Genomic DNA, 72,089 nt, shown 5'->3' with positions numbered 1-72,089 from the left:
ATACACAACCAGGTCAAATACTTGCCTAATATAGTTGCAGCCTTAGACACTATTCCAACAGTCTCCCACTTGGATAAGTCTAGTAACTATATATACAAGTATAATTAGATTAGCAATCGTAGCTCTCAAAGACGCTGTCAAACTCTGATCTTATCAATTTTGTCCTTTAGATAAGGGATCATACAGTCCTCTGTTTAGATATCATGTTGACAATTCTATGGAACCAATTTGTCTAGCATTTGGTTTCTCGATTTCAGATTCATTTGACATAGAACTTAATCGAACACATCAATTCAGTTCTGACCGGGCCCGACACATAAGTCAAATCAAATCATCGAGCGGCTGAGATATCGCTTTTACCCCCTTAAGTTAAAAGTAACAGATAAACTTCGACTTATATGCATTTACTTATTCATTAATCAACTATACACAACAATGCGTTTTATAACATCAAGTTACTGATGCGGTTTCGCATTATCAATGTACAACCAATTAACAAATAACAAACCATATATCTAGGTTTTAAGACCATATGATATTATCATCTTGCGATCACCCTTTTATCACATTCCATAAGGTGATTCCAGCAACCGTGGGTTTGTTCCAATACACAAAACTAGTTCATAAGAACTCATGAATGTTGCAGCAAACTTTTGCTATGTCTAATACCATTTAGACAATCTACACACCAATTCATGACAACCTTCATTCATACCTACTCCCAACATATGAGTGATTGTGGACAATTCGAATAATCCGATTATTCTTAATAAACTTAATTATTCTGGAAGTCAAAACATGCAAAGTGAAACAATAGATAAACAATTAACATAAGACAGTAACATTACTCATAAATAATACTCTTTTATTTAATCATCAAATGTTAATTACATTTATCTATTACACATTTCTAATACTATATAATCTATACTAATATCATCCTTCAGCCCAATACTCCTAGCATGCTGCAAGTGCTTAACCCTGCTCAATCCCTTCGTAAGCGGATCTGCTGGGTTATCTTCTGATGATATCCTCCTAACCACGAGTTTTCCTTCTTCTACACGTTGTCTAATAAAGTGATATTTTCTGTCGATATGTCGAGATCTACCATGATCTCTCGGTTCCTTGGTCAAGGCAACCTCTCCTTCATTATCACAGAAAATCTCCATGGGCTCCTTTATGGCAGGTACAACTCCGAGATCACCGATGAAGTTCTTTAAGCATATTGCCTCCTTTGACGCTTCGCTCACTGCAATGTACTCTGATTCGCACGTTGAATCAGCTACGGTTTCCTGCTTGGAACTCTTCCATGTCACTGCTCCTCCATTCAGGGCAAACGGTAGTTGTCCCTGTCGGTCTGAAAACTGGCGTCACTATACCCTCGCACCTTCAAGTCATCACTCCCTCCGAGGACTAAGAACCATTCCTTCATCCTCCGAAGGTACTTAAGGATGTTCTTCACCGCAATCCAATGTGCTCTGCCAGGATTCCCTTGATATCTGCTAACCATGCTCAAAGCAAAGGCCACATCAGGGCGAGTACAAGTCATAGCATACATGATTGAGCCAACTGCGGAAGCGTATGGTACTCGGCTCATTTCTGCTATTTCGGCTTCGGTACATGGACTTTGAGTCTTACTCAACTTGGCATTAATTTGTATTGGTAATTCTCCCTTCTTCGAGTTTTCCATACTAAAACGTTTTAGTACCTTATCTAAGTAAGTGTTATGACTAAGTCCTATTAGTCTCTTACTTCGTTCTCTCACTATCCTTATTCCCAAAATATACGAAGCCTCTCCGAGGTCCTTCATAGCGAAGCACTTCCCGAGCCAGGACTTAACCTCCTATAGAGTCGGGACGTTGTTTCTTATGAGTAGTATGTCATCGTCATATAGAACGAGGAAGCTTACTATACTCCCACTGGCTTTGACATATACATATGATTCATCTTCGCTTCGTACAAATCCAAACTCTTTGACTTTCTCATCGAAGCAAAGATTCCACCTGCGAGACGCTTGCTTAAGTCCATAAATGGAGTTCTCAAGCTTACACACTCTATTTGGATGCTTTGGATCAACAAAACCCTCTGGCTGAGCCATGTAACATCCTCAGCCAACTTCCCATTAAGGAAAGCGATTTTGACATCCATTTTCCAAATCTCATAATCATGAAATGCGGCAATTGCTAGAATTACTCTAATAGATTTTATCTTCGCAACTGGTGAGAAGGTCTCATCATAGTCAACTCCGGGAGTTTGAGTACAACCCTTCGCAACCAATCGCGCCTTATATGTGTGTACATTTCCATCCACTTCGGTCTTCTTCTTGAAGATCCACTTGCACCCAACGGTCTTACATCCGGGCACATTATTAACCAAATTCCAAACTTGGTTGTCATACATGGATTGGATCTCGCTGTCCATTGCCTCTTTCCATTTTGCAGACTCCGGGACTGCCATGGCTTCCTTATAGCTATTAGGTTCATCTAGATTTATTAGTGTACCATCACTAATATACGTGTCCCCTTTGGTAGTAATATGAAAAGCATAAAACTGAGGCTGAACTCTAACTCTTTCGGAACGTCTAAGAGGTAATGACTCGTCAATCGTTTCAACCGGAGTTTCCTCCTCGGGTTGAGTGCCAACGGTAGAGGTTCCTTCATCAATCGACTCTTAAATCTCTTCAAGTTTGATTTGCCTCCCACTGTCTCCTTGGCCTATTAGTTCTCACTCTCGGAAAACTCCTCTCCTTGAAACAAAGAAAACATTGTCCTTCGGTCTATAGAAGAGATATCCAAAGGATTTCTGAGGGTAGCAGATGAAAATACATCGCTCACTACGAGGTTCGAGCTTGTCATGAGTATCTCGTCTTAAGAAAGCCTCGCAACCCCAAACCTTGATATGTGAGAACAAGGGAGCTTTCCCTGTCCACATCTCGTGAGGTGTTTTGGCAACTTTCTTAGTTGGGACTCGGTTAAGAATATGAGCGGCAGTCTCTAAGGCATACCCCCAGAATGAGATAGGTAGTGAAGCACGACTTATCATAAAGCGGACCATGTCTAACAAGGTTCGATTACGCCTTTATGCCACACCATTCAACTGCGGTGTCCTAGGTGGTGTCAATTGTGAAACTATTCCACACTCCTTGAGATAGTCGTGGAATTCAAGACTTAGGTACTCTCCTCCTCGATCGGATCGAAGCATCTTGATTTTCCTGCCCAATTGATTCTCCACTTCATTCTTGAACTTTTCAAACGTTTCTGATTTTTGCTTGATTAAGTAGATATACCCATATCTACTATAGTCATCCGTAAGAGTCACATAGAGTGGTTTCCATCCTTCGTGGTTGATCTAAAGGGTCCACCTACATCGGTATGTATGAGGTCCAATAAACCCTCACCCCTTTCACATGTACCAGTGAAGGGTGACTTGGTCATCTTTCCAAGTAAACAAGACTCGCATGTGTCATCTTCCCTAAGGTCGAATGACTTCAACACTCCATCCTTTTGGAGTTGGGCTATGCACTTCTTGTTGACATGTCCAAGACGACAATGCCACAAGGATGCTCTATCCATACTATTGGAAGAATCCATGCATAAAACATCATTTCCTAGGTTATCTACAATCATAACAGTTTCATAAATTCCATTACATGGTATTGCTTCAAAATATAAGACACCATTTAGATAAGCACAGATAGAACCATTCTCATTATTAAAAGAAAATCTAAATCCTTGTCTAAACAAACCATGAAATGAAATGATGTTTCTTGCCATTTCTGGCGAATAACAACAATTGTTCAAATCTAAACATAAACCATTCCTAAGCACTAGAGAATACACTCCAATCTTGGTCACAGGCGATGATCTTCTGTTCCCCATGATTAGATTTATTCTTCCATGCTCCACATCCCTATTTCTTCTTAGTCCCTGCAATTCAAAACAAATGTGGTAACCACACCCGGTATCGAGGACCCAAGAAATAGCATGAGATGAATCATTAGATTTAATTGTGTATACACCTGCAAAAGACGGCTTGATCTTTCCTTCCCTGATGGCTTGCAGGTAGTCTGGACAGCTTCTCTTGCAATGCCCTATTTTGTGGCAGTGGTGGCACTCTGCCTCCTTTGGGTTAGGGTTAGGCTTAGCGGGATCAACTTTGGTCCCATTAGAAGAGGAACCATCTCAGGACTTTCCCTTGCGGTGGCTCTTAGATGGAGCCTTCCTCTTCTTGCCTCTTCCTTGCCCAATGGCCAAAACAGGAGCAACGGGTGGATTGGGAGTGGGTGCAACAGACTTGTCCTTGAGGTTGCTCTCAGCAACCCTAAAGAGACCTTGGAGCTTACTTAGGGAGACCTCTTCTTTGTTCATGTGGTAGGTTATCCTAAATTGGTTGTAACACGGAGGCAAGGAGTGAAGCACCATGTCGATCGCCAAGTCTTCCCCAAAGTCAACATTCAACTTGCGAAGACGATCGACATAACTTTGCATCTTTTACAGGTGCACGGTTAGAGATTCTCCATGACCCATTTTGGTGGAGATCATGTTAGTGAAGATCTCGTAACGTTCCGTCCTCGCGTTTTGGTGGTATCTCTCCAACAAGTCTTGGTGCATTTCGTACGGATGCATGTCCTGATAGGACTTTTGGAATTCGGCGTTCATTGTGGCTATCATGATGCAATGAACTTTCGTTGCATCACCTTCATGAGTCTCAAAAGCAGTCATTTCAGCCGGAGTAGCGATTTCTGGGTTGATGTTCTCGAGCTTCTCATCGAGGACATACTCCTTCTCCTCATAGCGAGCAATCGTGCGAATGTATCTTATCCATTCGCTAAAGTTCGTCCCATCGAAAGTCACCTTTTGGCAAAGGCTCATCAATGTGAACAAGCTAGCAGTAGTGTTGTTCGCGTTCGACATCTACAAATAGAAAGGACAAAGATAAATTAGAATTTGAATCCCTAATAATCACCAATAAGAAAATTAGGGCTAGGATCCAACAACAATATTTACATATTAGAAAAGGGATGCTGTAATCTAACATGCAAACAATTTGAAGGTAAGTGAATGACGATTCACTAATTATCCACCATGTAAACATAACTTTAAGTTCTAAATGAATTGAGAATTCTAAGGTTTGGATGAGATTCATTGAAACTTTTCAATGGCATGTTTAAATCTCGATATGCCCCTCTCGTTTGTGACTGGGATACCGAGGATCACAAAGTGGGTGTGAATTACCATGCAAATTCACACGGTGCCCTCATTGTAACAATCACCTATTCGATGTGCCGGTAAACCACACACGCTCCATCGAACTATGATAAACAATGAATCACCCTTTGCCACCTTTGCTTAGAACCAATTAGTGTGCCGGTAAACCACACACGCTCCATTAACTTCTTAGCAAGGGTGCAAAGTGTAATTTCATGGGATTGCATCAATTCACTTTTCCTAAAGTAACTATAATTGGGAATTTTTTTGAAAAACATGTAGTTACTTTGTATTTCATATTATACTTTTAAAGAGAAGATGAGGTTGCCCTATCCTACTCGTTCAGCTAATGACCCTCCACCGATCAAGCAAGCGGTGGGTGTGAGTGTACACCCATTAAGTGCCATTTTATAGGCAGCAACCTTATACCCACCTTATAGACCAGCTTCGTGAATCAGGCCTACTAATGGTAAGACTAGCATTTTAATTATACATACATACATATATATATATATATATATATATATATATATATATATATATTAATCTAGTAATATTATATTAGTATAGGGTTGAATTTTAAACTTGTAAAATTCTAGGGTTTGAAATTTAAATTGTCTAAATTAAAACTTTTAATCACAATAAGTAAATTTTAAAACTAGAGGGCAAGTTTTAAACTTTTCAAAACGTAGGCTATCAAATAACAAATAATCTAAATTAACATTTAATCACATAATTATCCATATTTGATTTACTTAATTATTTCTTGCAAAACAATTTACCAATTTAATTAAAATAATTAATCAATTATCACATAAGGAAATTAATATTCAATTAATTGATAAGTATCTTCTATTAGGTCAAGAATATACTCAAATATATCTTAAAATCGGATTTATATTGACCTATTAAGATTATGGTAAGTATCCAAAAGATAAACAGCAAGAAATCCCGAAATTAGCTCTTTCTGACGCTCGGACTCGCCGAGTACCATAATAGACTCGCCGAGTTTATCAGGCAGAATGACAAAATTCGAATTTTGCAAGCAACAAACAAGCAACCAATGCATCAATTCAATATAAACCAATCTAGGCTCTGATACCACTGATGGGTTTTAGCCATATGAACATTCCTATGTGCACATACAAACCCTAATGCTTGGATCTAGGTTTCTCTAATTGAACATACATTGAATCCAAGACTTTTGAACAATAGATCTAGTTACTAACAAAAGAAAAACGAATCTAGAAGATTACCTTAAGTTGCTTGCATGAATCTTCTTGTCCTTGGAGCTTAGAGTCACAATTGTCACTCCTCTAATGGCTTACAAATACCAACTTAGCAAGAGGATGATTAGAGAGAGTGGGGAGGAAGCTAGAAATCGGCTAGGGTTCTTCCAAAGGCAAGAGTGCCAATTTCATCAACCCCTTGGGTCTATTTATACTTGTAAGGCTCATAGGGTTTCACCCTTAAACCCTAATTGGATAACTTAGTCCCTAAGCAATCCAATACCCTAATGATAAGCCTTGGACGATTTCAAGGTCTATCCAAAGCCCTCAAAACCGTCCCCCCTTATCCATAAGGGATTATAGCCCAAAGTACAACTATCATACAATTGATAGTTTATACCCCCTTATTCAATTAATCTCTTTAAGTCACCAAATTAATTCCTATTTAATTTATGACTTATATTAATCGAATAATAATATTATTATTCCTTATATTATTCTCATAATATATTAATAATATTTCTTCTCTCATTATAAATCATCTTGTCAAGTTGCTATGGTGAAGGCAACCCAAAATTACCATACACAACCGGGTCAAATACACGCCTAATATAGTTGCAGCTTTAGACACTATTCCAACAGTATGCACTCTATGTTTTTCCAAACATTAGTTATGCCATACACCAAGTATGCGCACTAAGTTTTTTTATGATCTTTACTCTGTGAAATAGATCGATTGAACATAATTCCAATGATACTCATTTCAGAATCCCAAATCCTTATCGCAAATGCAAGAATTCCAAATTCCTGCCATTTACCTAAATCTGTTAGATTCTAAACTTATATGCATTGGTCCTCATGTAATGATTATGCACAAAGTCACAAAGATTTGTCAACAGACATTACAGAGTATTCCAACGAAGATCAACTCCATGGAAACGAAGTCTCATATTCAAAGTTCATTGCTTTGAACATTCTTCTTGCATTAAGTTTCCTAATCATACACAAATTTAATGAATAAAACTTCCACCTATGGGAACATTTCCATATTCCCCTTTTGACTATTACTCCTAAACAAGAGTTGCCTCTTTTCAGAATATGTCAATATGGTCGTTCCAAAATTAACACTATACTTCCAACTATCCCTGAGCAACCAATCTTTGGTAAACCTTAGATTGTCCTCAATAATTTCTTAATCAAATTTGTCATATCTAGTTCTAGTACTTTTTCCCTCTTAATGCTCGGGGCATTTGGAAAAATTTATAACAGATGAATATTATAGCACATGCAATCGATCCTATATCCGAAGCATATGGGACACGATTCATAAAGACATGATACTAGACCAGTCTTTCGCTATAATATTTCTATTTCTATTTGCCAAGCTCTCATAGTTCAGATTATGAAAAGGGATGCCGTAATCATAATCGAATTTTAGAACACAAATAATGGACCCATATACAGAATTTCCTTATGTTTAGTCATTCCAACATAAAATTCATATATATATATATATATATATATATATATATATATATCCTTGACTAAATATGATTAAAACCTCGATCTAATCTTGCAGAATTGAAATGAAGTATAATTTCATCTCCTTTAATTATAGCAAAACAAACTTTTTCCCAATTGAAACCTTTTCCTTTCTTTAATTAACATTGCTAACTTGCAACACTTATTATAATTATCATGCTCCCACTAGCATGATGATTATTAGCATGAAGCTTATGCTCCCACTAGCTTTGACATCTACACAGAAATCTATTGGACTTCTAGAAATCAATACTTTATTGATCTTCTTACCAAAGTTCATATTTCTGATACGAGATGCTTTGATAAAACTTTATCAAAATCATACACCTTTTGCTTAGATAGCACACATGTGTGTCTAAAAAATTTCAGAACTATGAAAAGGGATGTTGTAATCATAACCTCAATTGTTTAGACCTTTTCCATTCCTCAGCAGTCCATGTTAATGTGCCGGTTAACCACATACGCTCCACTAACGACTTTGAGAATGCAAATATCACAATTGCTATCTACTTAAAATCTACTTAGTGAGCGTATCCTCACCGTCATTTTCATGAATCGGAGAGAAGACTTAAGACACTTTAGATTTTATGGTGTATGTGTTCCTATCCATGTGAATTTGTCAAAACCATAATCACAAGACAAGGTTAGTAACAAATCCAAACTCTTATGGATTAAGCTAGTGCAGTCTTAACTTCTTGCCATGTGGAAGCACAAGGGTCTGCCATTGCTTCCAAGTTTTTATGCAACCAATTGAGAACTTTCAGAACTCATATGCAAAGCCAACTTTAAATGGAATGGGCACAGAAATAGGAATATGTCAACATGATAGGTTATAAACCTCAAGTCGTATGCTAGTGATAAACTAAAGGGTTTTTTTTCTTCTTGATTAGATCTAGAAGCTTTTTCAAGCTCTTTAAGACCCCCACTGTCCTTTTGACATATAAGACTCACTTGCCAAGTATTCAAGAGATAGTGCAGATTCTTTATCAAGACAAACACTTCACACAATTGGCCTTAGTTGGTCTTTGTTTTATCTAAAACATCACTACTTACCAATTTCAAATGTACAAGAGTAGGACACATTTTACTCTTACATTTGACAAGTGTTATAATCCTTTCTTTAAGATATGTCACTCAAGTTACAATCTTGGAGTATGACTCTAAGACTTGTTTCGTAACGAAGTATGACTCATCTTCTTGATTTAACCACTTCATCAATTCTTGATTCCTCTTCTTAGCCATAGGAGTGCACTAAGATGTCCTTAGAGGACCAATTGTGATATGGTTTCTTAATCATTAAGATGATCACAAAACATGATACTAAAGTACTCACCCATCTTTTCAGATTTGAGAAACTTTTATCCTTCTGTCTAATTTGATTCTTCTGTTTCGTCCTGCAAAACATTGAAACTTTTCCAATGTTTCATAATTATACTTAAACTGATAAGTATAACCATATTTACTAAACTTTAGTAAATCATGACGAATAATGTTATCGATCTTTTGTGGTGGACTTGACCAGTGCACAAGAATGTTGAAACGACCCAAAAATACTACCCAAAAATTTCGACTTTTATTATATCAAAAACCACGAAACTGAGTATCACATAATAAAACCATATGCTGCGTGTTTCAAAAACCATAATAAAATACTGTGAGAAAAACTGTATCACAACTGTATCCAAACATATCAAGAAACTGAATCAACTCCCAGGACAAGACTGAAGTTGTGGTGTGTGCGATGCCATCATCCCGAGCTCTTCCCTTTGCTTGCGGAAGTACCTGAAACCAAAACTGAAACTGTAAGCACGAATCTTAGTGAGCTCCCCCAAACTACCACATACCATACAAAATATCTAAAGCACATACTGGGCCTTTCCCACTGCATCGGACCGTAGTCCGGAACTAGCTGCATCGGACCGGAGTCCGGAACTGACTGCATCGGACCGAAGTCCAGAACTAACTGCATCGGACCGAAGTCCGGAACTGACTGCATCGGACCGAAGTCTGGAACTGACTGGGACCTTGTCCCCTGCATCGGACCGAAGTCCGGAACTAACTGATCATAGCATAGCATAACACATATCAACTAACATAGACACATATACTGCATCGGACTGAAGTCCAGGACATATAACACACAAACATGCTCGAATCACATAGACATCAAGCATACTGAACCACTGCTTCGGACTAGAGTCCGGAACTATTACCAACTATATGGGCCGACATTATGGCCGTAGACCTGTTCCTACTGGAAGGAAACTCACCTCGTGAACTGGCTTCTGTGTGCACGGCTCTGGAAACTAACTGTTGCTGCTTTAGTATCCCCCGGCTACAATTCCATCACACAGACAATCTGCATCCGACTCGCCGAGTACCCTCTCGATTCAAAAACTCAGACAATCTGCATCCGACTCGCCGAGTCATATGAACAACTCGATGAGTTGTTCTTCGATCTAAGAAGATTGTCTTGAACAACTCGTCGAGTCCTACCATTACTGAGTCTACCCTTTGACTCACTGAGTCCATCCTACAGCTCACTGGCCTCCACTCGGAATCCCTAAAAGGGTAAAGATCGGGGACTCGCGACCGGACTCACCGAGTCACATGCATGCAGATCCTAAAAACTCGATTCTGATCAAAACCACCGCATACATTTTATAGATCTAAACTTCCTTAGTCCGATTAACACGTAAAGATTCTATCTTTACATGTACAAAGGCATCTATGAAGATTATAATGCTCAAAAAGCATGATAAAGGCTAGATCTAGGGTTCTTATGCAAAGTAACTTCAAAAGGCAATAGATCCGGGCTCTACAACTCCTAAATGAACAGATCTCGGGATATCTCGACCTACTAAGGCATCCATACAACTATAAGGTTGGAAAATACATCAAACTAGCCCTAGAAATGATCTAATGGAGGTTTTAAGCATAAAATAGGAGGATTCCGAGAAATACCTCAATGAACTCTGATTTTGACCTTGGATCTTTGCTCTACACCTCTTCTCCTGGTTCCTTTCTCCTTCTTCTTCTTCAAGCCTTCAAGAATCCACACAAAAACACTTAAATCAAACAAGGAATGGATTAGGGTTTCTCACAGCTCTCTGAGGGTGAAGGAGGCGAGTTTAGGGCACATAACATTGCTTAAATAGTGAGCAACCCGGGGATTTAGGGTTTCATCCTGGCATGCAGACTCGCCGAGTCGCCGACTAACACGTGCTCGAAATCTCGACCCTACTCGACGAGTCAGGCCATAGTCTCGTCGAGTCCCTCTATAAAACTTCTAAATAAATGCCACGGGAACAACATACCAGAGATGGGGCGTTACAATTCTCCCCCACTTGTCTCAGACTTCGTCCTCGAAGTCTACTCCGGCTGAATCTACAAATAACTCCGGGTACTGCTCTCTCATTTCCTCCTCAGCCTCCCACGTCCACTCAGACCCCTTCCGGTGCTGCCACTGAACCTTCACTAACTGAATTGCCTTGTTCCTCAAGGTCTTCGTCTTCCGGTCCAGAATCGCGACCGGCCTCTCAATATAATTCAGGCTGCTATCAACCTGAATGTCCTCTAGGGGAACAACCGCTGACTCATCCACCAAATACTTCCTCAATTGAGACACATGGAAAGTGTTGTGAATCTGGCTAAGCTCTACCGGAAGATCCGACCGATAAGCAACCCGACCCACCCGGGCCAAAACCCTGAAAGGACCAATGAACCTGGGACCCAGCTTTCCCCTCTTCCGAAACCTGATGACACCCTTCCAGGGTGAGACCTTCAGAAGGACCATATCGCCCACCCGGAACTCCAAGTCTGAACGCATCCTGTAGGCGTAGCTCTTCTGCCGACTCTGCGCAGTCTGCAGTCTACGACGGACCTGCTGAATCAACTCAGTCGTCTTGAGCACTACCTCCGTGCTCCCAACGACTCGCTGACCAACCTCGCACCAACAAATCGGGGTCCTACACTTCCTCCCATAATGCATCTCAAAGAGAGGTCGATCAATGCTCGCATGATAACTGTTGTTATACGAAAATTCCGCTAACGGAAGATACGTATCCCAACTGCCACCGAAGTCTAAAACACATGTCCGGAGCATGTCCTCGAGAGTCTGAATCGTCCTCTCACACTTTTGCCTCTCTTCCTTGAGGCCCTCAACCTGAGTCTCCTTGATCCGCTCCAACAATGGAGTAATCACTGTCATCCTCAAACACAAATCCCTGATAGGGGCTGCCGACACTTTGCGGCTTAGGGCGTCGGCCACCACGTTGGCCTTCCCTGGGTGGTAAAGGATCTCACAATCATAATCCTTCAGCACATCCAACCATCTCCTCTGCCTCATGTTCAAACTCGGCTGATCCATAAGGTACCTCAAACTCTTGTGATCCGTGTAGATAGTACAACGGACCCCATAAAGATAATGTCTCCAGATCTTGAGGGCAAACACAACCGCCCCCAGCTCTAAATCATGGGTAGGATAGTTAGCCTCGTGAGGCTTCAACTGCCTTGAGGCGTAAGCTATCACATGGCCTCGCTGCATCAACACTGCTCCCATACCTGTGATTGAGGCATCACAGTAGACTACGAAGTCCTCTACTCCCTCTGGCAAGGTAAGGATCGGAGCCTCGCACAGTCTCTGTCTGAGGGTCTCGAACACTGCCTGCTGCTCAGGCCCCCAATGAAATACCAGCGACTTCTTGGTCAGTCGGGTGAGCGGCACTGCTATCTTGGAGAAATCCTGAATGAACCTCTGATAATACCCTGCCAACCCTAGGAAGCTCCGAATCTCAGATGGAGACTTCAGGACCTCCCACTGCATCACAGCCTCTATCTTGGCCGGATCCACCAAAATACCCTTCTGGTTGACGAGGTGACCAAGGAACTGCATCTCACGCAACCAGAACTCACACTTGGAGAACTTTGCGAAAAGTCTCTCCCTCATTAAAACTTCCAGCACCTCCCTCAGGTGCTCCTCGTGCTGCTCCTGTGTCTTGGAATGCACCAAGATATCATCTATGAATACTATCACTGACCGATCCAGCATCGGCCTGCACACGCGATTCATGAGGTCCATGAATGTGGCTGGAGCATTGGTGAGCCCAAATGGCATCACCACAAACTCATAATGACCATACCTGGTCCTGAAAGCAGTCTTCTGCACATCCTCATTTCTAACCCGCATCTGATGATACCTGGAGCGTAGATCGATCTTGGAGAACCAAGACGCTCCCTAAAGCTGATCAAACAAATCATCTATCCTCGGAAGTGGGTAACGGTTCTTCATCATTACCTTATTCAACTCCCGGTAATCGATACACATACGATGCGACCCATCCTTCTTCCTCACAAACAGGATCGGCGCTCCCCAAGGCGAACTGCTCGGCCAAATGAAACCCTTGTCTAGCAGCTCCTGCAGCTGCGTAGACAACTCCTGCATCTCAGAGGGAGCTAGACGATACAGTGCCTTGGCTATCGGAGCTGCACCAGAAATCAGGTCGATCCTGAACTCAACCTGCCTCTCAGGAGGTATTCCTAGTAAATCCTCGGGAAATACATCCGGGAAGTCTCGCACTATCGGAACATCATCAACTGCCGTCTTGCCCTTCTCCAGGGCATCCAAGACATAAGCTACATATCCCGCGCAACCCTGCTGGAAATAACGTCTCGCTCTCGCGGCGGAACAAAAGGTTGGTCCGCGCTGTGGCCTCTCGCCCTGGATCACTAACTCTCCCCCGCTGGGAGTGCGAACCCTCACTAACTGCTGCTCACAATTAATCACCGCCCCATTGGGGCTCAGCCAATCCATGCCCACTATAACCATATTCCCTCGCAGGGGAATAGGAACCAGGTCCATTGAAAACTGCTCGTCGAACAACTGAAGAGAACACCCTCTATGCACTCTGGCGACCCTCACGGTCCTGTTATCCGCTATCTCAACCTCTAGAGGACAATCCAGCTCCCCTGGAGCTCCACTAAATCTCTTGATAAGCGCAAGTGATACAAATGATCGGGTAGCCCCCGAATCGAATAATACCATAGCAGAAATGTCGTTCACAGAGAACGATCCTATATAAAACATATGATCATAAGCAATAATCATACAATAATAATAATACAAAGATGAAGGGAAGATACATACCCGTCACCACATCAGGAGTCGCTCGCGCCTCCTCTGCTGTCATCTGAAACGCCCTGCTCCTCGCCACAGGCGCCTCAGCTCGGCCCTGCCGGCCATCTGTAATCCTCAAAGTAGCAGGGGTAGGTGCAGCCACCTTCCCTACTGCAACTAAACTCTGACACTGGGACTTTTTATGTCCCCTCTGATTGCACTGGAAGCAAATCAGATCTTATGCTGCAACGGTAGTAGTAGGGGCCGTACAATCCCTGCTCAAATGTCCAGTCCGACCACACTTGTAGCAGCCGGAACTCCCTGCCTTGCACGCCCCCTCGTGCAATCTCCCAGACTTGCCACATCGACCGTGGCTCTGCTGACTCCTGGACCTGTGATCAGATACCTTGGGCTTTTTGCCCGAACCTCCTGAACCCAAAACCGCCTCCGGTTTCCTCTTCTTCTCCATCTCTAGATCAATCTCCCTCTCTCGAGCTCTAGCAATCATGTCATCCAGCGTTTTACAGCTGGACCGGCTCACAAACTGGTGGATATCGCTCCGCAACATCTCATGATAACGGGCCTTCTTCATCTCCTCATCGGCCGCATACTGAGGAACAAGAAGAGACCTCTCCCTGAACTTGGCGGTGATCTCCGCCACGGTCTCTGTAGTCTGGGTGAGGTCCTGAAACTCTCTGGCTAACTGCTGCACCTCAATAACTGGTGCAAACTCCGCCCTGAACCTGGTAGAGAAATCAGCCCAGGTCATGGCATCTAATGCTGCATCATCTCCAATGGTATGTCCGACCTCTTCCCACCAATCCCGTGCCCTGTCCTTCAGAAGACAGGACGCCAATCTAACCTTGTCTCCCTCGGGACACCTGCTCATGCGAAAAGCGTTGGCCACATCCGCCAACCATCTAGTACTCGCTATGGGGTCCCGCGCCCCGTGGTAATCTGGAGCTCCACATGCCCTGAACTCCCTTAACGTAAGTGTGCGCAACCCCATCATGGCCGCCACCTCGGCACGGAAGGTGCCCAACCATTCATCCATCAACTCGAGGATACCCTCCTTGATCGAACCGAAGATCACAGGAGTCTGCTCTAAAATGATACGAGTAATCTCTGAAGAAAGAAACTCTTTGGTCTGCTCATCCATGCACTCGTCCCCCGAGCCTGATCCTGATCCCTCCCCGGCGCCTCCACTGCCGGCTGCTGGCCTCGAACGCAAAACCACCATTCTGAAACACATCATAACAACATCAGAAAACTGAAATATCTCAAGGCATCATTGATACTACTACTAGCTTCCTGGTCTTGTCTCGGTCTTCCTTGATTCGAGTACGGATCCTCTGCTTCCACTAGTACGGGCCCATACTACCTTCCACATCTATCCGTACTTTCCTCAAGAACTGCCTTGACTCCACCAAGTCACTTCTACTACTGCTGATCTCTGCTACTCTCATCCTAGGCTTGCCCTAGGGAATCTTTGGCTCCACTCAAATCAGTCCTCAGCTGCTGAAGGTCTCCTTGTAATGCTAATTAGCCATCACCTGAATACCATCACATGTGATGAGGCTCGGATAATCCTTCGAGTAAAAGGCTCGTCCCTACAACGGTTAGACTCAAACAAGAGCTGCGCAATAGGGCCAAATCCAACACTCTGAGATTATTCAACCCTGATCACATGTGACGTGACGTATTCACCTAACGGCTAACTCTCATCACCAAGAGTTCTACAAAGCACGAAGCAAGCAGCATTCGGACACCGGAAACTACTCAAGAAATTCTACTCTCATAACGAGAAATTGAACTAGCATACAATGCTAAGCTCGCGCTACCAGGCATAACCTAAACAGGCTATCCTACTGCTGTCTACTCGATACTAGCATGCAATTCTCATAAAGCTGAAACACATATAGCAGGCACATAAGGCATCCTCCTAGATCCTTAGTCCTATACTAGCATGTTGTTCTACTGAAACTGGAACAATTAATCATAATAATAAAACTTGTATGGGAAATTTGGGAGTACTTACTTGAGCTCGGCTGATCGCATGCACCACACCCTTATCTTGTTTTAAAAATTCTTTTCTTTCTAAGTGCTTTTCAAAATTTCATTCGAAAACATTTTTCCTTTTTGAAATTCTTTTTATCTTTCCCTTACTTTGAGTTCAGATATACCCGGAAGTATATCCGAATCCCTCAAACCAAGGCTCTGATACCAACTTGAACCGACCCAAAAATACTACCCAAAAATTTCGACTTTTATTATATCAAAAACCACGAAATTGAGTATCACATAATAAAACCATATGCTGCGTGTTTCAAAAACCATAATAAAATATTGTGAGAAAAACTGTATCACAACTGTATCCAAACATATCAAGAAACTGAACCAACTCCCAGGACAAGACTGAAGCTGTGGTGTGTGCGATGCCATCATCCCGAGCTCTTCCCTTTTCTTGCGGAAGTACCTGAAACCAAAACTGAAACTGTAAGCACGAAACTTAGTGAGCTCCCCTAAACTACCACATACCATACAAAATATATAAAGCACATACTAGGCCTTGCCCACTGCATCGGACCGCAGTCCGGAACTAGCTGCATCGGACCGCAGTCCAGAACTGACTGCATCGGACCGAAGTCCGGAACTAACTGCATCGGACCGAAGTCCGGAATTGACTGCATCGGACCGAAGTCCGGAACTAACTGGGACCTTGTCCCCTGCATCGGACCGAAGTCCGGAACTAACTGATCATAGCATAGCATAACACATATCAACTAACATAGACACAAGTACTGCATCGGACTGAAGTCTGGGACATATAACACACAAACATGCTCGAATCACATAGACATCAAGCATACTGAACCACTGCTTCGGACTAGAGTCCGGAACTATTACCAACTAAATGGGTCGGCATTGTGGCCGTAGACCTGTTCCTACTGGAAGGAAACTCACCTCGTGAACTGGCTGCTGTGTGCACGGCTCTGGAAACTAACTGCTGCTGCTCCGGTATCCCCCGACTACAATTCCATAACACACTCAATCAGATGCTAATCATGCATTGGGTAAAATGACTCTTTTACCCTTGGTCAAAGTCAACTTTCCCGGTCAAAGTCATCCTACAGTTGACCTGACTCGCCGAGTTGGGCCGCCAACTCGCCGAGTCCCTAGTCTCACTTCTCAACCCTACTCGTGGCTACTCGTCGAGCATGACATCGACTCGACGAGTACCCTCTCGATTCAAAAACTCAGACAATCTGCATCCGACTCGCCGAGTCATATGAACAACTCGATGAGTTGTTCTTCAATCTAAGAAGATTGTCTTGGACTCGCCGAGTTGTATGAACAACTCGTCGAGTCCCACCATTACTGAGTCTACCCTTTGACTCACTGAGTCCATCCTACAGCTCACTGGCCTCCACTCGGAATCCCTAAAAGGGTAAAGATCGGGGTCTCGCGACCGGACTCACCGAGTCCGAAGAACGACTCGCCGAGTCACATGCATGCAGATCCTAAAAACTCGATTCTGATCAATACCATCGCATACATTTTATAGATCTGAACTTCCTTAGTCTGATTAACACGTAAAGATTCTATCTTTACGTGTCCAAAGGCATCAATGAAGATTATAATGCTCAAAAAGCATGATAAAGGCTAGATCTAGGGTTCTTTTGCAAAGTAACTTCAAAAGGCAATAGATCCGGGCTCTACAACTCCTAAATGAACAGATCTCGGGATATCTCGACCTATTAAGGCATCCATACAACTATAAGGTTGGAAAATACATCAAACTAGCCCTTGAAATGATCTAATGGAGGTTTTAAGCATAAAACAGGAGGATTCCGAGAAATACCTCAATGAACTCTGATTTTGACCTTGGATCTTTGCTCTACACCTCTTCTCCTGGTTCCTTTCTCATTCTTCTTCTTCAAGCCTTCAAGAATCCACACAAAAACACTTAAATCAAACAAGGAATGGATTAGGGTTTCTCACAGCTCTCTGAGGGTGAAGGAGGCGAGTTTAGGGCACATAACATTGCTTAAATAGTGAGCAACCCGGGGATTTAGGGTTTCATCCTGGCATGCAGACTCGCCGAGTCCCGAATATGGACTCGCCGAGTCGCCGACTAACACGTGCTCGAAATCTTGACCCTACTCGATGAGTCAGGCCATAGACTCGTCGAGTCCCTCTATAAAACTTCTAAATAAATGCCATAGGAACAACATACCAGAGATGGGGCGTTACAAATGTGTACCCGATCCCTTAGTCCTTCACTTGACTCACATATACATGTGAACAAGGAATTAGTCTTAATTTTCCAAAGCTGAAAGTTCTCATTCATCATACTATACAACTTGCATGATTCCAAGTTTCGGTCCAATTGAGACTTGAGTGATGAGAATCTTTTCTTATTTGGTAAATTTAGACACTATCACAAATGAAAGAATAAATTCATATCTCCATTATTGCTAGAAACATATAAACATCAATTTTCCATAAAAGCCATTGCAAGGAGATATAATAAAATAAAAAATTATTTATTTATAAAAATGCGGAGAAAACTTTTTCCTTACAATGCAACTTTAAATGAAAACTGTGCTATTACATATTTTGTAGCGATCTATCATAACTCCTAAGTAGTAGCTCAAGAATTCGATCTTCAAACCATGCGATTGAAATCCATCTTCGCGATCAGATTCAACATACTCTTTCTTTAAGTGTCCTTCCCTTTGCTTGATTCTGCCAAACACCAAAATCCAACTGAGTCACATTTTATATTAAGAATCATCAATAAGGAACTCAACAGAGTTAGATAGTGGACTTACCTGAAGCAGAATCAAACTTTTTGACTAGACCTTCTCTCAGATCTTTCAGGTAGTTAGGGCAGCTTTGCAACCAATGCCTCTACCTTTTTGGCAATAGAACCATATGGACCCTTTGGGGATGGTACACAGGACTATCTCATACTTAGCCTTTCTCCTTACCATCTGGTCAATCAAGTTAACTATGGATGATCCCTTTCCATTAGGAAGAGAAAGCTTTCTGGATTTCCAATGTCACCAATTTGTCAATGTCCATGGTAGTTTGGGAAGTTGATCTACTAATCAAATTGCTTTACCAGAGCTCCAAATCATTCCTAGTTCAGCAACACCAAGCAAATATATAAGATCATTAAGGGTCATGTCATAGTCTATTACATAATAGTCCCAAACAAACTCACTATGTGACTTAGAAAGTGATTGAACAACCAACTTTCTTAAGACATTGACACCCAACTCTCTCGGCTTGTCAATATGTGACTTCATCTCCAAGATGTGATCAAACATAGACCTTGCTTGCCAATAGGGCTTGAGTTGACCTTGAACTTGTGGGATAGGGAGAATAATTGGAGGAGGTGGAGGAAGTGAAGTTCCAAAAGATTTGGGAAGATCATAGATGTCTGAACTAGACATCTTTTGGGAGATATTCAAGATAGTTGATCTAAAGGCCTTAATATAACACCCAATATAAAATATTAAGGCTAGGAACCAACACAATACTTTTATAACTTGGAAGAGGGATGCTGTAATCCAAGCTATAAAATATTTGAATGTAAGCGAATGACGATTCACCAATTTCCACCATTAAAACGAAATAATTTAATTAGGTTTTACTTTGATTTGAAACTCCTAGATCTTTTGAGATTCATTGAACTATTTGATGGCATGTTTCAATCTCGATTGTTCCTTCTCAAATTTTGTGACTGGGATGTCGAGGATCACAAAACAAGGTGTGAATAACCATGCAAATATATTTGGTACCCTTAATATTTACCCCTCAATCGATGTGCCATTTAACCACGCACGTTCCACCGATACTATGATAAACATTAAGTTACCATTTTCCTACCTTGTTAAATCAAGCTAGTGTGCCGGTTAACCACACGCACTCCATGAACCGACTTAAGCAAAGTGCAAAGTGTAATTTCATTGGTTAGCACCAAATTCACATTTTCATAAAGTAATTAAGATTGGGAATTTATAAAAGGTTTAGTTACTTTATCATTATAATTATAATGAGGGATAATTATAGTCCTTGTCCTATGTCACCCCCAAACTGGAACGGCGAAAACTTTCGGGGGCGGAGGACGTCATGCTCGGTATCATAACAATAGTGAAGAAAGTAAACACAACCATCATAAATATAATTTAAAAGGTTACATCGTTGCAAAAGTACATGTTTCCAAATAAATTACATATGATGTCAAAATAGTTCAAAAGAAATCTACGCCTTAGTGTCTTGCCTTCAAAAGTCTTGTGGTTACCTGTATTACTGATTACCTGGGAGTACAAGTTGTTTTTGAAAGAGTATCAGCATTAAAGCTGGTGAGTTCATAAGCAATTTATGAATGAAAAATGAATGTTGTTCCTTAAAGTTTATTACAAGTTTGTTTCCAGAAAATCCAATATTTTCTAAAAGGTTTACTGTAGTCTTGACTAAACCAAGAGTTAGTATATGTAAGTAAATCATCATACTTATATGTGGTTTTATATTTAAATAAAACTCCTTTTCGTGAAATCCTTAAATTCCTGTGAACGGTGTGTTTGTTAATTTACCATGTGAGTTGTTATAACCATACTATGACTCGAAGACCTCGTACTCGACGTTCTTCAAGCGTCGAAATGTTATGATACTTTTCACCCCAGACCTGCCAGTCTAGCTGTTGCAAGCAGCTCAGGTGCGGGTTGTCAAACCCAATATAGATCTATACACAACTATCACGTTCTCCCAACAAGAGATTCTGGGTATAACTACAGGACTTTTCTGTTGTACTAAAGAGTACTCCGAAGATGAATGTCTGACAAATTTATTCATTAACATGTTCTTTGTTAAATGAGGTGTCCAAACTAAACCTATTATAGTTTTATCATAATGTTGTATGTTGTGAATGAAACCTTGTTATGCATGACCTTGAATTTCAATAAAAATACATTGGAAATGCTAAGCATAAAATCTTACACACCTTGCTTAGCATATTACAAGGTGTGAATAACTCTTAAACTTGTTTTAACAATTTAACTCTTAACTGTCACTGTTTTAGATTATTTATATAAAAATCATCGTAAGTCGAAAATTAAATCCGTAAACTCGGAGAAATTTGAAAAAGAGTCTACTATTCTCACAAATTTTCTTTTAATTTTTGGTGGCCTCAAACCAGTGTGAAAATATTCATTTTCACAACCTGGTCCGATTTCTTTGCTGCAGTGATAGGCGGTTTTGTAAAAATCAGCATAAATTGTGGAAAAATCGTATGGAGATGAGCAAGTATTCATTTTAAAGGTATAAACCTGAACCATTTTTATATTGAAAATTTTTAAAAAATATTAAGTTTAAGTTGGGTAAAACAGTTCTTGAAAAGGTCACAACCTTTCTGATGTAAGCTGTGAAGTTAAGTTTCAAATATGTTTTGGTATTATAACTTGTATTCCTCCCCCCCCCCCCCCTGAAAATTAAAGAAAACTAGAAAATTTAGGGGTATGAACTCACCTTGAGTGATTCTTGGAAGATTGGAAGGTCGAAGATGAGGAGTATCAAGTCAAGAACACTTGATGAACATGTGAGAGTTTGGATGATCCTAAGAACGATTTTTGGTGTTAAGATATGAGTCAATGATCCAAGAGTGTTATGAAATTATGGAATGATACTTGAGTTTAGATGGAATACTTACCAAAAAGTGCAGTAGCAACTCAAGAACACTCGCACAAGGTGGTGGAAAGTAGAGAGAAAGAAGCTTTCTTGAGGTGATATGAGAAGTGTGTATGTTTGAAATGAGCAAGTAAATCAAGAAATCCTCCAGGGATTTCTTTATGTAGAAGGTTGCTGGAGCAACTTGTGAGTTTGAAGTTATGTGTGCATTGGTTTGTGTGATGTGGATAAGATGGCAAGTGACATATAAGACTCATTTGCCAAGTATTCAAGAGATAGTGCAAATTTTTTTTATCAAGACAAACACTTCACACAATTGGCCTTAGTTGGTCTTTGTTTTATCTAAAACAACACTACTTACCAATTTCAAATGTACAAGAGTAGGATACATTTTACTCTTACATTTGACAAGTGTTATAATTCTTTCTTTAAGATATGTCACTCAAGTTACAATCTTGGAGGATGAATCTAAGACTTGTTTTGCAATGAAGTATGACTCATCTTCTTGATTTAACCACCTCAACAATTCTTGATTCCTCTTCTTAACCATAGGAATGCACTAAGATGTCTGTGACAGCCCCAAAATCACGGCCAGAAAAGACCGATTTTCATTTATGCTTTTAAAATAATTTCAAAGTAAATCCTTTTGATTTGAAAGAGTTGCGGAATTTGTTCCCAAAAACAAAACATGATAAAACAATGTTTACCAAAGCATTTCATAAAAGAAATGTATTTTCATTATATAATCAAAACTCGGGGTGTCATGTTCCGGTACAGACCAATAAGCATAAACGATAACATTACAAGTCATTCAACAAATATATACATATACAGACTTGTAAACAAAACAACTTGATGGTTCATCCATCTTATGCCCTCGCACCACTTCCTGTGATACAATTAAAACTGAGTGGGTCAGGCTTGGGAGCCTGGTGAGCATATAGGGTTTTCAACCCACAATAAATAATTAAATTAATTCTCATCAACCAACAATAACCCAATTACCCATTCCCGTTATTCTCACTTTATGTCCCTAAAATAACTAACACTAGGGACCTAGTCTAAGAATATTTCATCGGGGCGACAACACATGCTTCGGGGATTCCTCAGCAATATAAGTCAAATAAGGCAACCATGAGGGGGATGGAGTACAGCGAATGAACACCCAAGTTCATTAACACCTACAGGTGGCGAACCTGCTAATCTTTCCACAAGACTATCTAGAAAAGTATGTGGTCGTCATCTAAACTCCGCTAGATGACTAAATCAAACAACAACGAGGCCTCTCATCTGTTTATTACACACCAACTATCTACCCATGTTCTACCCAACATATTAGTAGATAAAAATATACATTTGTATACATAGTTTAAAAACCTGTATAGCATGCTTTAATAAACACATATATCACATAACAGATGAGGCACACACACACATAACACATATCTCATAGAGAATAAATCATATCTATGAGGTAGAAGAAAGTGAATACACATTCACACACATAACCACAAAATTATACACATAATACGTATTCCGTATAAAATACTTCATAATTATGCGATAGAAGAAAGTAACTACACACTCACTTGATCAGAAGATGATCGGACAGCACTACGACTTGCAGAAGTAGTAATCCTCAGAAGATCTGGAAGATCTCTTCAAAAATCGAAATTCTCGCGGGCAGAGCTTCGGCTCGGGAACCGCACTTCTCAGGATCTTCGGGATCTCGGGACTTGCTTCGGGGCTATAGTATGATACCGGGGCTTCGGGGGTTTAAGCGCAGATCTTCGGTACAAAAACGAGAGGAAATTAGCAATTGAACCCGGAACCCTCGCATCCTATTTATAGGAGGCTGGAAGCCTCCATTACGGGGGGCGTACGCCAGTACGCGGGGCGTACTGGTGCAAGAAACGTCACTGCTTACGTATCCGAAGCCACTTGCTGCGATGTCGACACCTTCGGAGTACGCGGGACGTACCTCGGATCAGACTGGTGACTCGTCTTCGGATAATGCGTCCGAATTTTGATTTAAAAATAAATACAAATTATTTAATAAACTTCGGAAATTCATATCTTCTTCATACGAACTCCGTTTTCGACGTTCTTTATATCCACGGAAAGGTGAGACTACGCTCTACGACTTTCGTTTAGACTCCGTTGGCTAATTTTGACTTTATTTTTATTATTTATTTTTAATAGGCCGCGACAGAAAAACTTCGTTATAAATTCATAACTTCTTCGTTTGACGTCCGTTCTCGCCTAACTTTTTATTGCTTCGATACCAACAATGAGATCTTCGATTCTCATTTAGATTGCTTCGGCTAAAAATCCCTCGATCTCAAATCGAGTAAAACAGGCTGCATATCGCTAAGCCGAAACTTCGATAAATCATAACTTCTTCATACGAAGTCAGATTTGGGCGTTCTATATATATTTGGAAACCTCGTTTCAACTACTACAACATAAATCAAAGATTTTAAGTTTATTTTACACTTAAATTTTGACGCTTATTTTTATTCTTAATTAATCAAACCACATAATTAAGCAATTAAGCACAAAACACACAATACTCAAATAATACAATCTTATTATTTCAAAACGGGTTACAAAGGTTAACCTAGACTATTACATTGCTAAAAATGGCAAGCCCGGAAACACAGGCGTTACAATGTCCTTAGAGGACCAATTGTGAAATGGTTTCTTAATCATTAATTTGATCTAAAAACATGATACTAAAGTACTCTCCCATCTTTTCAGATTTGAGAAACTTTTATCCTTCTGCCTAATTTGATTCTTCTGATTCGTCCTGCAAAACATTGAAACTTTTCCAATGTTTTAGAATTATACTTAAACTGGTAAGTATAACCATACTTACTAAACTTTAGTAAATCATGACGAATAATGTTATCGATCTTTTGTGGTGGACTTGACCAGTGCACAAGAATGTGTACTCGATCCCTTAGTCCTTCACTTGACTCACATATACATGTGAACAAGGAATTAGTCTTAATTTTCCAAAGCTGAAAGTTCTCATTCATCATACTATACAACTTGCATGATTCCAAGTTTCGTTCCAATTGAGACTTGGGTGATGAGAATCTTTTCTTATTTGGTAAGTTTAGACACTATCACAAATGAAAGAATCAAAATCATATCTCCATTATTGCTAGAAACATATAAACATCAATTGTACATAAAAGCCATTGCAAGGAGATATAATAAATTAAAAAAATTATTTATTTATAAAAATGCGGAAAAAACTTTTTCCTTACAATGCAACTTTAAATGAAAATTGTGTTATTACATATTTTGTAGCAATCTATCATAACTCCTAAGTAGTAGCTCAAGAATTCGATCTTTGAACCATGCGATTGAAATTCATCTTCGTGATCAGATTCAGCATACTCTTTCTTTAAGTGTCCTTCCCTTTGCTTGATTCTGCCAAACACCAAAATCCAACCGAGTCACATTTTATATTAAGAATCATCAATAAGGAACTCAACAGAGTTAGATAGTGGACTTACCTGAAGCAGAATCAAACTTTTTTACTAGACCTTCTCTCAGATCTTTCAGGTAGTTAGGGCAGCTTTGAAACCAATGCCTCTTCCTTTTTGGCAATAGAACCATATGGACCCTTTGGGGATGGTACTAAGGACTATCTCATACTTAGCCTTTCTCCTTACCATTGGGTCAACCAAGTTAACTATGGCCGATCCCTTTCCATTGGGAAGAGAAAGCTTTCTGGATTTCCAATGTCACCAATTTGTCAATGTCCATGGTAGTTTGGGAAGTTGATCTACTAATCAAATTGCTTACCAGAGCTCCAAATCATTTCTGATTCAGCAGCACCAAGCAAATAGATAAGATAACTAAGGGTCATGTGATAGTCTGTTACATAATAGTCCCAAAGAAACTCACTATGTGACTTAGAAAGTGATTGAACAACCAACTTTCTCAAGACTTTGACACCCAACTCTCCCAGCTTGTCAATATGTGACTTCATCTCCAAGATGTGATCAAACATAGACCTTGCATGCCAATAGGGCTTAAGTTGACCTTGAACTTGTGGGATAGGGAGAATAATTGGAGGAGGTGGAGGAATTGAAGTATGATTTCCATGAACCAGTCACGGGACATCATCTTCATTAGGAAGGATTATTCCAAGAGTTTTGGGAAGATCATAATTGTCTGAGCCAGACATCTTTTGGGAGATATTCAAGATAGTTGATTTAAACTCGTTAATATAACACCCAATATGAAATATTAAGGCTAGGACCCAACACAATATTTTATAACTTGGAAGAGGGATTCTGTAATCCAAGCTATAGAATATTTGAAGGTAAGTGAATGACGATTCACCAATTTCCACCTTGAAAAACGAAATAAATTATTAGGTTTTAATTCGATTTGAAACTCCTAGATCTTTTAGATTCATTGAACTTTCAATGGCATGTTTCAATCTCGAGTGTGCCCTTTAGGTTTTGTGATGGTGATGTCGAGGATCACAAAACAAGGTGTGAAGTAACTATGAAAATCACTTGGTACCCTTAATGTTTACCCCTCAATCGATACGCCGGTTAACCACACGCGCTCCATCGATACTATGATAAACATTAAATTACCCTTTGCCTACCTTGTTAAGTCCAGCTAGTGTGCCGGTTAACCACACGCGCTCCACTAACCGACTTAAGCAAAGTGCAAAGTGTAATTTCATGGGTTAGCACCTTATTCACATTTTCCTAAAGTAACTATGATTGGGAATTATAAAAACATTTAGTTACTTTATATTCATCATTAATACTTTTAATGAAGGGAGAATTCTAGTCCTTGTCCTACCCGTTCGGCAAACGACCCTCCACCGATCTAGGAAGCGGTGGGTGAGAGTGGACACACATTTAGCTTCCATTTTATAGGCGACAACCTTATACCCCCCTTATAGACCGACTTCGTGAATGAGGCCTACTAATGGTAAAACGACTTGTTCTTATACATATAAAATTATTATTAACTTATAATATTATAAAGTATAAGGGTTGAATTTTAACTTTTAAAATTCTAGGGGTTGGAACTAATGTTTTTAAAGAGACTTTGGATGTTCCAAAACTTGAGGGCAAGTTTTGTAACTTTCAAAGCTTTTCATCTTTCATAACTTATGTGTTAAATGGTTTATTAAAATGAGAGACTTTTCATTTTATGTAACCTATGTATTTCTTTAATGGACTTTAAACAAATGACTTTTAGTAATCCATAAATTGAGGACAAATTATGGATTCCATTAAAACACATAATGATTAAGAATTAAACTGACAAACAAGTTACAAATAATTGCTATGATGTTCTAAACTCATAAGTTCATGAACATGCATATCAACAATTTCAAGAATCATAAAATTAACCATATAAAACCTGAAATTTTGATAATAGCTATTGAAAATGGATTAGCATAACCATTACACCATCTAAAAGAAGTTTTATAAGACCAAAACAGTTTAGGGTAATGTTTCTAGTCCATTTCCAGCAGAGCAAAAGTCGAAAAACTGCACTCTGACAAGCCAACTCGCCTAGTGCATCAACTGACCCATCGAGTTGGTTGAATATAGGCATGGACTCGATGAGTCCCCCCATGGACTCGGCGAGTCCACTATCCAGACAGCCATTTTTTCGAGTTTTTCAGCAAGTTTGCATCAAATATCAAGAAAACAAGTCTGGGCTCTGATACCACTGTTGGGTTTTGAGCATTCTAACACTCCTAAGGTGTACATGCAACCCTGGAAACCTTGAATCTATGTTTTACTATGATACATGAAAATTTGTTTTTCCAAGGTTCATAACCTATCTAGCATACATGGGGAACTTTTAAACATAAAATATAGTAAGAAATACATACCTTTAGTTGCTTGGATTCCTTGAGAATCTTGTGAGCCTAGCACCTCAAGTGTGATGCCTCAAATGTCTCACACAACACCAAATACACTTGCAATAACCATTAGAGAATTAAAACACTTCTAAAATTGGCTATGCCCTCTTGTTCTCACTAGTGACGATTTTGGTTGCTCACATATTCCTTTTTTAGTAGGGTTACACCATGTAAACCCTAACTTGACATGCTCTTCATTTCCATGATCCATGGGTTCAAAGACACCATGGAGCATCCTATGGGTTTTAGCCCAACTTGATAATCCATGGAGCATTAGCCCACTTTACAACTATTGGTGATTTACACAATCAACCCATATATTTAATTAGTCTCCTTTTGATCACTTAATTAATTCCAAATTAATTCTTGATCAATATTAATTAAATAATATTATTAATATATTAGAACTTATAATATATTAACTAACCTTAAGTGTTATTCTCTCATTTTGGTCTATCCAAATGCATGATGCCATGCAACCCAAATGGACCATGCCAACCGGGTCAAGTACATCCCAGAAATAGTTATGAAATTAGACACCTAATACAACAATTACTACCATCTACACCTTTAATGTGGGTAGCTGGAATGAGTTTTGGTTATGGTTTTGGGTTTCTTTTATTCATCAGTGGAGTCATCATCAGCTAATAGTAGGAATCATTAAACTCAAAACTCAACAGAACAAAAATTGAAAATCCATGGTTTTTGTTTGGCATTTCTTATGTTGGAGCACTTAGAGCATGTTTTTTTCTAAAGATTCATTCAAGTTCTCTAAAGCACAGAGGAAACCCTTTGGTAGCATGCTGCATCTCTGCTGTTGAAAAAGCAACTAGAAGTTCTCGAGTTGGTAAGTCTGCCTCTTAAATTTTATTTCTGGAAAAAGACAACTCTTTTTATTCAATTCATCCACTATATTGGCAACAAAAAAATATAAATCTTTCATCTATAATTTTTTATACTCAACAGCTGGAGTTTATTTTTACAGAAACTACTATCTCATTTGGATAAGTTGGTTTCTTATGATCGTCCTTCTGGAAGTCCCTTATGGTGAGTGGTTTCTTAATTTGTACATATGAAAGATCAAAAACAGTTTTGTTTAAATAAACATTTTTTTATTTTTGAAACAGGATTGGAATTTTCTCATTCCACTTGGCACAAGTACATAACCCCCAACACCCTTTTGTTATCTTGACTTTTGCATTTTCTTCATAAAAGTAAAACAACAATCCACTTGTTTAGTTAATGAAATTAAGATGGTTATAAATACTTAAGAATATAGTTTTGTTTGATTTACAAATTACAGCTGAAATCACTTGGATTAGAAGGGATGATAAGTGAGATTAAACATTACTTGCGTGTGGCAAAAAACCAATTAACTACTCCACGAGTTCCTATTTACAACATAGTCTTTCATTCATTTGTCGAGGCTAAAAAGGTAAATTCTACTTTTAACAGTTTATCCGATTATACAAACCATTTCACTTGTCTTTCCCATTGAGTAGATTTTCAAGGATTGTCATTGTGATTTTCATTGTTGATAGCTTTACAGGTAATATTTACCATTTGTATGGGGGTATTCTTGTCATTGTTGACATCAGGTAATTCATATTGTTGTGTATTTATTCCAAATCCCACATTCTTTGGATGAAGAAAAAGGTAATTTCGTCTTTCACAACCAACAATCCATGTTTGAGTCTTCAAATAATTATATTAGCATATTAATTTTTTGACTTTTATTTGATCAGGTCACAAGAATTTTCGGAGCAGGGGTTCATTAGTCTTAAATAATTATGGAAGGCAAGATGCAACTTTACTTAGTTGGAATTTGATGTACAAAGTAGATTAGATGCAAGTTTATATATTGTAAGAAATAGAATTGTATGGCATTTAATTTTATGCAATGAATTGTATTTTTTATATATGCTATTTTATTTCTATTATGAGACATTAACTGCAAATTTAATTTAAAAATTAATAAATATATAAATATATTTTTTTAACATTTAAATTTACGATACGCAAAAATGTGTGTCATCTTCATTTATGACATGGCTTTTCTTGACAGGGGTTTTAATGATACGCATTGCGTGTCATAAATGTGCGTTGTAAATGCGCGTCGTGTATAGACAACGCGCAAAAGCGTTTCGTCTCTCGTTATGATAGGGTCTTCCTTGACGCGCATTTACGCGTCGTCTGAGCGTTTTATGACACGCATTGCGCGTCGTAAAAGGGTGTTTTTCTAGTAATGGTGTATCAAAAAATCAACAATAGCCGTGATAATATTTATAAACGGTCACCATAAGTAAATATTTATCACTCTATATGAAAACACATCAATATAAGTATTTATCATAACTGTTTAATTGCTCGTGAGTGAGTAAACGTTCACAATATTCATGATATACTATTAAACGTATCAGTAAAAGTGATCAACAATCATAATAAAAGAAATAACATGTTAGTATAGAAGATTTTTGGTGACATCTTACATTTTTATTTGTCGGTGTATGTAAACATATGTAATGATAAACGATTAAACATGTTAGGAAATATAACTTATCTTTATAGCTTAATTATATTTATGTCTCAAAAGGTCAACAATGGATGAGATAATATTTATAAACAGTCACCGTAAGTAAACATTTATAACTCTTTATGAAAAAAGACATCACTATAAGTATTTTATGCTCATCATTTAATTGCCTAATTAGTGGGTAAATATTCACAATATTCATGATATAATATTAACACTGTCACTAATAGTGATAAATAATCATTAAAAAGGAGAAAGAAATGAACATGTTAGTAAATATAACTTATGCTGACAGCCTAATTTACATTTATGTCTACAAAAGTCAATAACAGCCGTAATAATATTTATAAACCGTGACTATAAGTAAACTTTTGTCACTGTATATGAAAAAACACATCACTATAGGTGTATTACTAATGGCGGTTCAAAATAAGATAGATATATCTCCAAAAACAGCCAACCATATAACTATTGCTTTGACATATAATAATGGGTTTGCATGAGTTATACTCACCACAATTGAATGAGAGCATAACTTATGTAATGACCCAATTTTCACGCCCAAAAAAATTTCATTTAAATTAAGTGGTCTGTAAAACATTTGTAGTAAAACATCATCCGATCATATCATTTCATAAAACATATCTCGTGTCTGAAAACCAAAACATCAAAATAATAATAATGTCAGAGTACAAGCCCAAAACATCTAATAATGCGGAAAACCAATGTGTGTGTGTGTATGATGTGCCACTACCGCGCCAGCTCCTTCCCCTTTCGCTGAAGAGGTACCTGAAAACAAATTTGTAAACTGTAAGCACAAAGCTTAGTGAGTTCCACCATCGTGCCACATACTATACAATCACATCACATACATACTACCAGACATTTCTGGGGTGCCCGACCTACCCAGTACGACCATTCTGGGGCGCCGACCTACCCGTACGACCATTCTGGGGGTGCCGACCTACCCATGCAGCCATTCTGGGGTGCCGTCCTACCCATGTCAAGCCATTCTGGGCGCTGACCTACCCATGTCGAGCTATTCTGGGGTGTTGACTACCCTTCGGTCCTAACCACCGAACCTCGGGGACTATTTCACCCCTACTACTACGATCATATATATCTTAGCATAATCTATTGTCAGACATATCTGGGGTGTCCGACCTACCCTTCGGTTCTAATGACCAAATCTCGAGGACCTTTCCCCTCCTACTACCTCTATCTCATATAACATATCATGCTAGCAACTAAACATATCATAACGTACTGTTAGGCATATCTGGGGTGCCTAACCTACCCTTTCGGTCCTAACAACCGAACTCTATCACTATCACATATCATTTCACGCTAGCATATAACATATCAGGTAGTAGCAACACAGATGAATATCACAAAGACAAACATCTAACATACGATCCCTTCTGGTGGGCCGGCATTATGGCCGTAGACCCACCGCTACTAGAAGGTAACTTACCTCGTAGTAGCTGTTGAAATGTGCGGGAATCCTCTGACTGCTGCCGCTGCTGCTCCGGAAATCCTCCAGCTAAAATTCCCACAATACACTTAGTCATACACTACTAACTGTTCTTAGGGTAAAATGACCATTTTACCCCTGACCAAGTCAAAGTCAAAGTCAATTTCTAGTTGAGCTGACTCGCTGAGTTGGCTCGCCATGCAGCCATTCTGGGGTGCCGTCCTACCCATGTCAAGCCATTCTTGGGAGCTGACCTACCCATGTCGAGCTATTCTAGGGTGCTGACTACCCTTCGGTCCTAACAACCGAACCTTGGTGACTATTTCAACCCCTACTACCATCATCACATATATCATAGCATAATCTATTGTAAGACATATCTGGGGTGTCCGACCTACCCTTCGGTCCTAACTACCAAATCTCGGGGACCTTTCCCCCTCCTACTACGTCTATCTCAAATAACATATCATGCTAGCAGCTATTCATATCATAACGTACTGTTAGGCATATCTGGGGTGCCTAACCTACCCTTTCAGTCCTAACAACCGAACCCTATCACTATCACACATCGTATCACGCTAGCATATAACATATCAGGTAGTAGCAAAACAGATGAATATCACAAAGACAAACATCTAACATACAATCCCTACTGGTGGGCTAGCATTGTGGCTGTAGACCCACCGCTACTGGAAGGTAACTCAGCTCGTAGTAGCTGCTGAACTGTGCGTGAATCCTCTGACTAGTGTCGTCGCTGCTGCTCCGGAAATCCTCCAGCTAAAAGTCCCACAAAACTCTTAGTCATACACCGCTAACTGTTCTTAGGGTAAAATGACCATTTACCCCTGACCAAGTCAAAGTCAAAGTCAACTTCTAATTGACCTAACTCGTCGAGTTGGCTCGCCAACTCGCCGAGTCCCTATCCTTCCATTAGACCTCATACCCGTCTCTACTCGTCGAGTTAGGCGATGACTCAATGGGTTTTCCTTCTAAATGATCATCGACCGAATCCTCATCCGACTATCCGAGTTTTATGAACAACTCGTCGAGTTCATCACCAACTGATACACAGGTCCTATCCTTGACTCGCTGAGTTGTATGAACAACTCGTCGAGTTCATCTTCATCCTTATGAAGTTTGCCTTGTACTTGCCGAGTTTGTTCATGCACTCGCCGAGTCCCATGAATTTCCAGAACAATGGCTTAGTCCAGAACGTTGGGTCACTCCCTGGGAACCCTTTAAAACCTTTCCACACTCAACTAAGTCCTTATGACCCTTAACTGATATGGGATAGAACCTTGGACTCGCCGAGTCCAAGAACGGACTCGTCGAGTTGGTCAGATTCACTCACTGAATCCTCGATTTCTGATGTACAACCCTTGATCAAAAGGTAGATCTATGATTCTACAATTGATCTAGCACGTAAAGTTACAACCTTTACGTGCTTGCATGGGACTTTAAGCTCAAAAGGTCCTAAAACAAGCTCTTACAATGCATGGGGCCTTCTTTGAGTGCAAAAGCCACTCCTTTCTGCCTTGTAACCCCTCTAAGGACCTAGATCCGAAACATCAACCTCAAACCATGCTTACATTCATGGTTGGTGACCAAAATGGCTTAGAAAAGCCCTAAAACTCCACAAAATGGGATCTATCAAAAGAGCAAGCAAGGTAAAGACTTTATACCTTCTGAAGTTTGCAAATGATGCTCAAAACCGAATCCTTCTAACCTCCTCTTGATCCTTCAAGCTTTTCCTTCCATCCTTGGATCACAATAGCACCAAAATCACTCCAAATGCCTTAGATTGATTCAATAACTGTTAGGGTTTGCTATGGGGGTCTTCTGGGAGAAAATGGGACTAAGGAGGCTGAGTTAAGGTGTTTAAATAGGGTGCAAACCCCCGGGTTAGGGTTTTTGTCCAAACAGGGTCTACTCGTTGAGTCTGGGACTCGACTCGCCGAGTCCACAGCTTAAACTCGGCGCCTCATCCCGCTTCTACTCGGCGAGTTGGTCCTTCAACTTGCCGATTCCAAGACCAAATGCGAAATATTTAAAGATTTAATAAAAGGAAGACGTACCAAAAACCAGGTGCTACAAATGTCCCCACTTATTTTAGACTTCGTCCTCGAAGTCTGCTGCTCGATCCTGAAACAGCTCGGGATAATGTTCCTTCATCTCATCCACCGGCTCCCAAGTCCACTCCGACCGCTTCCGGTGCTGCCATTGCACCTTCACGAGTTCCACTCTTTTGTTCCTCAGATACTTTGACTTCTAGTCAAGGATCGCCACAGTCCGCTCAATGTAATTCAGACTGTCATCTACCTGAATGTCCTCCAAATGCACCACTGCGGTGTTGTCCACTAGGCACTTCCGCAGTTGCGAAACATGGAAAGTGCTGTGGATCAGACTGAGTTCGGCTAGCAGATCCAGCCTGTACGCCACCTTGCCCACCCGGGGTACAACCCTGAATGGTCCAATGTACATTGGGCCCAACTTGCCCCGCTTCCTGAATCGAATGATGCCTTTCCAAGGCGACACCTTCAGGAGAACCATATCTCCGACCTGGAATTCCAGGTCGGAACGGTGCTTGTCAGCATAGCTTTTCTGCCGACTCTGTGTAGTCTGAAGCCTACTTCGATCCTGCTAAATCCTCTCGGTCGTCTTGAGCACCACTTCGGTGCTTCCCATGACCCTCTGGCCAACCTCACCCCAGCATATCGGGGTCCTGCACCTCCTCCCATACAACATCTCGAAGGGAGGACAGTCGATGCTCGCATGATAGCTATTATTATACGAGAACTCCGCCAACGAAAGGTAGGTATCCCAGCTACCTCTGAAGTCTAAAACACTTGCCCACAACATTTCCTCCAGAGTCTGGATGGTCCGCTCTCTCTGGCCATCCGTCTGTGGGTGAAAGGCGGTGCTGAAATGTAGACGAGTACCCAACTCGTCGTGAAACTTCTTCCAACACCTGGAAGTAAAACGCACATCCCTGTCTGAAATCACTGACACTGGCACCCCGTGTCGCGCCACTATCTCCCTGATATAGATGTCGGCCAACTTCTCGGCCGAGATACTCTCCTGAATTGGAATAAAATGAGCGCTCTTGGTCAATCGATCCACGATGACCCATATCGAATCCACTCCTCACGCGGTCCTGGGAAGCTTTGTGATAAAATCCATCGTAATATCCTCCTATTTCCATAGCAGGATATCCAACGACTGCATCTTGTCGTGTGGTCTCTGATGTTCGGCCTTGACCTTCCTATAGGTCAAGCACCGCTCCACGTACCATGCCACATCCCGCTTCATGCAGGGCCACCAATAGTCCAGACGAAGATCCCTATACATCTTCGTCGCCCCGGGATGAATGGAGAATCGGGATTTGTTCGCCTCCTCCATCAAGATCTGGCGCACGCCTCCGAGGTATGGCACCCACACCCTGCGGTGTAATGTCAATATTCCCCTGTTGTCATAGTCGAAAGAGGAAACCTGACCCACTATGCGCTCACTCTTCCGATGTTCCTCCTTCATGGCCGCCTGCTAAGCCTCCTGGATCCGCTCCAATAGCGGAGTCACCACTGTCATCCGCATGTAGATATCCCTGATCGGCGCGTCCTTGTGGCTAAGTGCATCGGCCACCACATTGGCCTTACCCGGGTGATGAAGGATCTGGCAATCGTAATCCTTTACCACGTCCATCCACCGACGCTGCCTCATGTTTAGATTCGGCTGATCCATGAGGTACCTCAAACTCTTATGGTCCGTGTAAATGGTACAGCGAACCCCATAGAGGTAATGATGCCAAATCTTGAGGGCGAACACAACAGCCCCCAGCTCCAAGTCATGCGTCGGGTAGTTCGCCTCATGAGGCTTCAGCTGCCTCGACGCGTAGGCGATGACATGCCCTCTCTGCATCAATGTTGCGCCTAAACCTGAGATGGACGCATCGCAGTACACAACAAAATCCTCCATGCCCTCTGGCAGGGCTAAGATTGGCGCCTTGCACAATCTCTGTCTCAGTGTCTCGAACGCTGCCTGCTGCTCAGACCCCCAACGAAAGACCACGGCCTTCCTTGTTAGCTTGGTCAAAGGTACGGCTATCTTGGAGAAATCCTAGATGAATCTCCGATAATAGCCCGCTAATCCCAGGAAACTCTAAATCTCAGATGGAGACTTTGGAACCTCCCATCTCATCTTGGCCTCCACCTTGGCCGGGTCTACCGAAATCCCATTCTGGTTGACAAGGTGCCCAAGAAACTACACCTCGCGCAACCAAAACTCACATTTGGAGAACTTGGCATACAAGCTCTCCCTCCTCAAAGTCTCCAACACCTCCCGCAGGTGATCCTCGTGCTCCTCCTAAGTCTTGGAATAAACCAAGATATCATCAATAAACACTATCACTGACTGGTCTAACATCGGTCTACACACGCGGTTCATGAGGTCCATGAAAGCGGCAGGAGCATTGGTGAGCCCGAAGGGCATCACCACAAACTTGTAGTGGCCATAGCGCGTCCAAAACGCAGTCTCCTGCACATCCTCCTCTCTGACCCTCATCTGATGATATCCTGAACGCATATCAATCTTAGAGAACCAAGATGCTCCCTGTAGCTAGTCAAAGAGGTCGTCAATCCTCGGGAGTGGGTAACGGTTCTTCACCGTTACCTTATTCAGCTCCCTATAGTCTATACACATACGATGTGACTCATCCTTCTTCTTCACAAGCAGAATCGGGACTCCCCAAGGTGAACTACTTGGCCTGATAAATCCCTTATCAAGCAGCTCCTGCAGCTGCGTAGACAACTCCTGTATCTCGGGAGGAGCCAACCGATAGGGTTCCTTGGCTATCGCATCCGCACCAGGGACTAGATCGATCCTAAACTCCACCTGGCGCTCTGGAGGTATCCCAGGCAGCTCCTCGGGGAATACGTCCACGAACTCTCGCACCACGGGCACATCACCCACTGTCGCCCTTCCCGCCTCCCGGGTATCCATAACATACGCGACATAACCTGCACAACCATGTTGGAGGTAACGCCTAGCTCTCGCTGCTGAACATAAGGCTGGTCCTTGCTGTGGCCTCTCGCCCTAAACTACCAACTCTCCCCCACTTGGGGTCCTGATCCGAACCAGCTGCTGCACACAATCTATCACTGCCCCATTGGGGCTCAACCAATCCATGCCTATAATCACCTTGTTCCCTCTCAATGGAATAGGAACCAGGTCCACCAGATAATGCTCCTCGAATAATCTCAACACACAGTCTCGGAATACCATTGATGCTCGCACCAAACGGTCATCTGCAATCTCTACGTCTAGAGGGCAATCCAACATGCCTGAAGACTTGGAAAATCTCTTGTTGAGCGCAAGAGAAACAAACGATCGGGTAGCACCCAAATCAAACAATACCTGAACTGGAATACCATTCACATGGAACGATCCTAAATAGAGCACATACATAACATATCAAAATCACAACATCATATCATAACAGCATAAATAAGAAGTCATACCCGGCACCACATCGGGTGCAGCGCGTGCCTCCTCTGTAGTCAACTGGAATGCCCGGCTCCTCACCACTAGAGCCTCTACCTTTCCCTGCCGGCCATCAGTGATCCGCAGGTTCGCTGGAGCTAGCGCCTTCACTGGCGTTGATGTTGCTGTCAACTGGGGGCAATTGGCCTTCTTGTGGCCCCTCTGGCTGCAGTGGAAACACAACAACTTATACGTCTGAATAACCGGTGCAGGGGCAGTACAATCCCTGCTGAAATGCCCCGTCTTGCCGCACTTGTAGCAACCCGATGATCCCATTCTACACACCCCCTCATGTGGGCTGCCGCTTTTCCCGCAGCGGCCCGGTCCTGACTGGCCTTTCGGCCTACCATCTGATCCCTTGGGCTTCTTCCCCGAAGACCCAATCGACTGCCCTTCCTCTACTTTCCTCTTCCGGATATGCTCCAGATCGATCTCCCTCTCCCTCACCCTGACAATCATGGACTCCAAGGTAGGGCAAGCTGAAAAACTAACATGCTCCCGAATGTCGGCTCGCAGCATGTCGTGATAGCGGTTCCTCCTCATATCCTCATCTCCTGCATACTGGGGCACCAGCAATGCCCTCTCTCGGAACTTGGTGGTGATCTCCTCCACAGTCTCTGTAGTCTGTCTCATGTCCAAAAACTCTCTGGCCAGCTGCTGAAGCTCTATCGCTGGCGCAAACTCTGCTCGGATCCGGGTCATAAAATCCGACCATGACATAGCCTCAACAGCCGAGGCTCCCAATGAGTCACCAACAAACTCCCACCAGTCTCTAGCTCTGTCTCTCAAACACCCTGCTGCATATCTCATATTCGACCCCTCGGGGCAGAAGCTGGTCAGGTGTGTGGACTCAATGTCCGCAATCCATAGTCTGGCAGCAATGGGGTCCTTCGCCCCATGGAAATCTGGCGCACCACTGCCCTTGAAGTCCTTAAAGGACAGTGCGCGAGATCTTGACTGGCCAGATGCCATGTCACTCCTGAATGCCCTAAGGCGGTCCTCCATCAGGTCAACTATCCCTTCCTTGATCGACCCGCAAAAGATGGGGGTCGACTCAAGGATGCCTCTGGTGGTCTCTAACGCGATGAACTCGCGTAGCCTCTCATCTACTAGCTCGAAACCTGATCCCGAACCTGATCCCTCTCCAGAACTGCCAACTGCTGGCCTCTGACATAGTACCAACATTCTACAATACATACATGCAACCATTAGTGATATTGATACTTCTAAAGGGATCACATCTATTACAAGTTCCTTGGTCTTGCCTCAGTCCTCCTTAATTCGGGTACGGATCCTTTGCTTTCAGTAGTACGGGCCCATACTACCTTCCATATCTATCCGTACCTTCCTCAAGGAAAACTTTGACTCCACCAGATCCATTTCACCACTGCTGATCCTCTGCTATTCCTATTCTAGGCTTGACCTAGGGAAAATCTTTGACTCCACCCAAACCGGTCCTCAGCTGCTGAGGGCCTCCTTGTAATGCCAGTTCGCCATTTCCTGAATACCATCACTTGTGACGAGGCTCAGATAATCCTTCGAGCGACATACTTGTCCCTACAACGGTTAGACTCAAACAAGAGCTGCGCAATAGGGCCTAATCCAGCACTCTGAGATTATTCAACCCTGATCACAAGTAATCTGACGTATTCACCTAATGACTAACTCCCATCACTCAGTGTCCCACAAAGCACAAAGCAAGCAGCATTCGGACGCAGGAAAACTACTCAAGCAAATATGTCCTCATAATGAGAAGCTGAACTAGCATATAATGATAAGATCATATTACAAGGCAAAACCTAAATAGGCTATCCTACCACTGTCTACTCAATACTATCATGCAATTCTCATAAGCTGAAGCACATAAAGCAGGAACATAAGGCATCATGCCTAGATCCTTAGTCCTATTCTAGCATGTTGTTCTACTGAATCTGATAAGCATAATATAACATTGTATGGGTACTTTGGGGAATACTTACTTGAGCTCGGCCGATTGCGCACATCACACACTTGTTCTTTCTCAAAAACTCTTCTGTTTTATTCTTTAGAAAACCACTTTTTTATAAAATCTTTTAATCCCTCGGTTTGAGTCCAGATGCCCCCGAAGGTGCGTCTGAATCCCTCAAACCAGGGCTCTGATACTAACTTGTAACGACCCATTTTTCATGCCAAAAAAAATTTCATTTAAATTAAGTGGTCTGTAAAACATTTGTAGTAAAACATCATCTGATCATATCATTTCATAAAACATATCTTGTGTCTGAAAACCAAAACATGAAAATAATAATAATGTCAGAGTACAAACCCATAACATCTCATAATGCGGAAAACCAATGTGTGTGTGTATGATGTGCCGCTACCGTGCCAACTCCTTCCCCTTCGCTGAAGAGGTACCTGAAAACAAAATTGTAAATTGTAAGCACAAAGCTTAGTGAGTTCCGCCATCATGCCACATAGCATACAATCACATCACACACATACTGCTAGGCATTTCTAGGGTGCCCAACCTACCCGTACGCCATGCAGCCATTCTGGGGTGTCGTCCTACCCGTGTCAAGCCATTCTGGGGAGCTGACCTACCCATGTCGAGCTAGTCTAGGGTGCTGACTACCCTTCGGTCCTAACAACCGAACCTTGGGGACTATTTCACCCCTACTACTACTATCACATATATCATAGCATAATCTATTGTAAGACATATCTGGGGTGTCTGACCTACCCTTCGGTCCTAACGTCCGAATCTCGGGGACCTTTCCCCCTCCTACTACCTCTATCTCATATAACATATCATGCTAGCAGCTAAACATATCATAACGTACTATTAGGCATATATGGGGTGCGTAACCTACCCTTTCAGTCCCAGCAACCGAACTCTATCGCTATCACATATCGTATCACGCTAGCATATAACATATCAAGTAGTAGCAACACAGATGAATATCACAAAGACAAACATCTAACATACGATCCCTACTGGTGGGCCGACATTGTGGCTGTAGGCCCACCACTACTGGAAGGTAACTCAGCTCGTAGTAGCTGCTGAATTGTGCGGGAATCCTCTGACTGCTGCCGCTGCTGCTCCGGAAATCCTCCAGCTAAAATTCCCACAAAACACTTAGTCATACACTGCTAACTGTTCTTAGGGTAAAATGACTATTTTACCCCTGACCAAGTCAAAGTCAAAGTCAACTTCTAATTGACCTGACTCGCCGATTTGGCTTGCCAACTCGTCGAGTCCCTATCCTTCCATTAGACCTCATACCCGTCTCTACTCGTCGAGTTAGGCGATGACTCGACGAGTTTTCCTTCTAAATGATCATCGACTGAATCCTCATCCGACTCGCCGAGTTGTATGAACAACTCGTCGAGTTCATCATCAACTGATACACAGGTCCTGTCCTTGACTCGCCGAGTTGTATGAACAACTCGTAGAGCTCATCTTCATCCTTAAGAAGATTGCCTTGGACTCGCCGAGTCTGTTCATGCACTCGCCGAGTCCCATGAATTTCCAGAACAATGGCTTAGTCCAGAACGTTGGGTCACTCCCTAGGACCCCCTTAAAACCTTTCCACACTCAACTGGGTCCTTATGACCCTCAACTGATATGGGACAGAACCTTGGACTCGTCGAGTCCAAGAATAGACTCGTCGAGTTGGTCACATTCACTCACTGAATCCTCGATTTTTGATGTACAACCCTTGATCAAAAGGTAGATCTATGCTTCTACAATCGATCTAGCGCGTAAAGTTACTACCTTTACGTGCTTGCATGGGACTTTAAGCTCAAAATGTCCTAAAACAAGCTCTCACAATGCATGGGGCCTTCTTTGAGTGCAAAAGCCACTCCTTTCTGCCTTGTAACCCCTCTAAGGACCTAGATCCAAAACATCAACCTCAAACCATGCTTGCAATCATGGTTGGTGACCAAAATTGCTTAGAAAAGCCCTAAAACTCCACAAAATGGGATCTATCAAAAGAGCAAGCAAGGTATAGACTTTATACCTTCTTAAGTCTGTAAATGATGCTCAAAACTGAATCCTTCTAACCTCCTCTTGATCCTTCAAGCTTGTCCTTCCTTCCTTGGATCACAAAAGCACCAAAATCACTCCAAATGCCTTAGATTGCTTCAATAATGGTTAGGGTTTTCTATGGGGTTCTTCTGGGAGCCAATGAGACTAAGGAGGCCGAGTTAAGGTGTTTAAATAGGGTGCAAACCCTCGGGTTATGGTTTTTGTTCAAACAGGGTCTACTCGCCGAGTCCGGGACTCGACTCGCTAAGTCCACAGCTTAAACTCCGTGCCTCATCCCGCATCTACTCGGCGAGTTGGTCCTCAACTCACCGAGTCCAAGACCAAATGCAAAATATTTAAAGATTTAATAAAAAGAACACGTACCAAAAACCAGATGCTACAACCTATCTTCAATGACGCGACATTTTCCTCTCATGTTTAAAAAAAAAAAAGAATAAATAAAACCCGACATAAAATGTCTATAATGACGGGTTTTTTTACGTGGATAAAGCTCAATTTTGTACTAGTGTTTTAACACTTCGGTCCTAAAGCACGGCTATGCCTCCCAAGCACGGGTTGTGTCTGCCTCCTAATCCTAGTCAGTGCATTATTTTGGATATTTTAAGCTACGAAAACCAAGTATGGGTCGTGCTACCCCGTTGAAGTCTAGTTTTTTGATTTTTTTTTTTTGTTTTTTTTTTTCAGATTCGAAATTTGCGATGACCTGGTGTGGGTCCTGCTTAATGTCAGACCCCTTATTCACTACCAAGTCTGCTATATAATTACCATAGGTTGTCTCAGCAGAACCCCATACATTTCTAAATGGCGAAAATGACTTCTAAAGGTGATTTTCTGCACTTTATCATCAGTTTCTGAAGATCTGAAGGTTTTGGATCATCTCAATCATTCAGTTTATTAAGAGTTAGTAGTTTAATATCATTTTTCATTAGTTTGATCAAATTTTAGCCATGTTGGCTAAACACTAGATTTCACTTCTGCATAAATTAATACTTTTAACATAATCAATCATTAAACATGGTTTTTTATTTACGATTCTATCTAGTTTTTTCAGGTTTGTGCTTAGCGAATTTTGATTTTAGTTCTTTTTAGCCTGATCACCTAATTAATGATTAAATAATACTAGCTAATTAGGTAATGAAATTCGTAATTGTTCTAGTCAACTGATAATAAGTAACAAGTATTAGATTGGTTCCGTGTTGTGATTTAATTATGATATAAATTAAAATTTCATATTTTTATGCTTCCAAACTTATAAGAAGTATTGAATATTGCTTTGAAATTTATACAGATCTTAATGCAACTTTTCTGATTTTAATTAAGAGTTTGTTTAATTATGTTAGTAAAAAGTTAGGATTAACTAAAGAACTAGTTTTGGTTAATTAATTAAGTAAAATAGAATATATTATAGCTTATTAATTGGTCTCGGTACTAGCTTAAAAAGAGCATATTTTGAATAACCAAGTTTGTGTTGATTGCATGATTAGGAAAGTCGCAGTTGAATTAAATTCACTTTTATTTATTGAATTTTATTTAGTTTATTTCATTGCTATTTAGTTTTTTAATTATTAATCAAAAATCCCGTTTTTATATTTTTTTGTTTTTTGACTAGTATGTACCTTACGCAAACATATATTGACCATTAGGTTATATCCTTGAGGATTCAACTTTGCTTCTCTATGTTACCCATTAGTACAACCAAGTAGTGAAATTTTATTTGCATAAGACATACACTACAACTTCTTATCAGAGATCCTCATCAAAACAAAAAATTGCTTTCCTTCAACAAAGCCTAGTGGGATGAAAGAACTAAGGCAATACTCCTAACTTTTCCCCTCCTAGTCCGAATGATACAGACCTCTTTTTACATCCTCCAACTTATGTATGTACTCCACTGTAGCAAAGAACTAACGCATAATCTCGTTGTATGTTTTGGTCCAATCTTATTTCGGCAACAGCCTCAGTCAAGACCTCTTTTTACATCCTTAATATCCTTCTTTTGATATTTCTTGATCCGATCGGTATATCGCTCACTTCTGGATTATGATAGTGAATTCGGGAAAATGAGAAATGGGCGCAACGGCCCGCAAACCTTTGTCGAAGATGGCTCGGAATCCTTTGTCAAAGAAGTTCTGTTTCCAAAAAAAAAAAGTTAATTAAAATATATAAATTCCGACGAAAGATAATATTTGTTTTGATCTAAAGTTTTTCCAAATCAAAATCTAAGTCGAAAAAAGCTTAATTGCTTGTCAATATTTTAGCGGCTTAATTTATTATACAATATATCGAACTCATATTTCAAATATTTTCATGCATATTACTAAATTTGATATGTAAGCATTTCTTTTTTCGTTTTGTTTTTCCCCAGAAACCTCTCTCTCTCTCTCTCTCTCTCTCTCTCTCTCTCTCTCTCTCTCTCTCTCTCTCTCTCTCTCTCTCTCTCTCTCTCTCTCTCTCTCTCTCTCTCTCTCTCTCTCTCTCTCTCTCTCTCTCTCTCTCTCTCTCTCATGACCCCATTTCTAAGCAAACCCTACAACCATCATCATTATCATCATCACCGATCACCATCAATGACCCTCTCTCTCTCTCTCTCTCTCTCTCTCTCTCTCTCTCTCTCTCTCTCTCTATATATATATATATATATATATATATATATATATATATATATATATATATATATATATATATACATACCACAAACAAACAAACACAGGTGCATTTGGTTGTTTATAAAGTAATAAACGTCAACTACTTTAGGAGTTTATAAGACATTGAAAGAGAGCTAACCAACAAGTTCTCCTACATCTGTTTCACGCATATTGCAAATATAATAACAGTGATGAGGAAGCCGATAGGAGGTGTAGGGAATCACAAGGATTTGATATCCAGTGAGAATGGTGGGATAACGATGAAGATGAGGAAAGGTTTGTGGTCGCCTGAAGAAGATGATAAGCTAATGAACTACATGATCACCAATGGTCATGGCTGCTGGAGTGATATAGCTCGTAATGCCGGTTTGCAGAGATGCGGCAAGAGCTGTCGGCTCCGTTGGATAAATTACTTGAGGCCTGACCTTAAACGTGGTGCTTTTTCTTCTCAAGAAGAAGAACTCATCATTCATCTTCATTCCCTCCTTGGCAACAGGTGCGATATTGTTATGTTTGAGTCAGTTAACGATAATTAATGTTACAACTTTTCATTTTCATTCAACATTGAACTAGATTCATGGTGTGTGTGTGTTTGCATGTATATTTAAATAAGTGTTGGGCAATTATATAAAACAGCATTTTCCTTATTTTCATAAACAATCTAAACTCTTTTAATGACAAATGGGCAATCGTCAATTTGTTTTATTCTTTTCTGAAACTATATAAAGGAAAGAAAAAGCCACACTTAAACAAAAGTAAAACACAAAAAAACTTACAAGCATCACCCAACTCAAAAGAGAACAAAAAAGGAAAAGATAGCAAAAACTACATCAGGCAGAGGCAAACCAAGCAGGCAAACCACAGCTACTCCAAAGTGGAAGTGACAGTTTTTTCTTATTTTCCAATTGATTTCGTGGGTTTCTTTTTAAACTTCTTTATTTATTAGTTACATTTTAATTTTAATAATTAAAACGAAAAATAAAAAAATTGGTAATCGTTTCCCATTACGAATAGAAAGTAATATATTTTGAATGACAATTTCGAAATACATACATTTCTTAATTTCGAATTACTAAGAGTACAAAAATAATTTTCAGATGCAATTTGTAAGTCTTCATAACGAAGTTTAATATTCAATATTGAATTATATGGTTCCGTTCATGAATCATAATTAAGCAGCATCAGGATTGATTAGAGGTATATTATAAGTCACTATAGATATATTTTTATGAATGAATTTTGCTAGAGTATAAGAATTGTTATATCCATAAAACTTTCTCTTAATTCATAATAAAAACTAATATTTTGAAATTGTAAAATAGAAAATGTGATTATTGACCTTTTTTCAGAGTAAAAAATTATGAATATCTATTAATTATTTAGTACAATAACTTTTATTTTATAAGATAATATTTAAAAAGAACACCTAACAACCACCAAATAACATTTGACAAGTAGTTTGACAAAACCATAACGTTTTCGTAAAAATATGAAATACCTTTTTCAATGTTTACATCAATGCTATATATCATCTATCTAATAGAACTTAATCTATCTATATTGTGGTTGCATTCAATTGGAATATATGCATCGGCAAAGTCAATTTTTGTAAATGATTTATTAATCTTATATTTTCCGTACTTTATATTTTAACACGCAAATACAATTTTGTATCTTCAAATATTGAAGTCTGTTAATTTTCACATATATTTAATTATAATCGATTATTCAGAATAAATAAAATAAATGAAAAAATATATACATGCTAATAATTTGTAACCTTTAAAAAGTTTATGGATAATGGACATATGTTTTTCAAATAATAGATAAACAGTTATATATATATATATATATATATATATATATATATATATATATATATATATATATATATATATATATATATATATATATATATATATATATATATGGTATGAGACCTATGTATTGAATGAGTTTATTTAAAAAAATTAACTAAATATAAAATTTTAAAAATTTGAGAAATTTGAATTTATAAGAAAAGTGAGAAACTATTGAATTATAAAAATTAAAGGGTTTTTTTCTCTTTTAAATTAAAACAAATAATTTAAATAAATAAATAAATAAAATTAATGGATCTTTAATTTAATAATTTTAAAATTACATGAAAAGTTTATTAATGAAATTGATATACATTTATTATTGTATTTAAATTAAATACAATCTAGAATTTAATAAAATGAAAAAACTATAAAATAACATATGGAATAAAAATTAATTTAAAATAATCAAAAAATTACAGGTGATAAAATAAATAAGAATATAATATATGACAAACATATATTTATTTATTAGGGAGAATTTATTAGGAAGGATTTATTAGGAAGGATATATAGGGTTAGATTCATTTTAGACGGGTTTAATTTTGTGAGACCGTAAGACCAATTTTTTTAATAAAACATTCAGTTATTCAAACAATATAATATAAGTAATATTCTAATATTGCAAAACAATATTTTTAACACATTTACATTGAAATTTTTAAAAAGCATATAATGTTATAATATTATACATATTATGTATAAACCTTTGTATTACATAGATTAATTAACAAAAATAAAATTTTGAAATATAAATACTATGTATTATTTTAAATAAATTTTAAAATACTAAATGAAAAAATATATTAAATGAAATTTATTATAATATTTATTATATTTGATACTTTATATATAAATATAAATATTATGTTGTTTTATTTAATTATAAAAACTGATAAAAATCATAAAATGACATTTGAATATTATTTATTTAAAAAATATCACAAAATAAAAAGTGTTAAAATTAATTAGAGATTAAGATACAGAAAAATTATATTTATTTATTACAGTAGATTATATTCTTACGATAACTAGATTATTAAAATAATTCAATAGAAGAAATTGGTCTGACGGTCTCACGAAATTATGTCGGTCTCAAATGAACTTTTACCGGTATATATATATATATATATATATATATATATATATATATATATATATGTGTGTGTGTGTGTGAGTCACATATATACATATAATGTAGCAAATAAAACGTCAACGTCATGGTCACATGATTATATTTGCAAGTTATAATGCAAATTTAATCTTTCTACTTTTGACCTCGACTCGTACTAACGAATCACTAATGGAGATAACAATAATTCTGTTCCATAATTAGATCAAAGAAAGAGTAATATGACATTATTATCAAACATAAGCACTTCTACAATTCAACATCACATGAGATATATAATTAATTCTATAAATTCGGATTATGTCATCATGACTATGTAACCTAACACTGAAATTCTTATTAATAACTTTCCACACAAATAACTGTTAAATTTGTAAATTAGTGTTGATAAAATCTTTACAAAGGATTCGGTTGACGAAAAACATGAACTGTACAAGTTTTAATGCACATGGTTCAAGGTCAAAACTGAAAGGGATGGTTGTGGTGTGTCCACATGCACCCTTTGAGTCGAAGACACTCCAGGGTCTATTTTCAGTAGTTTGTTTACAAATGAAGCCAACCTCCATGCATCTCATGCATTCATGTCGTATTTTACGTGTAACTTAAACATTATTTATGTAACTAAATTTACTTTTGTGAATTTTAATTCTGTAGGTGGTCACAAATTGCTGCACGATTGCCTGGTCGTACAGATAATGAGATCAAGAATTTTTGGAACTCGACCATAAAAAAAAGACTAAAAAAGTCAGCATCAAATTCAGCGTCGCCGAACATGAGCCATGACTCATCATCTTCAGAACATCAGGATGTCATGGCTGGATTGATGTCCATTCATGATTCTAGCAACATCATGGCTATGTACATGGATGCAACAAGACAATATTCATCATCATCATCATCAGCCATGCAAGCCATGACCATGAACCACTTGATGGAACCATTGACACTTTCTGATGCTGATGATCACCATCATCATCAGCATGCCTCATGCTATGGTAAAACACAAGTTGGCATCGATGGTAATGGGGTTAGTTACCACGGACGTTATGAGATCTTTGGGGGGAATTTAAGTTTAGTAGATGAGATTTTCGGCATCCCACCATTAAATATACCCAACGATAATCAATATACCAATACTGAAAATCTTCAAGATAGAAACCCCATGATCTTGAATAACAACATGAATAGTGTTATTATCAACCAATGTTATAACAATAACAAGCACAAGGTACAGACCCTAGCAGCAGGGTTTGAAAACTGTTGGGAAGGAGGGAATGACCTAAAAGTTGAAGAATGGGACTTTGAAGAACTAATGAGAGAAGCTTCATCTTTCCCTTCACTTGATTAAATCTTTCAAAAAGTAGATTTTTTTTTTAATTACCCTCAAATTTATTTTTGCCATTTTTTTGAAAGGGGAATACTTCTTTTAATTTCCATATTTTGCAGTAGTAACGAGTAAAAAGTTATAGAATAAAATGGCACGAAACATATATGGATACAATGGGAGCCGGTGTGCAAAAACTTTACTGTATAGATATATAGAAAGTGTACATGTACATCATCATGTAAGAACAATCAGGCGATCAGATCATGGGTGGTTAATAATATTCAAAAGTGTTGGATTATAATTGTATAGTTTCCCTGTCTTTATATTTTGTTAGTGTAAGGTTATATATATCACTGTTACACACACACACACACACACATATATATATATATATATATATATATATATATATATATATATATATATATATATATATATATATATATATATATAGGTTCAGGTTCATTTGAGACCATTCTAATTTTGTGAGACCGTGAGACCAAATCTAAAAATAATTTTAAAATGCAAAATAAATGAAAAAATCCAAAAATTCTTTTTTTAAATATTATTTTCGGAACTTGAATTAACTAAAAAAATAATAAAAAAAATAATAAAAAATCCCGTTGTTTTTTGAAAAATACGTGAAATATTCTAAATAGAATATTACACTGACATATTCTGAAAAATAATTTTAATATGCAAAATAAATGAAAAAATCTAAAAATTCTTTTTTTAAATATTATTTTCGGAACTTGAATTAACTAAAAAAAAATAAAAAAAATCCTATTTTTTTTTTGAAAAATACGTGAAATATTCTAAATAGAATATTACACTGTACATATTCTAAAAATAATTTTAAAATGCAAAATAAATGGAAAAATCAAAAAATTGTTTTTTTAAATATTATTTTCGAAACTTGAATTAACTAAAAAAAATAAAAATAAAATAACAAAAAAATAAAAAAAAAATAAAAAAATGCATCTCATGGTCTCACAAAATTAAGCCGTCTCACATGAACCTAACCCTATATATATATATATATATATATATATATATATATATATATATATATATATATATATATATATATATATATATATATATATATATATATATATATATATAGATAGATTTGATATTTAACGCAAAACAAACCATAAGGGATATTTCCATATATAAACATCTACACACATATGACTACAGCCAATTTTTCGGCTGCCCTACTTCTTTTTTTTCTTGGCTGATATATAAGGACACATATAACAAACATTAATTGTAGTATTAATTATAAGGAACATTACAATAATTAAATGTGATAAACATTAATTATAAATAATATTCTTAATAATTAATGTATTTTACATTTAATTACCGTAATATTGTACATTAAAACATTAATATTACGGTAATTAAATGTAAAATACATTAACTGTAGTATTAATTATATAGGACTTTCTTATATGTATTCTAAGAACACATATAACAAGCATTAATTGTAGTATTAATTATAAGGAACATTACAATAATTAAATGTGATAAACATTAATTATAAATAATATTCTTAATAATTAATGTATTTTACATTTAATTACCGTAATATTATACATTAAAACATTAATATCATTTATAAAATAAGATATTTCTTCCCCTCAAACTTTCTTACAAACTCCTCAACTTTTCTCATCAACTTCCAGGACTTATATCAAAACTCTACCACTATCTCCTCCAACTACCACCATCGTCCAGCCTATCACCGCCACTTGCCACCGCAGTTGCCTTATCATCGTTGTTACTGTTATCCGTTGCCTCTTACCGTCAGCCAAAATCGCCACCAACGATCTCTGATCTATGAGTCCCAACTTCCGAAAAACCTAAGCTCTAGCATGTCAAAATCTCAGATCTACAAATTTTCGGCAGCTCTAAGCCAAATCTAGTATATTACACATTTAGATCTCGAACTTCTAGTGATTCTAAGCTAGAACTGACCTTCTGCACCTTCAGATCTGTTATGAACTACACCTATCACCACCAAAACACCATATTTCGTCAGGTCTGATGTATTTGGTGCATTTTCATATACTAATATACTCGTTTTTTGTTCCAGAACTCTTAAACTCATTGTTTTCTCTAGAAGTTCCATCACCAGAGAAATCTCAGTCGCATCCTTACCAAATCTGTTTCGTGACCACCTTCCCTTTCTCTCTAACTCATATTTATATGTATTTCTCTGATTTCTAGTTAAACACCACCTAAACGTCATCAGGTCTAATGTGCTTGTGTGTTTTCAAGTTAGATATCATGTTTGTGTCTGTGGTATTTCATGATGGTCGGCAGCAGTTCCACCACCGCATCAGATCTGGTCTCCGATGATGGTGTTTACATAAAAAAGTTTTGCAAAAAAGAAAAGATGAACACAATGCGCTTGATGAAATGCCTCAATGGAATCAGGTAAGTTATTAAGTTGTGAATTTAGCCGTAAATGCTACAGTAAAGTTTTTTTTAGAGTTTAATAGTGAATATGGTAAATTAGGCTATGAATGAATGTATAGAATGTTAATATAACATCGCGTTATATATCTGAACAGATATGATGTTTTATGATGATTATGGATTTGATGTGTGTGGTGCACACAAAGTGTTTAATGAAATGTCTCAACCAAATTCGATAAGTTATTAGGTTGTGAATATATATATTTATAATGTATTAATTTGTGAATATCTAAGTTATTAAGTTATGAATGTGCATTTTTTTCATGCAGTAAGTTGTGAATTAATGCATGAAATATTAAATTAAGTTATGATTTAGTGTCTGAAATGTTGTATTAAATTGTGAATTATGATTTTTTTTATCCAGATTTAGTATTTGAGGGAAGGATGTTGGCATTGTTTGTACCGGTGGTTGGTGGTGGCGATGGTTGATGGTAGCATTGTAACATCCAAAAATACGACCCAAAAAAATTGTTTTAATGATAATAAAAACCATATACTGATCGTCACATCATAAAACCATGTGTCAAATATCTCAATCCATAATAAAATGTCGTGAACATTTGGGCCAAATCAAACTATGAATCAAAACAAACTCATAGGAAAAAGACTGAAGTTGTGGTGTGTGCGATGCCATCATCCCGAGCTCTTCCCTTTACTTGCGAAAGTACCTGAAACCAAAACTGAAACTGTAAGCACAAAGATTAGTGAGCTCTCCCAAACTACCACATACCATACAATAACATATAAAGCATCTACTGGGCCTTGCCCACTGCATCGGACCGAAGCCCCGAAACTAACCAGGGAATTGCCCTCTACATCAGACTTTAGTCCGGAAACTGCATCGGACCGGAGTCCGGAACTAACCAGGGCCTTGCCCACTACATCGGACCGAAGTCCGGAACTAACTGCATCGGACTGAAGTCCGGAACTGATTGGGGCCTTGTCCCCTGCATCAGACCGAAGCCCGGAACTGACTAAACATAACATAGCATAAACATAACAAACTAACATGAATACATACACTGCATACTGCATCGGAACAGAGTCCGGAACACATAACACAAAACATGCTTGAATCACAAAGACATCAAGCACCCTAACTACTGCATCGGACCGAGGTCCAAAACTACTGCTAACTAATCGGGCCAGCAGTGTGGCCGTAGACCCGTTCCTACTGGAAGGAAACTCACCTCGTAGCCTAGCTGCTGAAAAGACTGCTTCGGAATCTGACCGCTACGGCTTCTATTGCACCCCGGCTACAATTTCCATAAGTACCATCAATCAAATACTGATAATAATATTGAGGGTAAAATGACTCTCTTACCCCTGGTCCAAGTCAACCTAACGGTCAAAGTCAACATTCAGTTGACCTGACTCGTCGAATTGGGTCACCAACTCGTCGAGTCCTTACCCTTACTTTCTTGCTTCTACTCGCTACTACTCGTCGAGTTTTGGCACAAACTCGACGAGTTCCTCTTTGTTACTAATACTCCGACAATCTGCATCCGACTCGCCGAGTTTTATGAACAACTCGTCGAGTTCTCCTTCATCAGATGAACACTCTAGATGTGACTCGTCGAGTTGTATGAACAACTCGCCGAGTCTGTTCCCGAGGTATGAAGATTGGCTTGGACTCGCCGAGTCAGGGCATTGACTCGCCAAGCTCCTCCACGAATGAGTCTAACCCTCTAGCTCACCGAGTCCATCTTTCACTCACTGGTTCCACTCGGCATAACTCGAAAAGGGGAAAACAGGGGACTCGCGACTCGACTCGCCGAGACTGAAGAACGAATCGCTGAGTCGTATACATGCAAATACTATATACTCGATTCTGCTTGAAACCAGTCCATTCCGTTCATAGATCTGGGTTCTTGGGACTTGATTAACACGTAATGTTTCCAACTTTACGTGTAAATAACATCAAATGAAGGTTTTAGGGTTCAAAGCACACAATAAGAGTAGATCTAGAGCTTTCATGCAAAATGGCTCCATAAAGGTGCTAGATCTAAGCTTCTGGAACTCAAACCTAGCTAGATCCGAAGGCTAATCAACTCCATGAGTCCTCTATGCTACTACTAAGCCAAGAAATGGTTCAAGAATAGCTTTAGTGGCTTCAAAAAGGGGATTTAAGCATAGAAACAGAAAAGGGCCAAGATATACCTTACTATCTTCTGAAATTCCTCAAGGATTTAGGATCTCCTTCTTCTCCTCTTGATCTACCTTCCTATTTCTCTCAAGATCTTCAAAGAAACACACCAAAATCACACTAAAATGCAAAGAGGGCTCTAGGGTTTCGAGAATGATGCTCTGAGGGGTGATGGGGGCTGACTAGAGGCCCCAAAAGTTGTTTAAATAGGGTGAAAACCCTTGAAATTAGGGTTTCATTCAGACCGGCGGACTCGCCGAGTCCGGAATATGGACTTGTCGAGTCGCCAACTTAAACGTGCTCGAAATCCCGAATCTACTCGACGAGTCTAGCTACTGACTCGTCGAGTTCCCCCTAAAACTTGAAGAAAATAAATATATAAATATCATACCAGAATTGGGGTGTTACAATCCTCCCCCACTTGTCTCAGACTTCGTCCTCGAAGTCTGCTGCCGCTAAATCTGGGAACAACTCTAGGTAATGCCCCCGCATCTCCTCCTCGGACTCCCACGTCCACTCTGAACCCTTCCGGTGCTTCCACTGCACCTTCACTAGCTGAATCACCTTGTTCCTCAAGGTCTTCACCTTCCGATCTAAGATCGCAACTGGTTTCTCGACATAGTTCAAGCTGCTATCAACCTGAATATCCTCAATGGGCACAATTGCCGACTCGTCCACCAAACACTTCCTCAACTGAGAAACATGGAAAGTGTTGTGGATCTGGCTAAGCTCTGACGGAAGATCCAATCGATAAGCAACCCGACCCACCCGGGCCAAAACCCTAGAAGGACCAATGAACCTGGGGCCCAGCTTTCCCCTCTTCCGAAACCTGATAACACCCTTCCAGGGTGATACCTTCAGGAGGACCATATCGCCCACCTGGAACTCCAAATCTGAACGTCTCCTATCAGCGTAACTTTTCTGCCGACTCTATGCAGTCTGCAGTCTGCCACGAACCTGCTGGATCAACTCAGTCATCTTGAGCACCACTTCGGTGCTCCCAATGACTCGCTAACCGACCTCGCCCCAATAAATCGGGGTCCTACACTTCCTCCCATAGAGCATCTCGAAAGCAGGTCGATCAATACTCGCGTGGTAACTGTTGTTATACGAAAATTCCGCTAACGGAAGATACGTATCCCAACTGCCACCGAAGTCTAGAACACATGCCCCCAGCATGTCCTCGAGAGTCTGAATTGTTCTCTCGCTCTGCCCGTCCTTCTGAGGATGGAAAGCGGTGCTAAAATGGAGATGAGTGCCCATCTCATCGTGAAACCGCTTCCAAAATCTGGAAGTAAAACAGAAATCTCGGTCTGACACTACTGAAACAGGCACTCCATGACATGCCACCACCTCTTTCACATAAATATCAGCTAACTTTTCTGCTGATATACTCTCCTAGATCGGTATAAAATGAGCACTCTTCGTCAACCGATCCACTATAACCCATATAGAATCCACTCCACGCGCAGTCATGGGAAGCTTCGTGATGAAATCCATGGTAATGTCTTCCCATTTCCACACTGGAATGTCTAACGGCTGCCTCTTTCCATGAGGTCTTTGGTGTTCTGCCTTAACCTTTCTGCAGGCCAGGTACCTCTCCACATACCATGCGACATCCCGCTTCATGTAGGGCCGCCAATAATAGGGTCGAAGATCTCTATACATCTTCGCCGCCCCTGGATGAATGGAAAATTGAGACTTATGAGCCTCATCCATCAACACTTTCCGTACTCCGCCCCAGTACGACACCCAAACTCTACTGTGAAGGGTCAACAATCCTCTACTATCATAGTCAAAAGAAGCTACTCGGCCCACGATCCTCTCACACTTCCGTCTCTCCTCCTTGAGGCCCTCTACCTGTGCCTCCTTGATTTGCTCCAATAATTGAGTAATCACCATCATCCTCAAACAAATGTCTCTGATTGGGGCCACTACTGCCTTGCGGCTCAGGGCGTCGGCCACTACGTTGGACTTCCCTGGGTGATAAAGGATCTCACAATCATAATCCTTCAACACGTCTAACCATCACCTCTGCCTCATGTTCAGATTCGGCTAATCCATGAGGTACCTCAAGCTCTTGTGATCCGTGTAAATGGTACAACGGACCCCATAAAGGTAATGCCTCCAAATATTGAGGGAAAACACCACTGCCCCCAACTCTAAATCATGCGTAGGATAATTAGCCTCGTGAGGCTTTAACTGCCTCGAGGCGTAAGCTATCACAGGGCCTCGCTGCATCAACACTGCTCCAATACCTGTGATCGAGGCATCACAGTAGACTACAAAATCCTCTACTCCTTCTGCCAGGGTAATAATCGGTGCCTCGCACAATCTCTGCCTGAGGGTCTCAAACGCTACCTGCTGCTCAGGCGCCCAACGAAACGCTACCGACTTCTTGGTCAGTCGGGTGAGCGGTACTGCTATCTTGGAGAAATCTTGGATGAATCTCCTGTAATACCCTGCCAAACCTAGGAAACTCCGAATCTCGGATGGAGACTTCGGGACCTCCCACTGGATCACGACCTCAATCTTGGCCGGATCTACCAAAATACCCTTCTAGTTGACGAGGTGACCAAGGAACTGCACCTCGCGCAACCAGAACTCGCACTTGGAGAACTTTGTGAAAAGTCTCTCCCTCCTCAAAACTTCTAGCACCTCTCTCAGGTGCTCCTCATGTTGCTCCTGAGTCTTGGAATACACCAAGATATCGTCTATGAATACTATCACAGACCGATCCAGCATCGACCTGCACACGCGGTTCATGAGGTCCATGAACGCGGCTGGAGTGTTGGTGAGCCCAAACGACATCACCACAATCTCATAATGACCTTACCTGGTCCTGAAGGCAGTCTTCTGCATATCCTCACCTCTGACCCGCATCTGGTGATATCCGGAGCGTAAATCGATCTTGGAGAACCAAGACGCTCCCTGAAGCTGATCAAACAAATCATTTATCCTTGGATGTGGGTAACGGTTCTTCACCGTTACCTTATTCAGCTCTCGGTAATCTATACACATACGGTGCGACCCGTCCTTTTTCTTCACGAATAAAATTGGTGCACCCAGGGCGAACTGCTCGGCCTGATAAATCCCTTGTCTAGCAGCTCTTGCAGCTGTGTAGACAACTCCTGAATCTCTTGGGGAGCCAACCGATACGGTGCCTTGGCTATCGGAGCCGCACCAGGGATTAGATCAATCCCGAACTCAACCTGTCTCTCAGGAGGTATCCCCGGCAAATCCTCCGGAAATACATCCGAGTAGTCTCGCACCACCGGAACATCATCAACTGTCATCTTGCTCTTCTCTCGGGCATCTAAGACATAGGCAATATAGCCGGCACAACCCTGCTGAAAGTAGCGTCTCGCTCTCGTTGCTGAACACAGAACTGGTCCGCGCTGTGGCTTCTCGCCCTGAATCACTAACTCTCCCTCACTGGGAGTGTGAACACTTACCAACTGTAGCTCACAATATATCACCGCCCCATTGGGGCTCAGCCAATCCATGCCTACTATGACCTTATTCCCTCGCAGGGGAATAGGGACCAAGTCCACCGGAAATTGCTCATCGAATAACTGTAGGGAGCACCCTCTGTGTACCCTTGCAACCCTAATGGTCCTATCAGCTGCTATCTCAACCTCAAGTGGACAATCTAGCTCCCCTAGAGCTCTGCTAAACCTCTTGCTAAGTGCAAGAGAGACGAATGATCGAGTAGCTCCCGAATCAAAAAATATTGTAGCTGAAATGCCGTTCACCGAGAACGACCCTATACAAAACATATAATCATAAGAAACAATCAAAAATAAATAATGAGATAAGGGAAAAATACATACCCGCCACCACATCAGGAGCCGCTCGCGCCTCCTCCGCTGTCAGCTGGAAAGCTCTACTCTTCGCCACCGGCGTCTCGACTCGGCCCTGACGGCCATCTAAAATCCTCAAAGTAGCTGGAACAGGTGCTGACACCTTCCCTGCAGCCGCTAAACTCGGACACTAGGACTTTTTATGTCCCCTCTGATTGCACTAAAAGCAAATCAGATCTGATGCCGCAACGGTGGTAGTAGTGGCTGTACAATATCTGCTCATATGCCCAGTTCGGCCGTAATTGTAGCAGCCGGCACTCCCTGCCTTGCACGCCCCATCGTGCAATCTCCCACACTTGCCACACCGAGCATGGCTCTGCTGACTCCTAGCTCTGTGATCTGAATCCTTGGGCTGTTTGCCCGAACTCCCTGAACCTGGAGCCGCCTTCGGCTTCCTCCTTCTCTCCATCTCAAGATCAATCTCTCTCTCTCTCTCTCTCTCACCCTAGTAATCATGTCATCCAGCGTCTTACAGCTGGACCGGCTCACGAACTGGCGGATATCACTCCGCAGCATCTCATGATAACGGGCTTTCTTCATTTCCTCATCAGCTGCGTATTGAGGAACGAGAAGTGCCCTCAATAACCGGTGCGAAATCAGCTCTAAACCTGGTAGAAAAGTCTATCCAAGTCATGGCATCCAAAGCTACGTCATCCCCGATGGCCTGACCAACCTCCTCCCACCAATCTCGTGCCCTATCCTTCAGAAGACAGGACGCCAATCTGACCTTGTCCCCCTCGGGACATCTGCTCGTGCGGAATGCATTGGCCACATCCTCCAACCATCTGGTACTCGTAATGGGGTCCCGCGCCCTGTGGTAATCTGGAGCTCCACATGCACTGAACTCCCTGAAGGTAAGCGTGCGCGACCCCATCATGGCTGCTACCTCAGCACGGAAAGTGCTCAATCTCTCGTCCATCAACTCTAAGATACCCTCCTTGATCGAACCAAAGATCACAGGAGTCTGCTCAAGTATGGTGCGAGTAATCTCTGAAGAGAGAAACTCCCTAGTCTACTCATCCATCTGCCCGGCCTCCGGGTCTGATCCTGATCCCCCTTTGGCACCTGAACTGCCGACTGCTGGTCGAGGGCGCAATACCACCATTCTGAAAACACATCATAATAAACTTTAGGATCATAAATATATCTCGAGGGATCACTACTATCACAAGTTTCCTAGTCTCATCTCAGCTTTCTTGATTTGAGTACGGATCCTCTACTTTCAGTAGTACGGGCCCATACTACCTTCCATATCTATCCATACTTTCCTCAAGAACTGCCTTGACTCCACAAGTCACTTTACAGCTACTAATCTCTGCTACTACCTTCCTAGGCTTGCCCTAGGGAACTTTTGACTCCACCCAAACCAGTCCTCAGCTGCTGAAGGCCTCCTTGTAATGCCAATTAGTCATTACCTGAATACCATCACATGTGGTGACGCTCAGATAATCCTACTACGGTCAGACTCATACCAGAGCCCCACAAAGCACAAGGCAAGCGGCATTCAAACACATAAAAGCTACTCAAGCAACTCTATCCGCATAACAAGGATCTGTACTGGCATACAATGCTAAGCTCATGATATCAGGCATAACCTAAACAGGCTATCCTACTACTGCCTACTCAACTAGTATGCAATTATCATAAAGATGAAGCACATATAGCAGGCACATAAGGCGTCCTCCTAGATCCTTAGTCCTATTCTAGCATGCTGTTCTACTGAAACTGAAATTGATAACTCATAACATAAACTTGTATGGGTAAGGCGGGAGTACTTACTTGAGCTCGGCTGATCGCATGCACCACACCCCCTTTCTCTTTTCAAAGTTCTTTTCTTTCTAAAATTTCTTTTCACTTTTCTAAAACTCTTTTCTTTTGAAAACATTTAACCACTTCCTTAGTTTGAGTTCAGACACACCCGGAAGTGTGCCCGAATCCCTCAAACCAAGGCTCTGATACCAACTTGTAACATCCAAAATACGACCCAAAAAAATTGTTTTAATGATAATAAAAACCATATACTGATCGTCACATCATAAAACCATGTGTCAAATATCTCAATCCATAATAAAATGTTGTGAACATTTGTGCCAAATCAAACTATGAATCAAAACAAACTCCCAGGAAAAAGACTGAAGTTGTGGTGTGTGCGATGCCATCATCCCGAGCTCTTACCTTTACTTGCGGAAGTACCTGAAACCAAAATTGAAACTGTAAGCACAAAGCTTAGTGAGCTCCCCAAAACTACCACATACCATACAATAACATATAAAGCATCTACTGGGCCTTGCCCACTGCATCGGACCGAAGCCCGGAAACTAACCAGGGCATTGCCCTCTGCATCATACCGTAGTCCGGAAATTGCATCAGACCGGAGTCCGAAACTAACCACGGCCTTGCCCACTGCATCGGACCGATGTCCGGAACTAATTGGGACCTTGTCCCCTGCATCGGACCGAAGCCCGGAACTGACTGGGCATAACATAGCATAAACATATCAACTAACATGAATACATACACCGCATACTGCATCGGAACAGAGTCCGGAACACATAACACAAAACATGCTTGAATCACAAAGACATCAAGCACCCTAACTACTGCATCGGACCGAGGTCCGAAACTACTGCTAACTAATCGGGCCGGCAGTGTGGCCGTAGACCCGTTCCTACTGGAAGGAAACTCACCTCGTAGCCTAGCTGCTGAAAGGACTGCTCCGGAATCTGACCGCGGCGGCTTCTGTTGCACCCCGGCTACAATTTCCATAAGTACCATCAATCAAATACTGATAATAATACTGAGGGTAAAATGACTCTCTTACCCCTGGTCCAAGTCAACCTAACGGTCAAAGTCAACATTCAGTTGACCTGACTCGTCGAGTTGGGTCACCAACTCGTTGAGTACTTACTCTTACTTTCTTGCTTCTACTCACTACTACTCGTCGAGTTTTGGCACAAACTCGGCGAGTTCCTCTTTGTTAATAATACTCCGACAATCTGCATCCAACAAGCCGAGTTGTATGAACAACTCGTCGAGTTCTCCTTCATCAGATGAACACTCTAGCTGTGACTCGCCGAGTTGTATGAACAACTCGCCGAGTCTGTTCCCGAGGTATGAAGATTGCCTTGGACTCGCCGAGTCAAGGCATTGACTCGCCAAGCTCCTCCACGAATGATTCTAACCCTCTAGCTCACCGAGTCCATCTCTCACTCACTGGTTCCACTCGGCATAACTCGAAAAGGGGAAAACAGGGCACTCGCGACTCGACTTGTCGAGTCATATACATGCAAATACTATATACTCGATTCTGCTTGAAACCAGTCCATTCCATTCATAGATCTGGGTTCTTGGGACTTGATTAACACGTAAAGTTTCCAACTTTACGTGTAAATAACATCAAATGAAGGTTTTAGGGTTCAAAGCACACAATAAGAGTAGATCTAGAGCTTTCATGCAAAATGGCTCCATAAAGGTGCTAGATCTAAGCTTCTGGAACTCAAACCTAGCTATATTCGAAGGCTAATCAACTCCATGAGTCCTCTATGCTACTACTAAGCCAAGAAATGGTTCAAGAATAGCTTTAATGGCTTCAAAAAGGGGATTTAAGCATAGAAATAGAAAAGGGCCAAGATATACCTTACTATCTTCTGAAATTCCTCAAGGATCTAGGATCTCCTTCTTCTCCTCTTAATCTACCTTCCTTTTTCTCTCAAGATCTTTAAAGAAACACACCAAAATCACATAAAAATGCAAAGAGGGCTCTATGGTTTCGAGAATGATGCTCCGAGAGGTGATGGGGCTGACTAGAGGCCCCAATAGTTGTTTAAATAGGGTGCAAACCCTTGAAATTAGGGTTTCATCCAGACTGGCGGACTCGCCGAGTCCGGAATATGGACTCGTCGAGTCGCCAACTTAAACGTGCTCGAAATCCCGGCTCTACTCGACGAGTCCATCTACTGACTCATCGAGTTCCCCCTAAACTTGAAGAAAATAAATATATAAATATCATACTAGAATTGGGGTGTTACAAGCATATGGCCGTTAGAGGTATTAATGCTACTAGTGGTGGTAGAGTAAAGATATTTCTATTTCTCACGCATCTTCTTCGTTGGCTTCAGATAAGTTATCCCTTTTATGATTCATGTATATGTTTTTATTTTGATGTTGGCTTTTGAAATATAAGATAATTTATGCATGTACTAAACTGTAAATGGGCTATTAAGTATACTGAAATATGATATTATACTTGTAAATGATTTTTGAATGTATTATATTAAACTGTGAATTTTCTATATTAAGCTATAAATTTTATTTACAAATTAATATAAGAAATTCACAATTTAAAACACATAAATGTCTCCAGATATGAACGTATTAATGTAAGTTTTTGTTGAGAATATGGTTGTGAATATATAATTTTTACGTATTAAACTGTGAATTTATTGTATTACGCAGTGAATTTTATGTATTAAAAGTTGAATTGATTATATTAACCAGTGAATATTTTATGAATATTGTGTTTGCTTCTTTGAGAATAAAGAAGCATTATACACATATATGATTTTCTGTAATTTTAAATAAATTATATAAAATTTAAACTATGATTATTATTTAAATTAAACATTGAAATAAGCACTAGCATCTAGATCTAAAAGTATAAATGTAAGTTTTAAGTTAAAAATATGGAATTACGTGTATTAAATTATTAATTTATTAGATTAAGTTGCAAATTTTATGTATTAAATGATAATTCACTGTATTAAGTTGTGAATTGACTGCATTTGTTGTGAATCTTTTGTAAATTTCATGTTAAAATATGAATGATTGTTATATATTTTTTGTATTAGTTTTTTATGAATATATTTATTTTTTATGTGTATAAGTATGTAAGAATACGTTAGTTTTTATAATTGTTTTGTATTAAATTTAAAATGTAACACCCTGTTTATTTAATAAATAAATAAACAAATTAATAAATGAATAAGAACCCTAAAATCAATAATTATATAGCAATGTGTTGGACTCGAGGAGTTAATTGGCACAATTTAGAAATTAGGGTTAAAAATATAAGTTCCGGATTGGTTTTGTAAATATTTATGAAGGTAGGGACTACTTGGTAAATTTTGGGACTTAACTTGAAAGGATTTTGAAGACTAAGGGCTATTTGGGTAATTTCGGATTTAATTTGAAAGGAAAAGAGGTGGAAGGGCTGAATATGTCATAATTGAGATGTTGGGGGTTAAAAGGGTAACTTTTGGACTGACTTTGCAAAGAAATTCAAAAACGGAGGGTTGTTTGGTAAGTATTGTACTTGATTTGTAATGAATTTGAATGCTAAGGGTTAAAAAGGTAAAATATGGATTTATTTTGAAAGAAACGGGGGAAGGAGGGAACATTTTGTTCATTATGGAAACAAGTTGTGGTGATCGGAGTATTTAAAACCGTCACCTCCGGTACAAACCTTAACCCTAAAGGGGGATGCACCAGCCGCCACCCTTCCGGCGCCGCACCACCCTTGTACCTCCAAGCTTTCGGTCGCCACCTTCTAGCCACCGTGAAGCCACCGTTGAGTTCCTACTGCCAGTGACAAAGAGAACCATCGGGAAGGAGCCAATGAAGACCATCAGACATCAACCACTCTCTTTCTTCTCGTGCTTCAGCCGCCACCGTGTGGAGCCCTCATCCGCCACCTTTTACATCGCCGATACGTGACTCTCCAGCCGCCGGATACTATATTGCACCGCTCTGTCGCCACCACCACTTCAACAGCAGTTCCACCGCCATTTTCTGCCGTTGCTGCTACCGTGTTCATGTTTACAAAGTGTATGCATGTGTTTGCTCATATGGGACTCAAAAGAACCGCCGCCACCACCGTGAGGTGGTTGCTGTCATCGTAATATGTTGTTATCGCCATCGTAAGCCATCAAGTGGGTGGCTTGGGGTGCATCTCACAAATCTGTAGTGTGTGTGTGTTTATCTTAGGGTTTGTCTGTTTTTTGTATGGCTGGAAAACCAAGAACAGCCACCACTACCACCACCATGAGGTGGTGGCTACCGCCATATACCATTGTCGGCCACCACTAGGGTGACTGTGTGTATGTTTGTATTAGTGTGTGTATGAGTTATTTGGGTTTTTATGCTTTTTAATATTGTAACCGATGCTAGAATAATAAAAGAAATTCGTAACCACCACCGTGAGGTGGTGGCCGCCGACGTTAGCCGTCGTTGACCAGCACTACCCGAGGTGATAGTGGGTGGTGCCCGCCTTATGAAACCCTAATGTGCCTTATGAAATCCTAATGGGCCTTATGAAACCCTAATGGGCCTTACGAGACCCTATTGGGCCTAATAAAGCCCTAATTGATCCAAAGACTAAGCTTTTAGGCCTAATTGGGTTGTGATTGGGTTGAAACCTTAATTATGGTTTAGAAAACCCTAATTTTGGAATAATTGGTTTGGACTTATCAGGACACGCATTTTGGGCCATTGGAATTTGATTATGTATTAAGCCCGACCACACCATATGATTTGTCTAGTAGAGTGATGGACTTAATGGATTAAGTACTTAATGGGTTAACTATGAAACTCTTAACCCTAATCGTCATTTTACGTGAAAACCCTAATTTGTTTTAGGCTTTGGTGATTGGGATATTGATAGGCCGTTCAAGAACAATCATATGGATTAGAATACTTTAATTGGCATTAATGTAAGGCCAATGTGAGGGGTTTGGGCCCAATTTGGAAAATTGGGCCATAAATGGGCCAATTTGGAAAATTGGACCATAAATGGGTGTAACGCCTGCGTTTCCAAGCTAGGCGTTATCGTTGATGTAATATTCTAGTTTAACCCTTGTAACTCTTTTTGAAGTATTAATGATGAAATATTTGAGTATTATGTGAATTATGTGTTTATTTTCTTAATTATTATAATTTAATAAATTAAGAATAAAATGAATGTCCAAATTAAATGTGAGATAAGCCCGATATCTTTGAATGTAGATGTAGTGGTTGAAACAAGGATTTCGGAAATATAAAGAACGCCGAAATCCGAGTTATAACGAAGAAGTTATGACCTATCGAAGTTTCTCGACAGAATCGGCACGACGCTGAATCACGTAAAATATGAATTTAAGATAGAGCGATATCTAGCCTTAGTGATCTAAACAAAAGGTGTAGAGTTCGTTAAACCGAGAGTGTGCATAAAAAGAACGCCCAAATCTGACTTTGTATGAGGAAGTTATGATTTTTCGAAGTTTCGACTTAGCGGTATGCAGCCCGAATACTCGATTTGAGATCAAGCGGTTTATAGCCAAAACAATCTAAACGAGAATCGAATATCTCGTCGATAGTAGTCTATCGGTAAAAACACAGACGAAAACGGACGTCAGATGAAGAAGTTATGAATTTCTAACGAAGTTTTACTGTCCCGGCGTACAAAAAATAATATAATAAAAATAAACTCAAAATTAGCCAACAGAGTCTAAACGAGAGTTGTAAAGCATAATCTCACCTATGTGTGGATACAAACAACGTCAAAAACGGAGCTCGTATGCGAAAGTTATAAATTTCTGAAGTTCGGGGCGTGAACCCCAAGGCTGTGTCAGAGCTCACGAGGTGAATATTAGAAACTCACGAGGTGAACAGATGATTGACATCTTATAGGGCAAGTGGCCATGAAGAACGCAATGACGTATCAAGCTCACGAGGTGAATATTATAAACTCACGAGGTGAGCCAGTTCACGAGATGAATATTAGAAATTCACGAGATGAACCCAGAAAATTCACCCTATAAATAGAAATCAAGGGTCAGCCGAGTTTGGTTGCTCATCTCTTACTCTCCCACTCCCGATACTCTCTCTAAGTCCTATTTTAACCCCCAAAGCCTCGGTGTTTGATATGTGCATATTTAGTGTGTATTTAGTATAGTTTTTTATTCATATATTAGCTAAATTATCGCATATTATGGATAAAAGGTACTTAAAAGTGTTAAATTATGTTTTTCAGTCCAAAGATGAAGCTCGGAAGTAAAAGGAAGCAAGAGAAGCGGTTAGAAGATTGAGAGTGGAATGAAGAAGGAAAACACTGAAAAAGAAGCTTTTACTCGTCGAGTCATATATCTACTCGACGAGTCCGGTCGAGGAATCAGAAGGATAATGACTCGGGATCCCAAATAGTTATCGCAATACGTAGAATGTGAGAGGGACTCGACGAGTCACCACTTGACTCGACGAGTCGGACCGCTTATTTAAAGATAATTCCACAGATCGAGAAAAAAAGAAGTTCTGGGACGATTCAGAAGTGCTTAGCTGCGAATAAGAAGCCAGAAGAATCCTAGAAGTCGACCAAGGAAGCTAGAATCCAATTCCGGAAGTAATTAAGGCATAATTCCACCATTCTACTTATTTCTTTTGTTTTGTCAACATGATTAAGCAACTTGAACTTATTTGTTTGCTGTTATTTACCTTAGTTATGAACTAAATTCTTTAAACTTCTATTTGGGGATACGAAATTTGTAATATGGTTTGATTCTTGGTAGGATTAATTCTATGTTGGTTAATTTAGTTATTTTAGCTTGCTAAAGAACCTTGTGTATGAATGATAATTGATTTTCTGTTAATAGGGAGATAATTAATTAGCATGAACATCTATTAGTTATCAATCTCATATGCTTAGTGAACACTTTTTGTCATATGTCTAGTGTAATGAACATGAAACTAGGATTAATAAGAAAATCAAGTAAATTTATGTGCAAGCTTGTGAGATGACCATTAAACAAGAAGTTAATTAAAAGATAAATTAATTAGCTATTGCAAGTCTAACTTAACCCGAATATTATATCTAGTAAATTTAATTGAAATAGACAACTGGCCATTGTTTAAATTGATTTATTTGCTAAGGATTAATGAAGTGAATACGGAACTAATCAATTGAATCGGTAACTAGCAAAAGAATTAATCCATTGCACTTTTACCTTGAAATCAACCATAGGATCAATTAAGTTGAACTAAATAGAAGTACTTCTCCGTTATTGAATCTAGTCAAGTCTTTGTTTTCTAGTTTAACAAGTAATCATTAGCAAGTTTCTAGTCTTGTAAAACTAGAGAAAACCCCTACTTATTAGTTAAATTAGATAGATTAGTTTTTACTATTTAATTTGCCGTTCCCTGTGTTCGATACCCTACTTGCTTGAACTATACCACAATTGATAGGTTCACTGCCTTTTGTGTGTTATTTGATAATTAAAAGTAGGTTTAAAACTAGTGGGTTTTACACACACCAAGTTTTTGGCGCCGTTGCCGGGGAACGGTTCTAAAATTAATAGTAAAATCTAGTTTAATCGATCCTTTGTGTGGGATTTATCTTACACAAAGTTATTTATAAAGCAAATCAGTAAGTAGATTTAGTTTTAATAAAATTTCGTTTTTAGAATAACTAGAAATATTTATTTTCTGTTTTTGCCTTGAACTCGCCGAGTGCATCCGAGCAGACTCGGCGAGTCCATCGCTGTTTCAGTCTTTATTTTTTATTTCGTTTTTATTCCTTTTACGCGTTTCGTTTCTTTTGTTTCGTTTTTTTTTAGCTGTTTCACGACCCGAGGATCGGACACACCTCTAGTACCACCTTTGGAAGACCCGGAATCCGCACTAAAGAGAAGCAAGGGAAAAGCCGTAGGAGAAACCGCAACTTCAAAGAACTCACCTCTCAAGAACTTGAAATCCGTTTTCAGCAAGAAGAAAGGCAGAAAATCAGGAGTATCCAGTGCCTCATTAACAATTGAAGAACCAATTCACGAAGATAGTGAGTACGAGACCGAGGAAGAAAAAGAGCATATTTCCGAGCACGAAACCGATTCCGAAGAAGAGTTAGCTATCACTATGGCTAACATCGATGAAGTCCCCATGGGGGAGTGGAAGAAAAGGATGCGTGATGACACCGGGCCGGGACTTGTGCAACCCGCAATTCCCGCAACCGCTACGTTTGAGCTAAAGGGCCATATTCTCGCTCAACTCAAGGAGATCCCTTTTTACGGGAGAGATCATGAAGACGCTTACAAGCATTTGGACGAAGTAAATGATGTGGCCGACTACTTCAACGTGCCTAATGTTCCACGCGAGACCCAGCTTCTTCGAATGCTCCCTGTCACGTTTAAAGGCGCTGCGAAAGATTGGTTAAAATCACTTCCTCCCGGATAAGTCACCACATGGGCCAAGATGAAAGAAGAGTTCATTGACCATTTCTGCCCGCCTTCCAAGATAGCCAAGCTAAAGAAAGCCATTGCCAACTTCGAGCAACAACCCGGAGAATCTCTTTATGAAGCTTGGGAAAGGTACAAGAGCCTACTTAGAAATTGCCCACACCATGATCTTAATAGCCAACAGGAGGTCTCCATCTTTTATGATGGAGTTAATGTCACCACAAGGCAACTACTCGATTCACAAGGCCCGCTCACCCGAAAGCCACCTCCGGAAATAAAGGAATTAATTGAAGAATTCTCTAAGCATTCTAGAGAATACCACAATCCGAGGAATGAAGTGAGTCGTGGAGCAGTAAACCCGATGAACGATGGCATGGCGGCGGTAATAGCTAAACTCGATAGCCTAGACCGAAGAATGACGAAAATGGATCAAACGATCCATGCTATTAGAGTAGGATGCGAAAATTGCGGCGGCCCCCATCTTACCAAGGAATGTGATCGAGACGAGAATGGAAATAAAAAGGCTCAAGTATTTTATTCCAGTGGCGATAGATACGATGAAGATTGGAGGAAACCAAAGAAGGAATGGCTCCCATACGAAGAGTATAAAAAGGCTAAAGAGGAGAAATACAAACAGAGGGAGAGGGGATTCTATCAAAAGGAAGAGCCGGTGGCGGAAAAGAAAGCAAATTTAGAAGATATACTCACAAGGTTCATAACCGCATCCGAGAAAAGACATAATGATCACGATGTAGCAATGCAAGAAACCAGGAACATGTTGAGGAATCAGCAAGCTTCCATTCTCAACATTGAGAAACAGCTGGGACAGCTTGCACATCAAGTGAATGAAAGAAGACCGGGTCAACTTCCGAGCAACACCGAGCCCAATCCAAGAAAGGAGAACGTGAGCGTAATAACCTCCAGCAGTGAAGAAGAATTTACAGAACACTAAGAGTCTCCAAGAAGAAGGCAGGGAAGGAAGAAAAACCAGAACCAGAAAAACCCGACCAGACTCGCCGAGTCACTCTCATGGACTCGACGAGTCTAGTCGGGAATGAAGATACTGTCAGTTTCCTAAAGCCATACAACCCTCCTTTACCATACCCAACCAGAGCCATGCCTGCAGAAAAAATTCAAGCCTATAGAACCTTCATGGAGCATGTTAAAGCTTTACAAGTCAATATGCCATTTGTGGAAACAATGCTCCAAACTCCTAAATACTTTAACTTGCTTAAAGGCCTTTTTGCAGCTAGGAAAGATCTGGCTGAAGTCGCAGAGATATTGATGAGTGAGCTGCCTGAGAAGAAGGGTGATCCGGGTAACATAGTAATTCCATGCCAATTTGGTAATGAAGTTTCTACACAAGCATTGGCTGATTCAGGTGCAAGCATTAATTTAATGCCCTATTCATTCTTTAAGAAGCTAAATTTACCAGCACCAAGGCCGGTAAATATGAGAATCCATTTGGCAAACAAAACGATAATTAATCCACAAGGCATTTGTGAAAACCTCCTTATCAAAGTGGACAACTTTATTTTTCCAGTAGACTTCGTGGTGGTGGAAATGGAAGAAGACCCCGAAATACCAATTATTTTGGGAAGATCATTCTTAAACACCGCGTGTGCCCTAATTGACATATGTGAGTCTACATTGACATTAAGAGTGGGGGATGAGTCGGTGATGTTTAAAGCTATTCCAGAAGTCAAGCAAGAAGAAGAAAAGAGAGAAGAAATCTCATTTATCCAATTGGATGATGAGGTATTACAAAAAGAGCTTGAAATTTTACTAAAAGAAGACCCAAGTAAGTTCACACTACACTCTGAAGGAGTTGAAGATGCTAACAAAGACTTGGAGGATCTAGAAAAGTTACTGGAAGGAGCCAACTCAGAAAACACTCCAGGATTGATCGAACCCGATCCGACTCGCCGAGTCGTCATAATGGACTCGACGAGTCCAGTCGATTTGGATAAAAACTTGACCAAAGCTGATCTGTTTATTGATAGTTCTTCACATACCGTGGGTTCAGTTACTGTTTTGGATTCTTTGGAAGAACAATTGGCAGAAGAAGTAAAGGAAATGGAGGTCCAACACGCCGATGTGGCATGCCTTGATACGATGCCATTTGGAGAAGGGATAAGCACGGGAAAGGATGCAGGAATAAAGGAAAGGAAGGAAGAAGCTGGTCACCAATTCACCACTAAACCTAGAGCACGGACCATCATGAAATATGAAGTCATTAAATTTAAAGAGAAGGATGTTCAAGAATTGATGAAAAAGAAAAGGGTAAAGCAGAAAAAGAGAAAAAGGAAAGACCAAGCAGCTGAAGATGAGGCAATGAAAAGGAGAAGAGACGAATCGAAGAGGGCTTACAAGAAAAAGATTCACGCCTACAAGACCAAGTATAAACCACAAAAAGAGAGGCGTACATTCCCGATGCTTGAAGATGACAAAACGTAAATGGGAAGGAGTCTAGCTCATGACTCCTCAAAAAGAAGCGCTTGGCGGGAGGCAACCCGTCGTTAGAGTTTGCTTTCTTTTACTCTTTAGTTTTTTTTTTAGTTTTTTGTTTCGTTTCACAATTCTAATCTTCCAAATCATCGGACATATCTGCTTGAGAGTGTGCCTAGCCTAAGTGTGGGGTGAAATGATTCATAATAAACAGAAAAATTTTGAAAAATATGCAAATTTGTTAAATGACTCGCCGAGTCTGACCCTGACTCGACGAGTATATATTGATTACTGAAAATCTTTAACTGCGCGACTAGACTCGCCGAGTCGGTTTTATCTACATAAAAAAAAAAAATTTCGAAATTACTTTTACATCTGGTAAATAGGGTTTTAACCCTAAAAATTCTGTTTCCACACCACACTCGCCGGGTACCCCTTTCGCAAACGCTCTCTCAAGCATTCAAAGAAATCTTCAAGTCTTCTTCCAATTTCTCAAGGTTTAAACTCAAAAGGTAACAACTTTACTCTTGATTTCTAGAAAGAATGAGATTATAAGGCCATCTATACCTGCAATTGCATGAAAAAACCCGTTTTTGAAAAGTAATGAAAATTCTAGGGTTTCGATTTTTTCATGAATATTGTTGTTTTGAACGTTTATTTTGGCCTTATTACTTAGTAGGAAGTCCTTGAACAAAAACCCTTGACAGAAATTCCAAGTTTTATGGTCCGATTTTATGCGACCCGTCGACTGACTCGTGCAGGTTGCGCGACTCGTCGAGTCGGGCATGGACTCGACGAGTCCAGTCGATTTACAGATACATTTCAGTTTTTAATTATATTCTGTGTTTCTGGGTTTTGTGTGTCTATTTTGCAGAAATCATGTTCAGAAGAGGACAATCTTCAACTGATAGCCAAGGGGAGTTTCCATGGTTAAACTTCCCGCAAATTGAATCCGCTTCAACAATGAGGAAGTGGAAGAAGAAGCTCTCCGACATTAAGAAGAAGGAGGTGTATGTACCGAACAAAATTGATTGGGAATGGCTGCAAGGTGTTAGATATGAAGAAGAACTAGCTCCTTACCTTTTGAAGGAGTTCCAACATGAAGGCGAAACTATGGTGTGTGACGGGTGGAGCCGGGTCTTCCGCATACAAGAGCCGGTGTATTTAGAGCTTTGCTTGGAGTTTTTCTCCACGGTGTCTTTCACCGGGGGAGTGGATGTGTATCACCCGACGAGCTTTACTTTTTGTCTTGGGGGCGAGTATCGTCAATGCTCGATGGTGGACCTTGCCTGCCGACTAGGGATCTATGATCAACCCTTGGTGACAACAAACATCTTTCGGGCTTTCTTGGAAAACACTCATATGGCATTCCCCGATGGAGTCACAAGCACGGGTTGGTGGAATACCATAGGAAACAAAGTTTACATCCCAAAGTCTGCACAAGAAGGGAGCATCCGATCCCCGACTCACCGCCTCATTCACCGCCTTATTTCCTCCACCATCAACCAAAGGAAAGACGATGACAAGGTCTCCAACCTTGACGTTTTCTACTTATGGAGCATAATAACACCCGGCGTCTTTTGCAACATCCCGTGGTGTATTGCTTCATACCTTTCGGAGGGTGCGGTCAAAGATCGCAAAACCTCCCGTATCAATGGAGGAATGTTTGTCACTCGATTGGCTAATTCATTCGGGTTGATGAACCGCGGAGCCTGGAACTTCATCACAATGATCCCGACGCCCCCGTTTAATCCCATTCTTTTCCGACGAGCACGGATAATTGAAGACTATGGTGGTGGCCATTATGCCATTCCAAATGATGACCCCGTTGTTGGTCCCGATGCACCGGGAAGGAGGGTGAGATCGAGAAGAGAACGGGATGTGGAGGACGAGCCGCCAGTGATTCCGGTTGAAAATGAAGATGTACCAATGGATTGGTACAATGTAGAGATGAGGCGGATGCAGGATCAATTGGCGAGGGGGCTGAACTTTAGTAACCAATCCCACATTCGACTTTTTGACCACTTCAATATCCCACATATTGATGGTGGGAATTACCCATTCATTCCATCTTGGGATGAGAGGATTGCTGCGAGACGAAGCGGAGCCGGGGGAAGTGGAGCCGCTAATGATGATGAGGAAGATGAAGATTGATGTTTTTGTGTTTTTAATCAAACAATTTTAATTTTTTTGTTTTATTATTTGGTGTGTATGCTTTGAGATTTTGTTATGTTTAATGGCTGTTTGCTTTAGTTATTTTCAGGATTGAATTATGATTGCTTGCTTAGGATGGTTTAGAGATGTAAAGCATGGATGTTTTCTAGAGTAAGAGCGAGTCAAGGAAGCGAGTTTTTAACGTCAAAGTGTCGAGTCCGGTCCTAGGGGGTATGAGCAATTGAGTCCAAATGTGAGGAAGGGTTAAAGAAGTTTTTAAAGGCTAAAACAGTTGCAAAATACCAAGTTTTTTTTTCGTTCAGTGGCCTACTCGACGAGTGCACTAAGCAAACTCGCCGAGTCGCCTTGTATTTCTACATATTCTGACAAGGCGCGCTGGTACTCGACGAGTCCATCATAAGACTCGACGAGTCGATCATTTTTTTTACCGATGGACTGCTGATTTGATACTGCTACTTGTCCAACTTGCTCACCTATTCTTCCATTTCCATTCTTGAAGATCTTACACTGATTTCCGCGTATTTGGAG

General features: G+C 40.2%; 1 protein-coding gene across 1 annotated transcript; it reads left to right on the top strand.

Annotated features, from left to right (window-relative positions):
* The first annotated feature begins 44,001 nt into the window (after positions 1-44,001).
* LOC145057932 (transcription factor MYB83-like) lies at positions 44,002-48,525 on the top strand. The gene is made up of 2 exons (XM_079005849.1): positions 44,002-44,421; positions 47,571-48,525. The coding sequence occupies exons 1-2, from the start codon at positions 44,117-44,119 to the stop codon at positions 48,262-48,264; spliced, it is 999 nt and encodes a 332-aa protein (XP_078861975.1). The 5' UTR covers positions 44,002-44,116; the 3' UTR covers positions 48,265-48,525.
* The last annotated feature ends 23,564 nt before the right edge of the window (positions 48,526-72,089 follow it).

Source organism: Lactuca serriola, chromosome 6 (genome assembly GCF_051521515.1).
Source record: "Lactuca serriola cultivar US96UC23 chromosome 6, Lser_US96UC23_V15, whole genome shotgun sequence".
Classification (NCBI taxonomy): Eukaryota; Viridiplantae; Streptophyta; class Magnoliopsida; order Asterales; family Asteraceae; genus Lactuca; species Lactuca serriola.
Note: the sequence above shows the minus strand (reverse complement) of the source record. Positions and strands in the feature narration are given on the sequence as shown.

What these genes read in the sequence shown, in the direction of transcription:
- LOC145057932 (XM_079005849.1), top strand. Translation starts at nt 44,117, where the DNA reads ATGAGGAAGCCGATAGGAGGTGTAGGGAATCACAAGGATTTGATATCC. An exon ending in CATTCCCTCCTTGGCAACAG is followed by an intron (nt 44,422 to 47,570) that starts GTGCGATATTGT and finishes TTAATTCTGTAG; the next exon opens with GTGGTCACAAATTGCTGCAC.